Here is a 71,654-nt window from a genome sequence, read left to right on the forward strand (position 1 = left end):
TATAAGGCCTCTCCCATTATTTACCATCAGTGTCAGAAAGTCTTGGAATAAGTTAGGAGAATTAAAAACTCTAACAAGACACAAAAATGCACTCTCTGTTAAAGAAAATAAACGAAAAGAAAAAAACAAATGAATAGACAATTAAGGTCCTACAGATAAAAATACCAATTTTTATGGGAAATAGCCTTAAAATCAAAAATAAGGAGATTATATTCTAATTTCACCTTTTGAATAAAGATATACAAAATTTAGCTGAATACCTTCGTATTTTGCACTTATGAAGAAAAAAATGTATTTGCAATGAAAAAGCAGCCATTACCCTGCCTTTTGAGTTTTCTAAAGTTTTAGGTTTGAATATATTTCATCTTAAATGATCTTAAGCACTATGCAGTGGTTGGTGTTTTAAAAATACCACTGTGTGTGGAACTTCTAAAAGTGCTTCAAAAAATTTATATTTTTGTAATAATTTAGTAATGGCCTGGATATTATTTTTAACAAGACAACTCATCATGAAATACTGCAAGATTTTTTCAATGAGTTTATATTCACAAATGTTTAAGATTGTCACTTTATTATGAGAAAATGTCAACCGTGGCAGTATTTTGACTTGAAAATGAGATAAGCTGAGAAGCATATTTTAAGTATAAACTAAATGATAGCACTCCTTTAAAGACAAGAAAGTAAAAGCATGATAAACTCTGACTTTGACACACTTAAAATATAAAAATTAACATAATGTAATTTTACACACTTCTGTTTAACTCTCAGTACTTTCTCAGCCCCTTTCCCATTACACCCGCGTCCCCGCTCCTGACCCTTGGTGTACACACCTCCGTTCACACGGGGGAAGGAGGGACCCGGGCGGTGAGGACCAGGGGCGCGGACACCCCCGCGGCCCGGATGGACACGGACACTCACACCCGCATCCCCGCTCCTGACCCGCGGTGTACACACCTACGATCACACGGGGGAAGGGGGGACCCGGGCGGTGAGGACCAGGGGCGCGGACACCCCAGCGGCCCCGATGGACACGGACACTCACCCGCTCCCGGCGGGCGAGGAGAATAGTCGAAGCGGGCCTGCCAGCGCACCCGTCCCCTCCTGCCCTGCCGGCCGGGGCCCCAGCTCGGTCAGGTCCACACACATCCCGGCAGGAAGCGGGCTCAGGCCGTGGGAAACCGGAGTAACTTCAGACAGAGAGCGGGGAGCATCCCCCCGCAGACACGCAGGCAGCGCTGTCCCGGAGCCTCCTTGGCGCCGCCCGCTCAGTCCTGAGGAAAACAAGCTCCGCCCCCAAGGAAGACGCTGGCTGCTGATGCGGACTGCGCATGCGCACCGCTACCTAAGACACGCTGGCTTCGTGCACCCCCTGCAGGTCCTCGAGGACGGTGCAGGATACTCGGAACTCATTGTAGAACACATGACTCCTCCCAGCCATGATGCTAAATCACTGGAAATCTCAGTGCCCTGGCCTCTTTTTTAATGGCACTGGTGATGCTCTCATCCAGCTATGCCTGCTCTCTTGCCTGGCACATGCCTCAGTCCTTGGAATCCCGTCTGAATCAGATTCTGTTCTGGAGGAAGGACAGGTGCAGAAGAATCTCAAAATTCCAGACTTAGAAGATGACCAGGAACCCAAACTCAACTCTGCCAACTCCCTGGGGTCCCCTGAGGAGTGTGGTTTTCTCAGAACCATCTGCCCTGTGTCAGGAGCAGACCAAGCCTCAGGTAGCTTAGAGAGGCTATCATGCAGCACATGCTTTGAATGGTTCTCAGTTCTGACCTGCATGATCTTGAGACCCTTTTGTAACTCTTAACACTCTGTTTTCTCATACCTATAGTGATGGTTATTGACGACTGAGTTAATCCTCTTACAATGCTGAGGTGCTATTGTTCCTTGGATAACAGAATATTTTGAAGGGATAAACAGTTTATCACTTCCCCCTAATGAAGTATGTTTTTAAAACTAGAAATGTTTCAGGGGGCACTCAGGTCCTCCTCTTGCACCAGTTCCTGGGGTGTTGGCAGTTTCTGCTCTGAGCTCCAGATCCTGATCCTGCTGGTGGTCTATGGTGATGCCAGTGTGTACATGCTCTTCCTTTTGCACCCGTGTGGAAAGGAGACAGCCCTTCCCCTACATGAGGCTGCAACATGCTGACACTCAAAGCAGGCACAATGAAGAACCAGCTAGAGTCCCCGGTACCAGCTGTCCCAGGTAGAAACGTCAACTTCACCACAGTGTTCCTGTGCTCCTATCAGGCCTTCACTACTCCCAGCAGGCCATGCCTGAGCAGTGTGACAGGTGACTGTCCCAGCATGGCATGGTGGTGATGATCCCACCTTATCTGTTTGTTTTTGGAATGTCCCCACACCTCTCTGAGCTTCACTTTGCTCTTCTCACAGGCAGAGTTGTACAGGCATAAACCTCACAGGGTTATGGTAGGTAGTCACAGTAGCTGCTCACCCAGTGGCACTCTCTGCCGAGAGGGCTGCTGGGAGTGCTGTGTGTCTTCACACTTGTCCTTCACTCTTCCCAATGAAAACACTCTTGGCCTTATTCTTCCCTGGCCTGCGGCCTTTCTGTGCTTGCAAAAGAACATGGAAACAATCTGCAAAGAAGTTTTGAGGTTCTGTCCATCTTGTCCAGGAAATGCTGACTCTGCTAGATATGCTGCTGGGTGGGCTCTCATGGGAGGGGCTTGGGCAGGACTTCCCTTTGCAATAAGCTGCCCCACCCAGGCCTTTCCATGATCCAGACTCCTGGGACCAGGGTGCAAATCCCCAGCTCCCCACTTGTCAACCATGTGAACTGGGCAACTTTCTCAAACCCAAGCTTTGTCCATCCAAGGTCAGCAGAGATGGGGGATAACAGGATGTCCCGCACAGAGTGTCTGTGCAGATTAAGTGAGGTAGAACAGACAGAACAGTGGTGGGGCCTGGCCCATTGGTTGGCAGAAGGGAGCTCACCATGTGCAGCAAGTTCCGCGGGTCACCCAGCAATCTGCCCAGAGGCTTAGCCACTCCATCGCTATCATGCATCTGAAGTCCACTTAACCACATGGGAGAGAAACAAACACATATTCTGAGAGTAGCTGCCACAGGGAAAATTGCATCTTAGCGGGGAGTAATACCAGAGGGTGATCAGGATGGAGGAAGATGCCCCCTGGGTTTGAGCAGACTGGAGCTGCCCTCCAGAGCCTGGGGTTAGTGAGGATGGGCTTGTAGAAATGCCCCTCTCCTTTACCCATCAATGCTGGGTCCTGCGGGTACTGAGTCCCACAATCGGTGTGCTGCTAGTGCCCTCAGCACAGAGAAAAACCCAGGGGTTCCCACAAGGCTTCGGCCACGTCCTCTGCTTCCTGAACTCCCACTCTGGTGACCCCATCTGGGATGCAGAGGTGAGGTGAGGCAGGGACCTATGCTGTCAACATCACTGCTCTACCCTGGGAATCTGGCACACAGTAGGTGCTTGGTAAGGTCATTGTTGAATGAACAGCAATACTGGGCCAAGTTTCTGTGGGTGTCTGTGCCCCCAGATCAGGGACCCCTCAGGGCCCACCTCACAAGTGACATGAAAATAATGATCCCACCAGGAGCAATAACAGTTCCTCAGAATAAATGGGCTTTTCCAAGCACTCTCCACCTGTTGCAAAGGCCTCCCAGCAGGGAAGTGGGCTGTCAGGGGCAGCACTGCACTCTCCACTGTAACAAGGAGAAAGCCAAGGGCCACAGAGAGGAGTGCCTTTCCAGTGTCACTGCTCACTTTCCCACCTTTTGGGAGACCAGGAGGCTTTTCTACTACATTCTGGCTCTGAAGCCCCAATACTGTGTGGACATGCCTCCCTCCCTGGAGCAAGGAACCACTAAGTGACCTGTCACTTGTCACCAAGCAGACAGGCTCATTCCAGCTCATTGTGCCACCAGCAGTTTGTGCTAGAAGCAGGATCCTCTGGGAGACATCACACTCTCCCAAGCTGGAAACAGGTGAACAGCTCACAGATTTCCTGGAGAGGATGGTCACATGGCCTTGATCTGGCCAATCAGCATTTTCCATCCTCCCTGGACACTGTGATTGGCTCAGGGCTGGGCACCAGCCCAATCAGGCTCCACGGAGGTCAGGCCTAGTTGCTGGAATCCTGGGAGCAGAGAAGTTCTATTTCAGTTGGGAGTTGAGGGGTGGTGATATCAGCCTGTGGCAGTTGGTGACCATCTTGCTTTCATAAAGGCAGAGCCATGTGAAGATGACACCAGTGGCAGAGCCCAGAGGTGGGGAAGGATGACTTCTGTTGATGTCACTGAGCACCAGGTACAGACCTGCCTGAAGCTATTTCCCTGTGGACGTCTCAGTTAGGTAAGTCATTCTCTCCTGCCCTGTTTGCTTCATTAAGCCACTTTGGTTTTCTGTCACTGGTTTTAAGAAAAAGTTTGACTATTCCTTCAAGCTGGCTAAATGGAGACCCTGGAACTGCAACAGTGAGGTGACAGGCAACAATGTGGCTAATAGAGTCCAGAGGCCTCTGTTCAAACAGGGGATTGTAAATGACAAGGGAGAGTACACATGGCCTCAGTGAACAGATTTGCTACTGGTAGCTCCCAGTTCCTGGATATTAGAGTGCATGCACTCAGCCAAGTCTCAGCTCTGCTGTCACACCTGCTAACCCACACCTCTCCTCTCCCACCTGCCGGGCCTAGGGGGGCTGGACACCCCCGGGCACCTGAAACAGCCCAGGGCTTTGTGTTGTAATTTACACAGGCTGCCCCCAGTTCTGAGGGTGAGGGTGACTGGGTTCCAGTTTACAGAGAAAACAGACTAGACAGTCTCACTGGTGAGATGTGGGGGTGGGACCCCAATCTACCTTCTGACCTATGACTTCAGAGTGGACAGCCTCCCCACCCTCAGCCAGGATGCTTGCTAAGCCTAGGGGCTAAGGAGTCCTGCTTCCTCCAGCACCCCTCCTGGAGGTGAGAGTGGGGGGCTCTTCTCTATACAACATTCACCCCTGCAGGGGCACACGTGTGACCTCACAGTCTGTCATCCCTTCCTTATGACCTGGACCTCCTTGATGTGTGAGCACTGCAGATCATGGGTGCACACGTGGGCAGGTGCACCATGACTGAGAGGACAACACTCCAATTTAAGCCCCCTCCTTGCTCAGATGATTACATCCTGGAATTGAGGGGTTCCCAGGGGTCAGTTGGCCAATTCTGGCCTTAGGGGCAAATTCTTATCACCCAGGGGGCTAATTTTTAAATTAAATTACACATTTACAATTCAATAGTCAAGCCCCTTTCTAGGCAGCCTTGTAGCCACTCAGCTTTTACCCCTCGCTGTGACCATGTTCTTAGCTTCAAATTGAGTGTCATTATGGACATGAACATGTCCCTTTCATGTGTCACCTTCACAGTAAGCGGCCACCCCAAACTCCCCTCCCTTCCCCTTGTCGATATCTCCACTCAGGGAGTAGGGCCCTTTTGATGCAGTTGTGCAAATGTGTGAGCTAAGGGTTTAGAATGTCCAGGCTAGGAGGGGTCTGCCCCACATGGCAGGGCAGGTGGGCTGGCAGGGGGTGATGGTTCACTTGCAAAACCTCAGCTGGTTTCAGGCAGTGACAACAGACTGGCAGCCAAGGGCTCAGCTGGTGCAGAGTAAGCGGATTAACTGTGTTCACCCAGACGCCTTGGGGGTGGCAGCCCTGGAGTACGACTACAAGTGAGGAAGGTGGAGGGTCCCCAGTGCCTGGACCTCCACCTTCTAAAAATCAGGACTGAGATGTGGCTCTGAAGTCAGAACACTGGAGTTCAAAGCTTCCCCCACCACTTTGTCAATAATTCAAAGCAAATGAGCCTCAGTTTTCTCATGTGTAAAATGAGAACTTTGAAGCCTCTCCATCTGAGGGTGTGGAGGGAAGTAAATGCGGTGACAGCAGAGCACAGGAGCTGTCTGGGCTGAGCCTGCACACAGGCAGGCCGTTGTTGCTGCCATGATCACTGTCTTCCAGGGCAGGGTCTGCACTCTCTCCCTGTGAAGATCCAGACAGTAAACATTCTAGGCTTTGAGGGACCTACAGTCTCTGTCACAACTACCACCCTCTGCTGTTGGAGGGCAAAGGCAGCTCCTGCAGTAGGTAGTCCAGGCTCGCACCCCCGCTTCCTGACATAAGTATTCCTGAGATACAATTTTCACATAACTTTGTTGGCTTTAGGTGTGCAGCATAATGACTTTTTACATGTGCATATTGTGAAATGATCAGTGCATTAAGTTTACCTGACGTCTGTCATCACCCATAGTCACACACTATTTTCCTTGTGATGAGAAATTTTAAGAGGTACTCTCTTAACTATCAAATGCACAATGCAGTGCTGTTAACTACAGTCACCTTGCAGTACATTATGTCCCCAGGACTTGTTTATCTTCTAACTGGAAGTTTGTACATTTTGATTATCTTTCCGAATTTCAATCATCCCCTGACTCACCTCTGGCAACCACCAACCTGATATCTGTTTCTATGTGTTTCGGTTTATTTTGTAGATTCCACATATAAATGAGATCATAGGTATTTGTCTTTCTGTCTTATTTATTTCACTTAGCATAATACCCTGAAGGTCCTCCCAAGTTGTCACAAATGGCAGGATTTCACTTTTTTAATGTCTGAATAAGAATCCATTTTATATACATATATATGCATCACGTTTTCTGTACCCATTCATCTGCTGATGGACACTTAGGTTGTTTACATATCTTGGTTATTGTAAATAATGATACAGTGAACATGAGGGTGCAGTTGTCTCATTGACATAGTGATTTCATTTCCTTTGGATATATTCCCTGTAGTGGACTTGCTGGATCATATGGAAGTTCTAATTTTAAATTTTGGGGGAGCCTTCATACTCTTTTCCCGAGTGATGGCACCAATTTACATTCCCACCAACATTGCACAAGTTTCCCTTTTCTTCACACCACCACCATCACTTGTTGTCTCTTATATTTTGATGACACCCACCCTGACAGGTGAGAGGGGGTATCTCATTGTGGTTTTGATTTGCATTTCCCTGATGGTGAGTGATGTTGAGCACCTTTTCATGTACCTGTTAGACATCTGTGTGCCTTCTTTGGAAAAATGTCTATTCAGTTCCTCTGCCCACTTTTTAAATCACATTGCTTTTTTTTTTTGCTGTTGAATTGTAAGAGTTCTTTATATGTTTTGAGTGTTAACCCCTTATCAGATATATAGTCTGAAAGTACTTTCTCCCCTTCTGTCTGTTACCCTACCCTCTGCTTTCTGGATGACAGGGGTCCAGGCACTTGGGAATCTCTGCTTCTCACGTGTTTCCAATGTTGGTTGGGTGAGGGCTGTGTTCTGATAAAAGTGTGCACAACCGTGGGTCACTACCCCTTATTTTAGAAGGTGGGCTCTGAAGAGTGCAGTGTGGGCAGGGATGTTTCACTGAAGTCATCATTTGGATGGTCATGTGCTCTGGAACTCACATCAACTAGCCCGGATGTGATGGGGCAATTTGCAAAGGGAGGACCTTGCAGCTAAGACACAGACCAGGTGCTCTTGTGTCTTGTTGGAAGGACCTGGAAACAAAGTTGTGTGGAACAGGGAATCCTCCAGGTCACAAGGCTCAGTTCAGACTTCTGGGATGCAGAGACCTGCTCTGAGCCACTGTCATTGAGGAGCGAAGGGCCTCAGGCTGGAGGGAGGAGTTGCTGGATTTCACTTGCCCTGTTTGTCAAGTTTCAGCTCTGGTGATGTGTGGAACATGGGCTTAGCTTTGGGAATGTAAGAGGAGAGGTTCCTGGGGAAGGGCTGGCTTTTTCCTTTGATTGAGGTCCTACTGTGTGCCAAGCACAGCAGTCCTCTGAGTCAGGGCTGGAAAGCCAGGCACAGAGAGGTCAGGGAGTTTCCAGGTCACACAACATTAGGCGCATCATCAGGGTCTGATGCAGACCTGACGCCCAGCCCACATTCTCTCTCCTTTCCCAGGACCATCATGATCCCACATGTCAGAATCACCCAGAGAGGCCCAGGTATGGGCACTGGGACATTTCCTGCCTAACATGCAAGGAGCCTTAAGAGGGACGACAAGGCACTTCCTGAGTCCATGATGCCCAGAGTCTGCTCTTAGCAAGAGGCTCAGCACACACTCTTGGATGAATCCTAGCTCTGTCCTGAGTCACTCTGTCCTCCCTGCCTCAGTTCTTCTGCCCACATGGGGCTGGAAACAGCAGCCACTTCACAAGGGTCTAAGGAACCTCCAGGATCCTGGAAGCAGCACCCTCACACAGGGAGCACGGTCTCCTTAACTTTTCCTCACCTCTTTGCTGGATGTAGAGTCCCAGCGGGGCCCTGGCTTGTCCCAATTCTCTCCCCAGATCAGGGTCCAGCAGGGGGTGGTGTCCAGGCTGGACTCTGTCCTCTGCCCCTTTTGGGGACCCTCATTCATCGCACCTTGGCTGCCTAGACACTGTCTTCCAGGGGCCACTCTGTGCCTCCCACACCTACCTAGCATCCACCCACCCTGGGTTACTCCAGCGCCCTCTGGCCCTTGGACACACACCTACTCCGTGTTGAGTGGAAATGAGGTGACCGACATGCTGGGCCTCCTGGACAGTCTGGAGGAGCCCGATATCCCCAACCTGCCCACCACCCCAAGAGCCCAAGATGGGGAGAGGGTGTGCCTCCATTCATACTCTGATTTGCTCAGATTCTCAGCACCTACTTTGCTGGGTGGATATGGGGGCAGAGGTATGATGTAAAAGCAGGAGACCTGGACAGCAGACCATGAGAAGGGGGCTAGCCCAGGCTGGTCTCATAACCCCCTTAGCTTTGGTTTTATCATCTTTAAAGTGGGACAGACTCTTGTGAGGTGAGCAGGATCCTGACCCATAGCCAGGAACTGCCCTACACGCCTAAGAGAAGCTCACTGACTCCTCACGAAAATCTGTGGGGCAGGGACAGGCATTATCACCCATTTCTGCAGAAGTAACTGAGGCACAGAGAGAACAGCTGAGGTGACCACCCCAGATTACAGAGCCCAGGTCATCTGGTTCCAGTGTCCAGGCTCATGGTCAGTGCCCACTCTGGGTTTTCCTCCTCCCTTTATCCTCCACTGGGACCCATGGCCACAGCCTCATCTCAGTGTGATTGTTCATGGGGAGCAGGATGGGTGCACTGAGGGCCCGTTTCTCTGAGGACTGCTTTCCCAGAAGGCTCAAGGGGTTGACTGTATTCACTACTGGACACCCAGGCCTGGGCCCAGGCCAGCCACACTGCAAAGCATGAATCAATGATTGTTGAGTGAATACCTGAACCTCTGCATGTACCTGCATGTTGCCCCCATTTCCTCATCTCCACAGCTGGCTACCCAGCCAAAACCCCGTGTAATCAGGCCTGGGCCAGGGACAGTCAAGGGGACCAGAGATGCTCAGCTGGGGACAGGAAGCCTCAGGGGCCCTGTGGCTGTCCCAAGCATCTCCTGGGGCAATTCACAGGGAAGCCCAGCCAGCTTCCAGGAACAGCAATCAGGTCCCAATCCCAGGGGTATAAGGTAGGTCTTGAGGGGTGTTTCCTGAGACTGACTTTGTGTATGAAGGGGGCCTGGGGGTCAGGCTGCTTTCAACGTCCATTCCAGGCCTACATCCCTGCTGGCAGCATGGAGCTAGTCATAAAGGACACAGGCCGTGGGGCCAAGGCTATAGCAGTGCTCTGCTCCCTCTCTGTGGCTGTGTCCTCATCTGTAACAGAGAACTAGTACAGGGCCATGGGAGGGCTCACTGAGACCCTCCTCTGTGGCTTTGGTTGGACACTGCCCTCCCTCTGCTCAGTGCCATTCTCTGTAATAGAGAATAGTAACATTTCTCTTAGCCCGTTTTGGCCCCATTTTTCTGAGTCTCTTTCTACATTGGGCCCAGGGCTTTCACAGAGATCACAGACTTGGGATGTAATCAGGGTGTGGTCACAGCCCTAGTGGTCCCAACTGAGGCCAGAGGAGCTTCAGGGGGGGTGGGAATCCAGAACTGCTTCATGGGGGAGGTGAGATCTGAGCTGTGTCCCCAAGGATGAGCTGTCATCTAGCTGAGGCCTGACACTGAGCAGGACCCATGTACATGGTTAATGAGGGTGTGAATGAATGAAATGGCACCCCTCTAACAGAGAGTGAGCGGGGGAGTCCCCTAGGCCAAAGCAGGAAACACAGGGCACCCTGGGAGAGCAGAGGGCGGGGCTGCAGTTTGATGCCCGCCTCACCCTTTATGGGTGTCTTGCCACCACTTTAGCGTGTGTTCTGGTGGATTGGGAGCCCTTTTCTCTCCTCTGCTTCAGTATCCTGCTCTTCATTCCCAGCAACACCCGCCTGTGTCACCTCAGTGTCCCCAAGTGGACCTGGACCTGTCTTGTGGGAGATTTTGAAGAGGGATTTGGTGTGCAGCCCAAGACTGAAGTGGAAGGGAGAGGATAATAGGGACCTCCAGAGGGGATCATGGGCTGGGAGTCATCGGAGGGGTGGGGAAGGCAGAGCCCAGAGCTGTAGGATCCTGCTAGTGGTGGCTCCTTCACGAGGGGCTTCACAGGGAGGAAGCAATCATGGGGAAAAGGCAGAGCTCAGTTTGGGGCTTGCTGACATGGAACAGCTCATCACAGAGACGTCCAGAGGAGCTGGATGTAGGGAATGAAGATGCCACTGATGTCAGGGTCAAAGCCTGAGACCCAGATGAGGTGGGGAGGTGGCGCAGGGGAAGGGGCTTGAGGATATCAAGATGTTCATTCATTGGGGTCCTCAGGGTGGGGACCTTCATGTTCATTTCACAGCCACCTGGTGCCTGACAGAGTTAGGCTTAGGGAGGTCACTGAGTAGACACGTGCCGATAACCTAGATTCTCCTCTTTCCACATAAAGTCCCTGGTGTGAAGCCAGCAGGCACTCTTCAGAGTCATACACCCTCACCCCTGGGCTCTCTGTGTGCCTAGAGCCCAGTGGCCCCTTACCTCCCACTCCCCACTGCAGGACCCTTTGCACACCTGCATTTCCACAAGCTATAAAGCATCTTCTCTTGCTGTGTGTTTACCCTATGAAACCTCATTGCCCCAGGAAGAGAGGCCTCACATCCTTCCCTTATTAAAGTGGTAAAGCCTTTTGTTCAGAGAAGCCCCTGTCAGATCTCATAACCAACCAGGTACCTGTGATGAATTGATCATGCAGCCCCCTCCTCCTTGTGTGCACAGCATCCCCCCAATAACAGACCCCACACACTCAACCTTGGCGCTCGTGTAGGCACCTCTTGTCTGTGTGGCCTGATGTTGTCTATAGCAGTGTCCCTATTGAACTTTCCTAAACCCTTCTCAGACGCTGGTATTTCTTTACCAACCCAAGTAATTAGTCTGCCATTGTGCCCACAACACCTGAAACAGAGTTGGCTAAATTATGCAGATTGATGATGCAGGTTAATTTGCTATAAAGCTGAAATCAAGGTTTACAAATAAAAGCAACATACATACTCAAGGCAGGACTAAGAACTCACACGGATAACTAAGACCCTCCACATACATCCCACTTTGCCCTTAGGGCCTTTGCGATGGCTGCTCTTCCAGCCAGGATCTCTCTCCGCCTGCTTCTTAAACACCTCCAGGAATCTGCTCAAATGTCCTCCCTGACCTTATTTTTCTCCATGGAACATATCACCTCTGGACATTGTGTATATTTTACTTAATTTTCTCTGTGTCCCCCACCAGGCTGTCTGCTGCATGAGGATGGAGAACTGACTGCTTCACTACCTGCTGTGCCCAGTATCTGGAACCCACCCAACACACAGTAGGACCTCAGAGATTGTGTGACGGGTGTGTGATCACTGTAGGCCACAGACAAAAGTCTTCCCAGCAGTCATGGTAAGAGTCATTCATTCTCTACTTACTGGGCCCTACTGTGTGCTGGATACTGACCTGGGTGGGAGGCATGCAGTGGATTAGACACAGTGAGCACACACTGCATGTTAGGAGGGACATGTGCTCTGGAGACCACACAGGGCTGGGGGAAGTCAGGAGTGCAGGAGTGGAGGAGAAGAGGGCCAGGTGGAGACAGTGGTGCCAGAGGAGACAGACAGGTGGGGCCCAGGTCGTGCAGGGCTTTATGGCTCCTGTGAGAGCTTTTCCTCAGGGCAGCGGAACCATGGCTGGGTACGGAGCAGGGGCCCTGTTCCTGAGTGCTATGCAGGAAATGGAGCAGGTGTCTGCTGGGGAGATGTGCGTGGAGGAGGCTGTCCCTGTAGACTGTGCAGGCAGAGAAGGCTCCTCTGAGGAGGTGACATCTGAGCTGAGCCCTTGTATGGACCGTGTTTCCACCTTCTGTAGACTGGATGCTTTCATCTGCCCTGCAGCCCTATGCAGGACACACCCTGTTCTCAGTCACCTGGACTTGGCCTCCTTTTGGGCCCTCCCACCCCAGAAGGAGTCCTTCTAGATCTAAATCACTACCTCCTCCACTGGACTTGGACTCACACTGAGCCACTGTCCACCTGCCCAACTCACCCAGAGTCAAGTCCAGACACTTGGGGGAGCCCCTCCACTCCAGAGCCCATGAACTTACTCAAATGGCCAGTGGTCAGCCTGCTCACATGCCTCACACTCCCCTCCTGCAGAAACCCTGTGACAGATCATGTCCACAGCACCCTGCTCCTCTGATCCTGACCCCAGGCTTTCCCATGGGGTGTGACCCCGCATAGGTTGCAGTCCCCTCATCCAGTCTGGTGAGTAGAAACTACCTTTTCTTTTTTCTTTTGTTAATATATTTATTTTTTAATTTTTATTTTATTGAGTTATAGTCAGTTTGCATTGTTGTGTCAATTTCCAGCATAGAACATAATTTTGTCAATTGTGTTTACTCTTTCAAGAAACCATCTCTTGGCTTGATTTTTTCAAATGTTCCTTATATCTCTATTTTATTTTTTTCCTCCCTGATCTTTATTATTTCCTTCCTTCTGCTTACTTTTGTTATTTTTGCTCTTCTTTTTCTAATTCTTTTAGGTGGTAAGTTTGATTGTTTATTGCAGTTGTTCCTCGTTTTTGAGGTAGACCTGATTCTCTCGCTATAAACTTCCCTCTAAGCACTGCCTTTTCTGGATCCCATAGGTTCTGTGTGGTTGTGTTTTCATCATCATTTGTCTCAATGTGTTTTTTATTGCTTCTTTGATTTCATCATCCACCCATTTTTTTTTTAAAGTAGTATGTTGTTTAACCTCCATACTGTCATTTATTTCTCCTTTATTTTTCTGTAGTTAATTTCTAGTTTCATGTTATTGTGGTCAGAAAAAGTTGCTTCAAATATTTTCTATCTTCTTCAAATTGTTAATGCTTCTTTTGTGCCAAAGTATATGATCTATCCTAGAAAATGTGGTATGTGCACTTGAGAAGAATGTATGTTCTATTTTAGGGAAATATAAAGTTCTGAAAATATTACCCAAAACAAATTGTTCTATTGTATCATTTAATTTCTATGTTGTCTTATTAATTTTATGTATGGAAGATCTGTCCAGTGATGTTAATGGATTGTTAAAGTCTTCTACCGTGATTGTATTCGGATCAAATTTTCCCTTTTTATCTGTTAGTATTCTCTTTTTGTCTGTTATATATTTAGGTGCTCCTATGTTGTGTTCATATATGTTAATGAGTGTAATATCTTCATCTATGACTCCTTTAATCATTATAAAATGTCCTTCTTAATCTTTCTTTATAATCTTTGTTTTAAAGTCTATTTTATTTGAAATCACTGTTGATATTCCTGCTTTCTTGTGATTTCCATTTGTGTGGAATATCTTTTTCAATCCTCTCACTTTCAATCTATGTGTGTCCTTCTCCCTAACGTGGGTCACTTGTATACAGCGTATTGTAGATACTTGCTTTATTATCCACTCTGCACTCTATGTCCTTTGATTAAAGCATTTAGTCCATTGACATTTATAGTAATTATTAATAGAAATGTGTTTATCACAATTTGAACTTTGTTTTGCAGTTCATTTTGTATTTCCTCTTTGTTCCTTATTTTTCTTTTTGTGGTTTGATAATTTTCCTTTTTATTATCTTGGTGTCTTTTTAGTTTTGTGACTCTATTGTAACTTTTTGGCTTGTGGCTACCCTCTTTGTACATATATTAACCCATTACTATATCTGTTTGTTTTAAACAGATAATAATATAAGCTCAAACCCATCCTACCAAGAACAAAAAAGAGAGAGAGACAGAGAGAAAGAGAGAGAGAAACCTGCATATTTTCTTGCTCGCCTCTCCCACCCTTAATGATTTAGATGCCCTCTTTTATGATTTCATGTTTATTCTGTTGTAATTCATTGTCGCAATCACCTTTCCAATTACGGTTTTCTCCTTTTTGTAGCATCCTGCTTCTTTTCTATTTAGAGTAGGTCTTTCAATATTTCCTTTAGCATAGGTTTAGTGTTGCTAACTTCTTTTAGTTTTTGCTTCTCTGTGAAGTTCTTTATCTCTCCTTCTATTCTAAAGGATACCCTTGCTGGATAAAGTATCCTAGGCTGCATCATTTTTTCATTCAGGACTTTGAATACACCTTGCTTCTCCCTTCTGGCCTGTACTGTTTTTGTAGAGAAATCAGCTGAAAATCTTATGGGGGTTCCCTTGTATCTCATTCTTTGTTTTTCTCTTTCTCCCTTTAGAATCATTTCCCATTCTCAACCCTGGTCATCCTGATTGTAATATGTCTTGGTGTGGGTCTGTTTGGGTCCTCCTTGTTTGGGACGCTCTGTGTTTCCTGTACTTGGATATCTGATTCCTTCTTTAGGTTTGGGAAGTTTTCAGTCATGATTTCTTCAAATATCTCTTCAATCTCCTTTGTTCTTTCTTCTCCTTCTGGGACCCCCATTATGAGTAGGTTGGCATGCTTTATGTTATTCCATAGGTCCCGTATATTGCTTTCATTGGTTTTTATTTGTTGTCTTTCAGCTGTTTTGTTGTCCTGTCTTCTAAGTCACATATTCATTCCTCTCAATTATCCAGCCTACATTTTACAGCCTTTACCTCAACTCTCCTCTCAGCAAATGAGTTTTCCAATTTTCACTGGCTCCTCTTTAGAGTTTCAATTTCGTTATTTGACATATTCTCTGTCTCTATACACAATCTCTTTTAGTTTCTTCAGTACTTTGATCACTCCTTTTTTGAAATCATCTAGTAGACTATCAATGTCTATTTCATTGATTGTTCTTTCAGGGGGTTTATCTTGTTCTTTTAATTGAGACAGGTTGCTCTGCTTTTTTATCTTGCTTATATCTCTCTGGCACTATGGCTTATGGAGTATCAATTATCTACTGTGGTCTTTTAAGAGTTTATTTATACAAAGTGGATGCAGAAATAAAACTAAGCACAAAGAATTTAGTTTTAAAAGCAGTATAATAAATAACAGAAGAACATATTGAAACAAGATAACAACTGAGTTGGGATGAATTTTTAAAATATTAAAGGAAGAAAAAATATTTGAGAACAGAGTATAATCACAACAGAAGAACAAAACAAGGATAAAACTGAAATTGGACAAATTGTAAGATAATAATAAAAGTATTTTAAAAGAAAATTTTAAAAGGGATTAAAAATAGAAATATAAAAATTATTTAAGAAGTAACATTTAAAAAGTAAAAGAAAATGGAACAGAAAAGGAAAAGAGTATGTTCCCGTGGAGATTGTGTGCCCTTAGTAATTTTATCAAGAGGTCCTTCTTAAATATGTGTGGTTACCAAGTCTTACTTCTGTGCCTTTTGTCTGTTATCCTTTTGGTTAATGATGTGGCCATTAACCTGTTAACCAGAGCCTACCCTGGCTATTGAATGGAGACTCCTCTTTGTTTTGTTGTTGTCAAAGCTCCTGCCCTTGCCTTGCTTCATGAACTCAGCTCGTTGTTTCCAGAGACCCTCTGGTCACACCCTTGGTCTGTGCTGCTCCCAGTGCCTGTAGGTAGACATGTCACTTCTCCTCCCAGTGCTGCATCTTGGTGCTGCACTCCTGCATGGTAGGTGGGCAGGTTGTGCCCCTTCTCAATGCCGTGTCCAGGTGCAGCAGTCCTCCACAGTAGTTGGGTTGGTTGCTCCCCTATTCAGTGCTACTCCCCACTCCACATCTGTTTCACACTCTGTGGGTGGGCTTGAGGCAAATGGCCACACCAGCCCTAGTCCCTGCTCTTTGCCAGAACGTTGCTCCTTGTTCATTTGTCTTAGAGGTGTGAGTTCGTAGAGACACCAGGACAGAAACGTCCTATATGTCTGGGGATGTAAACAAGTCTCAGTCCCACCTATGAGGTTGCAGAACTGCCAGGTACATATTCAGGTTTCAACCCCATGTCTTCCTGGGTGGGTATGATGGCTGTCGCTGAGCCTCATCTCTCTTATTCTGAGAAATCACCAGTTATGTTGCCATGAGTCAGTAGAAACAAAGGACGAAACACCCCTTCCCCCAGGCAAGCTAGCAATATTGCTTTGCTTTATTTTTTTCTTATTTTATTTGAGGCCCAGGCTGTTCTGATCTGTATACAATCCAAGCAGTTGTCCACAGCACACTGCAGTCCCCCAGGGTTACCTATGTACAGTCAACCAGCGTCTGCCTGGATCCAGCAGCCTGTCCCTTCCCATCCCTGATTCACTTCTAGGTTTGGGGGTTGTTGACACACTTTGTGCCCATTTAACTTAATTCTGTCAGTCAAGGGTGGTTCTGTACACATCTGAGCCTCAGAGGTTCCCTGTCCATCCTGCTGACCTCTCTGTTGGAAACAGGGAGACCCAGTCAACCAGCACTATCCCTCCTTTGCTGCTCCCTCTTCAAAGGACCAACCCCAAGCCATTTTGCATTTTCTTCCTTCTTTTTTCCTTTTCTCCTACCAGATTGGTGGCACATTTTGTCTTTTGAAGATGGCAATGTTTTATCAAAGTTCAGCAGATGTCCTGAGTGGATGGGTGTGTCTGTGAATGTCAGTCTTGGTGAATTTATTGAAGAGGATAAGATACAAGCATCCTTATACTCCACTATCTTGGCCTTTCTCCAAGAATATACACTCTTAATAATTTTGTCATAAGGTTATTTTTAACTATGGGTGGTTGCCAAGTCTTCCTTCCACGCCTTTTGCCTGTTATCCCCTTTGTTGGTGGTGTGGCTGGTGTTCTGGTGGCCTGAATCTGCCCTGGCTATTGAGCAGGAGCTCCTTTTTTTCCTGTGGTTGTCACACTCCTGCCCGTATCCTGCTGTGAAAACTCCACTTGCTGGTTCCAGAGGCCGTTATTCGTGCCCCTGGTCTGTGTCCCAGCATCAGTAAATGGGTGGTCTGCACCCCCCACCAGATGCCTGGTCCCAGGACCACACTTGTGCAAGGTAGTTGGCAGGTAGCTCCCCTGCCGCATTAGGTCCATGCTTTGTAGGTGGACTCAGAGGAAACAGCTGCACTAGCCCTCACCCCTGCTCTGTTCCAGAACACTGCTTCTTGTGCATTTGTCTTAGAAGAGCCAACTCAGAGAGGCATCGGTGTGTAATGGTCCCTTCTTCTTGGGACTGTAAACAAATCTCAGTCCCACCTATGAGGTTGTGGAGCCCCTAGGTAGGGATACGGGTTTTGAACCCTCCTCTACCTGGGAACCATGCACCAGAAAATATGGTGGCTATGGCTGAACCTTGACTCTCTTCTCCCAAGAAGTCTCCAATAATGGCACTGTGGGTCTGCAGACACAAAGGCTATGGCTCCCCTTCCCCCCAGGGCACACCAGCAGTGTTTTCTGCCTTTTTTTTTTTTTGTATTTTATGGGGGACCCAGGCTGTTCTGTATACTCTCCCAGCCATGGCACACAGAACATTGCAGTCCCCCAAGGTTTCCTCTGTAGAGTCAGCCCGAGTCCTCTGCTCAACTCAGACAGCCTGTCCCATCCCACCCCTGCTGGTTCGCGTCTAGGGCTGGGGATCTTTGGGACCCTTTGTGCCCAATTAACTTAGTTCTGTCAGTCAAAGTCTATTCTATACAGATCTGAGCCTCTGAGGTTCCATCTCCATCCTGCTGAACTGGCCATTGGAGTTGGGGAGACCCAGTGTATTAATGTTATTCCTACTTTGCAGCTGCCTCCCCATTGGAATGGTCCAGAACTATTTTCCTTTTTCTTCTTTTCTCCTGTTCTCCCACCAGATTTGTGGAAAATTTTATCTTTTGAAGAAGCCAATATTCTCTCAAAGTTCAGCAGGTATTCTGGGTGGTGGGTGTGTCTGTGGATGTCACTCTTGGTGAATTTGTGGGAGAGGGTGAGCTCTGAGCATCTTTTTTACTCCACCATCTTTCCTCCTCCTTCACTCTTTTTCTTTTGATTGGAACATTTAGTCCATTGACATTTATAGTAGTTATTTTATAGATGAGGGTTTATTGCCATTTTGAAATTTGTTTTCCAGTTGATTTTGGTAATTATTTGTTTCTTTCTTTTAATTATTTTTATTTTTGTGGTTTGATAAATTCCTTTTCTATTAGCTTGGTTTCTTTTTGGGTTTTATGACTCTACTATATACTTCTGATTTGTGGTTATCTTGTCATTCAAATATGGTAACCCCTTACTTCATCTGTTTGATTTTAGTTGATAGTCATGTGGGCTCAAGTGCATCCTAAAAATAAAGAAGACAAAGAGAAAAAAGAAAAAAGAGAGAAAAAATATATATTCTCTTGCTCTCCTCTTCCACCTTTCATGATTTTGCTATTCTCTCTTTCTTGTTTGCTTTCTTGTTTTCTTTATTGACTTACTGACTTATTTATATCCTCATGTTTTCCCTTGCAACTCACTGTATTTATCGCATTTCCAATTGTGGTTTCTTAATTTCTATAGCTTCCTGTTTATTTTTTATTTAGATTAGAACTTTCAAATTTTTTTTAGCATAGATTTAGTACTGCTGAATTCATTTAGTTTTTGCTTGTCTGTGAAATTCTTTCTCTCTTTCTGTTCTAAAGGATAGTCTTCCTAGATAGAATATCCTAGTTTGCAGCCTTTTCTTATTCAGGACTTTGAATATATCTTGCCACTCCCTTCTGGCCAGAAGATTTTAGGTAGTGAAATCTGCTGAATGCTTATGGGACTCCCTTGTAACAAACACTTTGTTTTTCTCTCACTGCCTTTAGAATATTTTATTTAACTTTAGCCATTTTAACTATGATATGTCTTGGTGTAGGTCTGTTTGGTTTCTCCTTGTTTGGGACCCTCTGTGCCTCCTGTACTTGGATAGTTCTTTCCTTCTTAAGGTTTGGAAAGTTTTCAGTCATGATTTCTTTAACTAACTTTTCAATCCCCCTTTCTCTTTCTTCTCCTTCTGGGACTCACCATTATGCATAGGCTGGCACACATTATATTATCTTGCTTTAATTGGTTTTTATTGACTTTTCTGTCTGCTGTTCTTTTTGGGTTATTTCTTTTATCTTGTCTCCTAAGTCATTTATTCATTCCTCTGCATTATCTAGTGTTCTTTTGATTGCCTGTATTTGAATTTTCTATTTTTAACTAGCTCTTCTTTATAGTTTAAATTTTCTTTTTAAAGTTTTCTGTCTCTATTGATAGTCTCTTTTAGTTCTTTCAGTGATTTGATCATTCCCTTTTTCAAGTCTAGTAGACTATCAAAGTCTATTTTACTGCTTGTTCTTTCAGGGGATTTGTCTTGTTCTTTTAATTGAAAGTGGTTCCTCGGCTTCTTTATTTTACTTATATTTCTCTGGCTCTATGTATTTCTTCTAGACCCGTTTCTGAGCTGTTACATGTAGTAGGCAGGGTTGGAGCACTTAAGTTGTGAAAAAAAATAGGCAGAAGATGTTCACTGGGGAGTTCTCTCTGTGGTGTTGCCTGTCACTTGTTATGCAGACTTACAAAGTACTATTTGTTGATTTTGGCTTTATCCCTGCCTTAGCTATGGGAATGTCAGCCACCTACTCTGGTGCCACTCAGGTTCTGAGCCCCAGGAAACATCAGTGCAGATCCAGCAGTGTCAGTCCCTTGGACCTGCCTTAGCAAGTGTGCAGTCGCACATATGAATTTGTGGTCCACTACAGGTTCAGCTCAAACCCCAATCCCACACTCACATATGGAAAGATACACCACCCTGTTTTAAATACCCTCACTGGCCACCCTTCTTGAGTAAGAACTCCACTCACTACCTGTAAGTCTCAGAGGTGTGGATCCACAAAGTGACCAGATACAGCAAATCCACCCTCTCTGTCTGGGGCTGTAAACAAATTTCAGTCCCGCCTGTGAAGTTGCAATGGCACAGGGTATGGAGTCAACATTCAGCTCTGCCTTTGTTCAGCAGTGTTGGCTCTCACCAAGCCCCATTTCTCTTCTCACGAGAACACACCAGCAATGGAGCCAAGTGGAGTAAGTGACTTTGGCACAGCTGTGTTTCATTCCTCCCCCATTATATCAAAATTGGTGCTTTTTTATGAGAGTTTCAGTCTGTTCTGTTCCACACACACACACACAGCCAGAGCTCACACTGCCCTCTAGTTTCCTCAGGCTGCCTCTCTGCAGTGTGACCCAGCCCTCTGCCTGGGCTCTTCACTGACTCCAGTAGCCTGTTCTGGCTCATCCCTGCTAGCTCATGTCTAGGGCTGGTCATCACAGGGACCCTCTGTGTCAGTTTTCCCCAGTTCTGCCTGCCATGCAGTTGCCACTGTCTCCTCCAAACCTTGGAAGCTCTGCTTCTTTCCTAGCTGATCTCCCAGCTAGAGAGGTTGTGTCCCAGTGTGAGGGTGCCTTTATTCCTATGCTACTCTTTCCCTGCAGGATCAGTCCTGCACTTAATTTTTCTTTTCTCTTTTTATTCCTTACCATATTTTGTGAGAATCTTCCTGTATTTCAAAATAAGAGACACTCTACCAGAGTTCAGGAGGTTTCTGTGCAAATCAATGTTTTTGTAGATGTAATTCTTTGAGTATTTGTGGGAGAGGTCAAGCTGTGAGTCTGTCTATTCTGCCATTTTGGCTCCTTCAAATTTTAAAATAGGGCTAGTTCTTTCTTAATTACTCTCAACAAGCTGTTGTAGTTTTCAGCGTACATGTCTTGTAATTTTTCCTTGCCTCTATTGGATGCTGATTCAGAACATACACAACCTTCTAGAGAAACCTGTCCCACCCTGCCATTTACTGCCAACTAGCTGGCCTGTGTCTGAATCACCAAAAGGTTTTGTTCTTTATCTGATTCTTAATTCTTTAGAATTTATCATTTTACTCTCATAAATGCTGATAGTACTTGTAACATATATTTTAAAATAAAAATAATAAACTTTATTCTATAGATGAAATATGAATGAATCTCAAGTAACATATGCTTTTAATACCTTAGAATTAGTAAAGCAACATAGATACATTATAAACGCTTGAAATGTTGCCTAAAGGAAAAGTGCAGAGATTTGCAAATCCCACTCCCAGAAGTGACCATCATTAATGGTTTGGTGAACATCTTTCAGTCTCTATCTCTCTCATTCTCTCTGCCTCTGTGTCTCACACACCACAAGATTCATTTACATCTATGATGATTTGACACATATGTGGTTATAGAGATGGCATCTGGGATGTAGATGATGGATTAACAGGCATCCAAACTGAGGGCTTCCTTGACATCAGGTAAAGACCTAGCACTCATTTTTCCAGCTGCACAACAATCATTCCTCCATGTGAACCAGAACTGATGAATCCCACCCCCTCTCCATGAACATTAGTGTTGCTTCCATTTCCCTAGTAGTTTAACCAGGATTGTGATGAACATCCTTGAAAAGACATCTTTGAAAAATTGTGCAAGAATTTTAGTATGATCAACACTAAGCATCAGCACTGCTCGGAAAGTGGTGCACTTGTGGAACTGTGATGCATTCTGCATACTGTTCTCCCAGAGAGGAGAGTCTGCTCACTCTTCCCTCCAGGGGATCTACTGTGGCCTCTGCCTCCTCATGTTGTCACTAGAGCTGGTTGTCTCCAGGCTAAAGGCCTGCCAATGTGATGTTGACCAATGCTGTCTCCAAAGTGTGGACATCTTCGTGCATCCTCACTTGAGAGGTCGAGCATCTCTAATATACACTGGCCACCTGCATTGTCTCTTGTTGGAATTGCATGTGTTTGTTCTGTTTCTGTTTAGAACACAGTGTTTCAAGATATTTTTGGACCACAGGGATGTGAAACCTTTCTCTGACTTTAGGTTATGAAAAATGATTTTTCCATGTTATGGTTTGTCTTTCATGGATTTTGATTATTATTATTTTTTTTATTTTGTTAGGTTATGTTTTGCCACAGGAAGAGCTAAGCATCTCCCTCCTGGCTCTGGTTTCACACAGAGAATAGCAGTGCCTATCTCGAGATTATGCACATAGTTACTAAAAATATTCATTTTGTATATCTCATATTTAATCCACCTGGATTTCCCTTTGAAATAACCAAAATGCTACTTCAAGTAAAAAAAAAAAACACCAATCACTTGTTAAAATATGAGAGCAGACACAAACAGCCACCTTTTGTATGATTTCATTGATAGGGAACATCCAGTGTAGGGAAAGACACACAGAGAGAAAGAGGATTAGGGCTTGTCAGGGGTTGGGGGAGGGATAAAAGAGAATGTGTGCTTTGGATACGGGGTTTTATTTTGAGGAAAGAAACAGTCTGAAACTAGACAGTGACGATGGTTACACAGCATTGTGAATGCACTTAATGCTCCTGAATTGCACAATTTAAAATGGAAAAACATCTAAATTTTATTATGGTAAACTTAAAACATAAAAATAGATGATACTCTAAATGACATGAAAGAAAACAAGGAAATGACAGAAAAAACAAACAAAAATGATGCCAGGAGAAGGGAAGTAAAGTTCGGGTCTGGGAGTGGGTTGATTCTTAGAATTAGATGACAGTGTTGGTGGTTGCAGAGACATCTCAGCCCGTAAGGGTGGTGATGCCTGAATTGGCTCTGGGTCTCATAGAAGTATGTGTGTAGGTTCAGGGGGAGCTACAAGATCAGGCTCAGGGTCTCCCTGCAGGACTGGTAATGTAACTTGGCTCTAGGTCTCCTGTAGGGCTAGTCTTACAGTCTGCAGAGCTGGTGGGATGTGACACGGTTCTGTGTGTTTTGCAGGTGCAGGCTCGGGTTCCCCAGCAGGGTTGTTGGAATGGGACCCAGTCCTGGGTCTCCTGCAGGAGCCAGATCAGGATCTCATGCAAGACCAGGCTCAGGGTATCCTTGTAAGGCTTGTGGAATGAGACCCCATCATTTTTCTCCTGCAGCAGCAGATTCAGGCTGTCCCTGCAAGGTTTTTCAATTTCACACTGCTCTATATCTCCTGCAGGAGCAGGCTTGGACTGTCCCTGCTGGGTTGTTGGAATATGACCCATCTCTGATTCTCTTTCAGAAGCAGGCTCAGGGTCCCCCTACAGGGCTAGTCGATTTTGTTCCAGTCTTAGGTCCTTTGCAGGTGCAGGACTGGGGTCTCCCTTCAGGGCTGGTGAAATGTGACTCAGCTGTTTTTCTCTTGCAGAAACAGGCAGAGTTTCTCCCTGCAAGCCTTGTGGAATGAGACCCAGTGCTGGGTCTCCTACAGGAGCATGCTCAGGGTCTACATGCAGGGCTAGAGGAATTGGACCTGGCTAATGGTGTCCCTGCAGTGCTGCTGGAATTGTTCCAATTCTTGGGTGTCTTGAAGGTGTAGGCTCTGAGTCTCCCTGCATTGCTAGTGAAATGTGACTCAGTTGTGGTTCTCCTGAAGGGACAGTCTCAGGGTTTCCCTGCAGGGCTGGTAGATGGGACATAGTGCTGGGTCTCCTGGAGGAGCAGGCTCATCTTGCAACATGACCAATCTCAGGTTCTCCTGCAGGAGTAGGCTCGGGGCCTTCCTGCAGGGCTAGTGGAATTGGACATGGCTCATGGTCTCCCTGCAGTGCCATTGGAATTGGTCCAATTCTTGGGTCTTTTGAAGGTGTAGGTTGCAGGCTGATAAATTACCTGTAGGGCTGGTGGAATGTGACATGGCTCTTAGTCTAATGCTAGAGCTGATTCAGGGTCTTTCCACAGGGTTGGTAGAATTGGCCCAGGCCTGGGTCTCCTGCATGTGCAGGCTCTGGTATCCCTGCAGGGCTTGTGGAATGTGACTGGGTTTCTGTTTCCTGCAGGGGCAGGCTCAGAGTCTCCTTGCAGTGTTGCTGGAATGGAACATGGTTCTGAGTTTCCTGCAATAGCAGGCTTATGTTCTTCCTGCATGGCTAGTTGAATATGACTCAGACCTTGGTCACTTGCAGGAGCAGGCTAGTTTTCTCACTGCTGGGATGGTGGAATCAGACCCTGTCCTGAGTCTTCTGCAGAAGTAGCTCCAGGTCTTCCTGCAGGGCTGTTGGAACATGACCCATCACTGGTTCTGCTTCAGGAGTAGGCACAAAGTCTCCTTGCAAGGATAGTGTAATTGGACCCAGCTCAGGGGTCACTACAGGGCTGATGAAATGTGTCCTGGCTCTGTGGTTCCTGCAAGTGTAGATTCTGTGTCTCCCTTCAGGGTTGGTTTAGTGGGACCCATTCCTGAGTCTCCTGTAGTAGTAGGCTCAGAGTCTCCCTGTAGGGCTGGTGGAATGGGCCCCTTCTCTAGGTCGCCTGCCAGAACAGATTTGGACTCTGCCTTCAGGCTGGTGGAATTGGGCCTGTTCGTGCATCTCCTGCAGGAGCAGGCCTTGGGTCTTCTTGGAAGAATACTGTAATATGACCCATCTCTGGTTCTCTTGCAGGAGAAGCTCATGGTCTCCCTAGAAGGTTAGCAGAATTTGTCTCATTCCTTGGTCCAAGGCTCAGGGTATCCCTGCAAGGTTGGTGGAATGGGACCTAGTCCTGTGTCTCCTGCAGTAGCAGGTTCTGTTCTCTTTGCAGGGCTGGTGGAATTTGACTCCACCCTGTGGTTCTTTTGCAGATGCAGGCTCAGGGACCCCACCAGAACTGATGGCTCTTAGTCTCCTATGGGAGCAGGTGAGGGATTCCCTGGAGAGCTGTTGGAATTGGTCCCAGTCCTAGCTCTCTTACAACTGCAGGCTCAGTGTCTCCCTGCAGGGTTTGTGGAATATGACTTGGCTGTGGGTATGCTGCAGGAGCAAGCTCAGTGTTTCCATGCAGGGTTGGTGGAATGGGATCTAGTTCTGGCTCTCCTGCAGGAGGAGGCTGGGGTTCTCCCTGGAGAGGCTGATGGAATTGGACTGGGATGTCTGTCTCCTGCAGGAGCAAGCCTATGGATTACCTGCAGAGCTGGTAGAATGTCACACAACTCTTGTTCTTCTGCAGGAGCTGGCTCATGTTCTCTGTGAATGGCTTGGTCTCCCCCAGGAGTAGGTTTGTAGTCTCACTACAGGGCTGGTGTTATGTGACCCGCACTGTGTTTTCTGCAGATGCAGTCTTAGTGTTGGACTGCAGGTTTGGTGGAATGGGACAAAGTTCTGGGTTTCCTGGAGTAGCAGGCTCACGGTCTCCCTTCTGGGGTATTGGAATGTGACCCAGTCATGTGTTTCCTGCCGAAGTGGCCTCAGGATATCCCTGCAGGGCTGTTGGAATTGGACCTCACTGTGTATCACCTGCAGGATCAGGTTTGTGCTCTCCCAGCAAGGCTGGCGTATTTGGACCTATTCCTGGGTCTCCTGCAGAAGCAGGCTTTCAGTCTTCCTGCAGGGCTTCTGAAATATGACGTATCTCTAATTTTCCTGCAGGATCAGGCTTGCGGGTCACCCAGCAAGGCTAGTGGAATTGGACCCAATTCAAGGTCTTAGTGCATGATTGATGTAATGGGACCCAGTCCTGGGTCTCCTGCAGGAATTGGCTCAAAGTCTTCCTGCAGGACTGGTGAAATTGGACCAATTCCTGAGTCTCCTGCAGGAGGAGGCCCTGCATCTCCCTGGAGGGATGGTGGAATATGACAGAGATCTGTTTCTCCTGCAGGAACAGGCTCAAGGTCTCCCTACAAGGCTAGTGTAATTGGACACATTCCTGGATCCATTGCAAGTGAAGGCATGATGGTCTTCCTACAAAGCTGGTGGAATGTGATTCGGCTCTGAGTCTCCTGCAGGAGTAGGCTTAGGGTCTCCTTGAAAGATTGGTGAAATGGGACACAGTGCTGTGTCTCCTGCAGTAGCAGGTTCAGGTTCTCCCTACAGTATTGGTAAAATTGGACCTGGCTCTAATTCTCCTGCAGTAGCAGACTGAGGGTATACCTGCATGGCTGGTTGAGTGTGAAGGAACAGCAAGTCTTAACACATTGGCCCACTCCTGGGAAAAGGATAAACAGGGCTTGGTGCATGGTCTCGTATTTTCTGAAAAAGCCCCTTGAGATGTGTTGATTCTGATGACCTCTTCCAAGAACTTGAACACTTTTAGAATCTCTGCCAACTCATCTTGTTTAGACTGAAGGACTCTGCCTTTCATCAGTTCTTGGAATAGAGATCAACACAAAAGGAAAGAGGGAAGAAAAAATTACCAATCTATCTGTTGAGAAATCAGCTGAAGACATTAAAAAGTTCTCTTGCAATACACTTGTTTCTATTTTGGTGCATTTAGAATCATTTCCTTATTATCAATTTTTGCCATTTAAATTAGAATATATATTGTCGTAGGCCTACTGGGGTTCATTATGCTTGGACGCTCTGTGTTTGCTGTGTTGAGATAGCCGGTTCTATATTTGGTTTAAGAAAATTTCAGTCTGATTTCTTCAAATACCTTTTCAAACCATTTGTCTTTATTCTTTTCCATGTGGGATCCCTATGAGTCATACACTGGTATGTTTTCTCTTATCCCAGGTTTCAGTTGCATTGCTTGCATTGGTTTTCACTTGCTTTTCTATGTCGTGTTCTGACTGAGTGATTGCGGTTATCCTGTTTTCTAAGTCATTTATTTGTTCCTGTGCATTATCTAGTCCGATTTGGACTGTCTTTAGCTTAGTTATTCTCACCATTGAGTTTTCTGATTATATTTGGCTCATCTAAAGTGTTTCTCTTTCCATTTATACTAGCCTGCATTTGTATTCATAGACTCAAGATTTCCTTCAGTGTTTTTATGTCCTCCCTTTTCAAGTCATGTTCTAGTAAATTTTGGGGGTCTAATACATTGGATGTTCTTTCAGGAGACTCCTGTCTTTTGAAAATTTGGAATAGTTCTTTTAACATTATTATATCTCTATCGCTATGGGTTAAGGATTATCAGTTATCTATTATAGGCTTGAACGGCTTTTGTAAGTGAAATCATTTCTGTGCACATTTAGTTTTAATGTTGTGAGGATTGTTTTTGGTATGTAATGATGCCATGCATTCCTTCTGTGTCCGTTGCCTGTTATATCTATGATTGCTACTGTGGTTTTTGTTGTGGTGAATATAACCTATTCTAGTAAAGTTAGCAGAGTGTCATTTTGGTTAAATATTTATCATAGCTCTGACAGTGCTGGGACTACTAATTTTTGCTGGAATAGAGGTTTCCAAATTGTTTCTGGGCTGCAGGCTGGATATGTGGAGAGGGAATTTTTCCAATATACACTCATGAAAGTACATTCGTCCTTACTGTTGCCACGGAAAAGTCAAAATTTTATAATGGGTGCCCTCAGATTCTCTGCAAGCAAAAACAAAAGTGGAAACAAATCTAATGATGTCACACATTAGAAACTGCTGAAACAATCCTGCAGTGCCATAATTGGGTCCTAAGTGTAGTACTGGGTCAGCACCACAACTATAGTTGCATTAGCATGTGGTAGGCAAGGTTGATGGAAAAGCTTCAAATTCTTTTTTTCAGCAGATCTCTGCTCCAAGAACTTTTGTCAATAAGGCATGGGAACTCAAAGTCAAGCATGGAGCATTTCAAAAACCTCTGCATTGGACAATAAGAAATTTCAATCCTGCCTATGAAAGTTGCAGATCTTTTGGCTATAGAATCTTATTTCAACACTAAATTGCCCTGGATTCTAGAAACCAGATAAAGATGGCTCTGATTGAGACCATTTCTCCTTTATGGAGAAAATGAGCAATTATACTGTGAATGTGAAAAGGCTGTGATTAAGGCCCTCGGTTACTAAGCTAATCCACAACACATATGCCAGCAGATTTAATATTAAGAGAGGACCCAGGCAGATCTGTTCTCTAGATAGTACCAACCACAGCCCAAAACAATCTCGAAATCCCTGGGAATAAATTTGAGACATCAACCACACCCCTAACACACAGATTCCACAGGCACACCTAGCTAAAAATTGGCAGATGGAGTCTTGGTCTGGGAATCAATTGAAGAGAAATTTTGTGATTATTGCTTTCAGTTATGTCAATCAAACGTCCACTATGCACTTTTTTAACCCTCAGCACATCGTCTTCCATCTTAAATGACCTGTCCACTTTAGAGTGTGCATCCCAGTAAAACACAGTTTCCCCTTTACGCTCCTTCACCAAAGGTCAGGCCCTGCACTGATTTCAATTCTCTACTATGCCTTCTACTCTTTCCAGGTTATGTGAGAATTCTTTCTGACTTTTGAAGTAAGAGATGTTTGGCCATTATTCAGCAGGGATCCTGAGCCAAGGGCCGTGAGAGTGGATGCTTATCTTGCTGTATACATGGGAGAGAGTGAGCGAAGATTGCACTGGTACTCTGCCAGTTTGGCATGGATAAATTAACACAATTTAGACATAACTCACAGACACTTGATCCTTGTTTAGATATTTTCCTCTATATCAATGGTGGAAGGATCTGTTCGAAGTATCCAAGTCTGACAATGTGTACATACCTCCATTGCAGACTTTCAAATAGTTAACAGAAATGAATTACATACTATGGGAAGGGTATAAAAATAAAGATAGTTTTAGAAATATGCTAAATCTAACTAAAAACAGAGTTGCCATATTTAGGTATCAGCTTGAAATACCCAAATACCATTCAGGATATGGTCTATGTCCTGGCACTCCTCCATGTCCTGCAATATTGCTGCCGATATATCAGCTGAAACCTCTCTGGAGGTTCCCTTGTGACTATGTTGCTTTCCTCCAGGCGCATTTTAAATCCCTGGGATGCTCATGAACTTCGTTGATTTGAATCATACAGCTGCTGGTAGGTCTATTGGGATTCCACCTCCTTTGGACGCTGTGTACTTCATGAATTCGCATAGATGATTCTATCTTGGCTTTCAGCAAGTTTCAGTCTAATTTATCTACAGATAACTTTTCAGAAAATTTTTGTTACTTTATCCCTTGCTTTTCCATCTGGGACTCTTACGAATCCTAGACTTTCATGCCTTGTCTTACCCCAGGATTCAACAGCAATGTTTTCATTGGTTTGCACTTGCTTTCCTATGTCAGCTTCTGACCGAGGGATTTCTGTTCCCATGTTTTCACAGTCATTCACGCGTCCCTCTGCATTATCTAGTCTGCTTAGGACTGAATTTTAGCCCTGATATTATCTCATCCACTGAGTTTTCTGATATTATTTGGCTCGTTATTAGGCTTTCTCTTCCCCTTTTCTGGTATTCTGCCTTTTGTGATTCTGAGACAGTTTTGTTCTTCAGTGTTTCCCTCACCTCCGTTTTCAATGCTTCTCTGGATTGCGTTTTGCAGTCTAGTTGTTTGAAAGCTTATCTTTTGGGCCTTCAATCTCTTTGGAACTGAAAATGGTACTTCCTGTTTCTTTTACTGTACTTCTTGAACTCTACTGGTCAGGTAATATCAGGTATCTAATATAGACTTCTAGGGCTTTGTTAAGTGAAAACTTTGGAATCTTGGCTCTATGCAATTCCATGGGATTTCTGTGAGGACAGTTTCTCCTAGACATTGATGCCATGTCCTGTTCCTGTGTGTTGTCTGGTATATCTCCAGTTGCTGGTGTTGCCTTTGATGTGATGAACACCCCATACTATTTCGATTAGCATAACCGTAGTCTGATTACGCTTATCTCACAATTCTAAAAGTGCACAGGACACTTCCTCTGGTGGAAATGAAGCTTCTAAAGGTTCTCAGCTCTGCATTCTGCTCCATGTCACTTTGGAGTGTTTCCAAAACTGCAAACTGAGAGTGCGCTTGTGCTTTGTAGTGCCACGGGAATGTCCCAATGAATCCAGTTCTTCCCAGAGCTTCTCTGCCTACAGAAACACCAGTGGAAGCATATCAATGGATGTCACACATCAGGGCCAGTGGAATGATCCCGCAGACCGACCTTGGTGTCCTCGGTGCCGTACCGTGCCGGTGCCATCCAAAATGTAGCATCTGCTTTTGGGAGATAATGCTGAAGGAAATGCTTCATCTTCTCACACTGTGGACTTGGACCACTCTTCCTTGTCCTCTCATCCTTGTGGCTCGGGTGCACGAAGGCAACCACAGAGCTGTTGCGTATCCTGTGCCTCAAACCAAACCATAATCCCAGCCCAGGTTATGAATGTAGCAGATCCTAAGGCTTTTCATTCTGATTTCAAACCCAAGGCCACCTAGGTCACTCAGACCAGATGCACGATATCTCTGATTCAGCCCCACACGTGCTCTATTGGCAAAATGCCCAATTGGTCCCTGCTCCTGCAGATGCACTGGGTGTGGCCATGGGACTTATCGATAATCTGAACCGCGCGTGCCGGTGTGGTGGCCTTCTCATTGGGGTCACAGGTCGGTTTGCTCTCTTGATAGGACCCACCACATCCCACAATGCACTCCAGATCCCTGAGACTCAGCGTGTGCCATCATCCGTAGCCCTATCCCTCCCTGACCGCTGCCTCTGCTACGTCAAATTTGGCAGCTCGGATCTTGGTCTCAGAATCAACTGTGGGGATATTTTGCGCTGGTTTCTTTGAGTTCTGTCAGCCAAGCATCTGCTGTGCACTCTTCTAACACTCAGCGCATCACCTTCAATCCCATGTCTCCTGTCCGCTTGAGAGTGTGCGTCCAAGTTAAACAGAGTTTCACCTTTGCTGCTCCATCACCAGGGGTCAGACCCTGCACTGGTTTCCATTCCCTGCTTTGCCTTCTCCTGCTTCCAGGGGTTCTGAGGCCTTATCCTGTCTTTGGAGGTAACAGAACTCTCTTCGGCAAGTGTCCTGTGCCAAGGGCTGGGTGAGTGGATGTTTCCATTGCTGTGTACATGGGAGCGAGTGTGCGCAGTTTGCACTGCTTCACTGCCAACTGGGCATCGATGAATCACCACTTTCCAGATGCACTTCCCAGATATGTGATTTTTGTTTAGCTCTTTGTTTCTATACAGCCGTGGTGGGAGGGATTGTCCGAAGACTCCAGTTTTGACATTGTGTTGATATTTCATTTGCAGCCTTTAAAAAGTTTAATAGATATGATTTCCATGTTTTGAGAGTTATACGAAAATGAAGTTAGTTTTTGAAACATCCTAAATCGACCTAGAAGCCAGACTTGTCAATTTCATTAACATATTGTCAGTTCTAAGGAAAACATAGACAGATAGAATGCAAAGTAGCAGTCCAAAGTTTAAAAGGGGTCATGTCAACTCTTTACTGTTGAAGCCTCCGAAACCAACAGGAACCATGAAATAGCTATTGGAAACATGATATAACCCCCAACCTTGGTTTCCCTTGTGCATGTGGTGCCCTTTATTCCCAATGACACTTACTGGCCAATGTTGGCATTTCAAGGGGTAACATCCCTCTCTAGGAAAATACAAGAGGAAACAAACCAAATATATACATTTAGGTTTGAATCCAAAATCACCTAGAGGCATTATAGCTTTGAGAACCCTGCTGCAGCTATGCTAGTCTATTGAGAACCAGGTGTTCTTCTATCAGTGATGAGAACGCTTAATCATCCGATCATGTTGGGTAAAGCAATTTAACGCAACCGAGTCTGCACCCCCATGAGATAGTGCCCACGGGGGCTTGACTCAATGAAAGAATGTCCACATGAGCTGTGTCTTTAATGTCATTGGCGACTTTTACAGTTCCGTTCACTATCTGACTTATAATATTTACCTATACTGTCTTGAAAAACTGAGGCCAAATACATATACAAGTTCAGTCAAAGATTCCCCTCACTTACCACACTCCCTTCACCCCAGAGAAGACACAAACCCAGCATTTGCTGAATCTAGCGGAAGGCCATCGTTTCTTTGTGTGAGATAATTATTCATATCCTATCTATTTCAGTCGAGACTTTTAGACCTTTACGGAGATCACTGTTGTTCACAGAGTGTAAAGCTGGAGGAACTCTGATTCGAGGAGGGGCTTGCCCTTCTCGTACTGGCTTCATTGCAGCTCAGGTACTGATCCTTCCAAATGGATGCCTGAGTGGAGGGGAGGGAAGAGCAAGTGCTTGTTATCTAGGCCCAAACCTGGGAAAAGGCTTACCTGGGCTTGGTGCACTTTGGTCTGAATGGCTTGGAAATGCCCCTTGGGACGTGTGGATTCTCACGACCTCTTCCAAGAACATGAGCGTTTTGATCACCTCTGCCATCTCTTCTCTTTTAGATGTCAGGGATCTTGGACCCGTTCTTGGAGCAGAGAATTGAGGAACTTCCTCAAGTCCACGTTGGCACTCCGTATGTTTCTGCCAGTATCAGCGAGGTTCAATAGGTCTCATGAATGTCTTTCGAGCCTGGTATCCTCTACAGCTGTCTCCAGGCCAGTAATGTCCATTGTAGCAGAACATCTCTCATCAATGTGTTCGCATCTCTCCTCAATCCGTGCAGCCAGCTTTTCGGCCAGCTTCTCTTCGTATCTCCCATACAGTCGACTTCAACAGGACTGGGCATGTCTGAAAGTACTTCGGAGCCTCACCAGTAAGCTGATGGCAGGCAGATCTTCCACTGTCTGCCCTTTCAGGTTATGGAAACTGACCCGTGAACTCAGGTCTTTGGGCAGCAGCAGTATCTCGAACTGACAGAGCTTCCCGGACCAAAGACCTAAGCTAAGCTCCACAGAAGGCGGCAGCCCCTCCACCACACTGATCCACCCACAGAACTCTGCCCGGTTACCTAGGTTCCACCGGCCACAACAAGCCTCGCGGTACACACCAACATTCCACCTGGAATCCAACCGGTAACTGCCATCCCCAATGGCTGCTGCATCTTGTCAGTGTTGGGGGAGGGGCTGCATCCGACGAGAGTTTCTTAATCTAGATGTGATTCTACCCACTAGCGTCCCATGGGCCTCTGTTCTTCCCTCTTTCCTTTTCTTCAGATCAGTATGCCCATTACCAACGGAGGCAATTGTGTCCATGTTCAGTTGATGGTTTCACACGTCTTTAAACTTTCTAACAGTTCACAGTACACAGAGACCCTCTAAAGGAAACTTATGTTCCTGTAATATCCGTACACCCGGAATACATATCCGTCGGTTGATTTCTGCTGAAACACCCGCACTCTCAGGACATGGATCCATTGTTTTCATGGGGGCTGAAATTCCTAGATATGAAACCAACCTCAATGTGCACTTTATTGTCTGTCTCTTTTGATCTTAGTACACTTTTGTAGAGCTACTTGTCTTTGTTAAAGGCTTATGCCATTTCTTCTCGAAGTAGGGTTTTATATGGCATTCATTCATCCTGTTGGAAGACTTGCAAGTCTATATCACAGACTAGGAATCCATTTGACTCCAAATCGGCATTTGGGTTAGGTCACGATATGCTCTTATTAATCAACATTAACGAATATAAATGCACGCCTCTAACTTCCGAATACAAGTGTGCTGATTAAATGCAAGCAGCTATACTGGGTCGATGCGTAATGAATGATCCTTGACATCACCTTGAGTAATTCCTTTTGAATAGTCATGGTTCCCTTGGTATATGTCAGCCAACCGTACCCTTTGGGTGCATGTTTGTTTGTTTGATTTTTGTTGGTCTGCTTCTCGTTTGTTTTGCAAACACGTCAGGCCATGCATCTCTCCGTTCGCTTCAAACAGAGAGTCATATAAGCTGATTTACTTAAGATAGTGCTTCTAATCACCTATGATTTCCTGCTTTCCTCTCCCATCTTTAGGGTATTTATGTCCTCCTTGCCTTCTTCTGGTTTCTTCTTTGCCACTCATGCTCTTCTTGCATTTCCAATAATGGTTTTCTTCTTTCCATTTCATCTTGCTGCTTTTCTATTCAGGGGAGAATTCACAACCTTTCTTGTAGGATAAGTTTCGAACTGCTGAATTCTTGTAAGATTTGCCGGTCTGTGGAATTCTCGAGCTCTGCCGTTATTAGAAATGGCGGTCATGTGGCCTAGGCTACCCTAGATGGCAGCATTTTGCCCTTCAGGGTATGGTCTATGTCCTGGCACTCCTCCCTGTCCTGCAATATTGCTGCCGATATATCAGCTGAAACCCCTCTGGAGGTTCTCTTGTGACTATGTTGCTTTCCTCCAGGCGCATTTTAAATCCCTGGGATGCTCATGAACTTGGTTGTTTTGAATCATACAGCTGCTGGTAGGTCTATTGGGATTCCACCTCCTTTGGACGCTGTGTACTTCCTGAATTCGCATAGATGATTCTTTCTAGGCTTTCAGCAAGTTTCAGTCTGATTTTTCTACAGATAACTTTTCAGACATTTTTTGTTTCTTTACCTCTTGCTTTTCCATCTGGGACTCTTATGAATCCTAGTCTTTCATGCCTTGTCTTACCCCAGGATTCAACAGCAATGTTTTCATTGGTTTGCACTTGCTTTCCTATGTCTGCTTCTGACCGAGGGTTTACTGTTCCCCTGTCTTCACATTCATTCACGCGTCCCTCTGCATTATTTGGTCTGCTTAGGACTGAATTTTAGCCCTGATATTATCTCATCCACTGAGTTTTCTGATACTATTTGTTTCGCCTTTAGGCTTTCTCTTCCCCTTTTCTGGTATTCTGCCTTTTATGATTCCGAGACACTGTTGTTCTTCAGTGTTTCCCTCACCTCCATTTTCAATTTTTTCTCTGGATTGCGTTTTGCAGTCTAGTTTTTTGAAAGCTTATCTTTTGGGCCTTCAATCTCTTTGGAACTGAAAATGGTATTTCCTGTTTCTTTTACTGCACTTCTTCACATCTACTGGTCAGGTAATATCAGGTATCTAATGTAGACTTCTAGGGCTTTGTTAAGTGAAAAATTTGGAATCTTGGCTCTATGCAATTCCATGGGATTTCTGTGAGGACAGTTTCTCCTAGACATTGATGCCATGTCCTGTTCCTGTGTTTGTTGTCTGGTATATCTCCAAATGCTGGTGTTGCCTTTATTGTGATGAACACCCCATACTATTTCGATTAGCAAAACCGTAGTCTGATTACGCTTATCTCACAATTCTAAAAGTGCACAGGACACTTCCTCTGGTGGAAATGAAGCTTCTAAAGGTTCTCAGCTCTGCATTCTGCTCCATGTCACTTTGGAGTGTTTCCAAAACTGCAAACTGAGAGTGCGCTTGTGCTTTGTAGTGCCACGGGAATGTCCCAATGAAACCAGTTCTTCCCAGAGCTTCTCTGCCTACAGAAACACCAGTGGAAGCATATCAATGGATGTCACACATCAGGGCCAGTGGAATGATCCCGCAGACCGACCTTGGTGTCCTCGGTGCCGTACCGTGCCGGTGCCATCCAAAATGTAGCATCTGCTTTTGGGAGATAATGCTGAAGGAAATGCTTCATCTTCTCACACTGTGGACTTGGACCACTCTTCCTTGTCCTCTCATCCTTGTGGCTCGGGTGCACGAAGGCAACCACAGAGCTGTTGCGTATCCTGTGCCTCAAACCAAACCATAATCCCAGCCCAGGTTATGAATGTAGCAGATCCTAAGGCTTTTCATTCTGATTTCAAACCCAAGGCCACCTAGGTCACTCAGACCAGATGCACGATATCTCTGATTCAGCCCCACACGTGCTCTATTGGCAAAATGCCCAATTGGTCCCTGGTCCTGCAGATGCACTGGGTGTGGCCATGGGACATATCGATAATCTCAACCGCGCGTGCCAGTGTGGTGGCCTTCTCATTGGGTCACAGGTCGGTTTGCTCTCTTGATAGGACCCACCACATCCCACAACGCACTCCAGATCCCTGAGACTCAGCGTGTGCCCTCATCCGTAGCCCTATCCCTCCCTGACCGTTGCCTCTGCTACGTCAAATTTGGAAGCTCGGATCTTGGTCTCAGAATCAACTGTGGGGATATTTTGCGCTGGTTTCTTTGAGTTCTGTCAGCCAAGCATCTGCTGTGAACTCTTCTAACACTCAGCGCATCACCTTCAATCCCATGTCTCCTGTCCGCTTGAGAGTGTGCGTCCAAGTTAAACAGAGTTTCACCTTTGCAGCTCTATCACCAGGGGTCAGACCCTGCACTGGTTTCCATTACCTGCTTTGCCTTCTCCTGCTTCCAGGGTTTCTGAGGCCTTATCCTGTCTTTGGAGGTAACAGAACTCTCTTCGGCAAGTGTCCTGTGCCAAGGGCTGGGTGAGTGGATGTTTCCATTGCTGTGTACATGGGAGCGAGTGAGCGCAGTTTGCACTGCTTCTCTGCCAACTGGGCATCGATGAATCACCACTTTCCAGATGCACTTCCCAGATATGTGATTTTTGTTTAGCTCTTTGTTTCTATACAGCCGTGGTGGGAGGGATTTTCCGAAGACTCCAGTTTTGACATTGTGTTGATATTTCATTTGCAGGCTTTAAAAAGTTTAATAGATATGATTTCCGTGTTTTGAGAGTTATACGAAAATGAAGTTAGTTTTTGAAACATCCTAAATCGACCTAGAAGCCAGACTTGTCAATTTCGGTAACATTTTGTCAGTTCTAAGGAAAACATAGACAGATAGAATGCAAAGTAGCAGTCCAAAGTGTAATAGGGGTCATGTCAACTCTTTACTGTTGAAGCCTCCGAAACCAACAGGAACCATGAAATAGCTATTGGAAACATGATATAACCCCCAACCTTGGTTTCCCTTGTGCATGTGGTGCCCTTTACTCCCAATGACACCTACTGGCCAATGTTGGCATTTCAAGGGGTAACATCCCTCTCTAGGAAAATACAAGAGGAAACAAACCAAATATATACATTTAGGTTTGAATCCAAATTCACCTAGAGGCATTATAGCTTTGAGAACCCTGCTGCAGCTATGCTAGTCAATTCAGAACCAGGTGTTCTTCTATCAGTGATGAGAACGCTTAATCATCCGATCATGTTGGGTAAAGCAATTTAACGCAACCGAGTCTGCACCCCCATGAGATAGTGCCCACGGGGGCTTGACTCAATGAAAGAATGTCCACATAAGCTGTGTCTTTAATGTCATTTGCGACTTTTACAGTTCCGTTCACTATCTGACTTATAATATTTACCTATACTGTCTTGAAAAACTGAGGCCAAATACATATACAAGTTCAGTCAAAGATTCCCCTCACTTACCACACTCCCTTCACCCCAGAGAAGACACAAACCCAGCATTTGCTGAATCTAGCGGAAGGCCATCGTTTCTTTGTGTGAGATAATTATTCATATCCTATTTATTTCAGTCGAGACTTTTAGACCTTTACGGAGTTCACTGTTGTTCACAGAGGGTAATGCTTCAGGAACTCTGATTCGAGGAGGGGCTTGCCCTTCTCGTACTGGCTTCATTGCAGCTCAGGTACTGATCCTTCCAAATGGATGCCTGAGTGGAGGGGAGGGAAGAGCAAGTGCTTGTTATCTAGGCCCAAACCTGGGAAAAGGCTTACCTGGGCTTGGTGCACTTTGGTCTGAATGGCTTGGAAATGCCCCTTGGGACGTGTGGATTCTCACGACCTCTTCCAAGAACATGAGCGTTTTGATCACCTCTGCCATCTCTTCTCTTTTAGACGTCAGGGATCTTGGACCCGTTCTTGGAGCAGAGAATTGAGGAACTTCCTCAAGTCCACGTTGGCACTCCGTATGTTTCTGCCAGTATCAGCGAGGTTCAATAGGTCTCATGAATGACTTTTGAGCCTGGTATCCTCTACAGCTGTCTCCAGGCCAGTAATCTCCATTGTAGCAGAACATCTCTCATCAATGTGTTCGCATCTCTCCTCAATCCATGCAGCCAGCTTTTCGGCCAGCTTCTCTTCGTATCTCCCATACAGTCGACTTCAACAGGACTGGGCATGTCTGAAAGTACCTCAGAGCCTCACCAGTAAACTGATGGCAGGCAGATCTTCCACTGTCTGCCCTTTCAGGTTCTGGAAACTGACCCGTGAACTCAGGTCTTTGGGCAGCAGCAGTATCTCGAACTGACAGAGCTTCCCGGACCAAAGACTTAAGCTAAGCTCCACAGAGGGCGGCAGCCCCTCCATCACACTGATCCACCCACAGAACTCTGCCCGGTTACCTAGGATCCACCGGCCACAACAAGCCTCGCGGTACACACCAACATTCCACCTGGAATCCAACCGGTAACTGCCATCCCCAATGGCTGCTGCATCTTGTCAGTGTTGGGGGAGGGGCTGCATCCGACGAGAGGTTCCTAAGCTCGATGTGATTCTACCTACTAGCGACCCATGGGCCTCTGTTCTTCCCTCTTTCCTTTCCTTCAGATCTGTATGCACAGTACCAACGGAGGCAAGTGTGTCCATGTTCAGTTGATGGTTTCACACGTCTTTAAACTTTCTAACAGTTCACAGTACACAGAGACCCTCTAAAGGAAACTTATGTTCCTGTAATATCCGTACACCCGGAATACATATCCGTCGGTTGATTTCTGCTGAAACACCCGCACTCTCAGGACATGGATCCATTGGTTTCATGGGGGCTGAAATTCCTAGAAATGAAACCAACCACAATGTGCACTTTACTGTCTGACTCTTTTGCTCTTAGTACACTTTTGCAGAGCTGCTTGTCTTTGTTAAAGGCTTATGCCATTTCTTCTCGAAGTAGGGTTTTATATGGCATTCATTCATCCTGTTGGAAAACTTGCAAGTCTATATCACGGACTAGGAATCCATTTGACTCCAAATCGGCATTTGGGTTAGGTCACGATATGCTCTTATTAATCAACATTAACGAATATAAATGCACGCCTCTGACTTCCGAATACAAGTGTGCTGAGTACATGCAAGCAGCGATACTGGGTCGATGCGTACTGAATGATCCTTGACATCTCCTTGAGTAATTCCTTTTGAATAGTCATGGTTCCCTTGGTATATGTCAGCCAACCGTACCCTTTTGGTGCATGTTTGTTTGTTTGATTTTTGCTGGTCTGCTTCTCGTTTGTTTTGCAAACACGTCAGGCCATGCATCTCTCCGTTCGCTTCAAACAGAGAGTCATATAAGCTGATTCACTTAAGATAGTGCTTCCAATCCCCTATGATTTCCTGCTTCCCTCTCCCATCTTTAGGGTATTGATGTCCTCCTTGCCTTCTTCTGGTTTCTTCTTTGCCACTCATGCTCTTCTTGCATTTCCAATAATGGTTTTCTTCTTTCCATTTCATCTTGCTGCTTTTCTATTCAGGGGAGAATTCACAACCTTTCTTGTAGGATAAGTTTCGAACTGCTGAATTCTTGTAAGATTTGCCGGTCTGTGGAATTCTCGAGCTCTGCCGTTATTAGAAATGGCGGTCATGTGGTCTAGGCTACCCTAGATGGCAGCATTTTGCCCTTCAGGGTATGGTCTATGTCCTGGCACTCCTCCCTGTCCTGCAATATTGCTGCCGATATATCAGCTGAAACCCCTCTGGAGGTTCTCTTGTGACTATGTTGCTTTCCTCCAGGCGCATTTTAAATCCCTGGGATGCTCATGAACTTCGTTGATTTGAATCATACAGCTGCTGGTAGGTCTATTGGGATTCCACCTCCTTTGGACGCTGTGTACTTCCTGAATTCGCATAGATGATTCTTTCTAGGCTTTCAGCAAGTTTCAGTCTGATTTTTCTACAGATAACTTTTCAGACATTTTTTGTTTCTTTACCTCTTGCTTTTCCATCTGGGACTCTTACGAATCCTAGTCTTTCATGCCTTGTCTTACCCCAGGATTCAACAGCAATGTTTTCATTGGTTTGCACTTGCTTTCCTATGTCTGCTTCTGACCGAGGGTTTACTGTTCCCCTGTCTTCACATTCATTCACGCGTCCCTCTGCATTATTTGGTCTGCTTAGGACTGAATTTTAGCCCTGATATTATCTCATCCACTGAGTTTTCTGATACTATTTGTTTCGCCTTTAGGCTTTCTCTTCCCCTTTTCTGGTATTCTGCCTTTTATGATTCTGAGACACTGTTGTTCTTCAGTGTTTCCCTCACCTCCGTTTTCAATTTTTTCTCTGGATTGCGTTTTGCAGTGTAGATTTTTGAAAGCTTATCTTTTGGGCCTTCAATCTCTTTGGAACTGAAAATGGTATTTCCTGTTTCTTTTACTGCCCTTCTTCACCTCTACTGGTCAGGTAATATCAGGTATCTAATGTAGACTTCTAGGGCTTTGTTAAGTGAAAATTTTGGAGTCTTGGCTCTATGCAATTCCATGGGATTTCTGTGAGGACAGTTTCTCCTAGACATTGATGCCATGTCCTGTTCCTGTGTTTGTTGTCTGGTATATCTCCAATTGCTGGTGTTGCCTTTATTGTGATGAACACCCCATACTATTTCGATTAGCAAAACCGTAGTCTGATTACGCTTATCTCACAATTCTAAAAGTGCACAGGACACTTCCTCTGGTGGAAATGAAGCTTCTAAAGGTTCTCAGCTCTGCATTCTGCTCCATGTCACTTTGGAGTGTTTCCAAAACTGCAAACTGAGAGTGCGCTTGTGCTTTGTAGTGCCACGGGAATGTCCCAATGAAACCAGTTCTTCCCAGAGCTTCTCTGCCTACAGAAACACCAGTGGAAGCATATCAATGGATGTCACACATCAGGGCCAGTGGAATGATCCCGCAGACCGACCTTGGTGTCCTCGGTGCCGTACCGTGCCAGTGCCATCCAAAATGTAGCATCTGCTTTTGGGAGATAATGCTGAAGGAAATGCTTCATCTTCTCACACTGTGGACTTGGACCACTTTCCCTTGTCCTCTCATCCTTGTGGCTCGGGTGCACGAAGGCAACCACAGAGCTGTTGCGTATCCTGTGCCTCAAACCAAACCATAATCCCAGCCCAGGTTATGAATGTAGCAGATCCTAAGGCTTTTCATTCTGATTTCAAACCCAAGGCCACCTAGGTCACTCAGACCAGATGCATGATATCTCTGATTCAGCCCCACACGTGCTCTATTGGCAAAATGCCCAATTGGTCCCTGGTCCTGCAGATGCACTGGGTGTGGCCATGGGACATATCGATAATGTCAACCGCGCGTGCCAGTGTGGTGGCCTTCTCATTGGGGTCACAAGTCGGTTTGCTCTCTTGATAGGACCCACCACATCCCACAACGCACTCCAGATCCCTGAGACTCAGCGTGTGCCATCATCCGTAGCCCTATCCCTCCCTGACCGCTGCCTCTGCTACGTCAAATTTGGCAGCTCGGATCTTGGTCTCAGAATCAACTGTGGGGATATTTTGCGCTGGTTTCTTTGAGTTCTGTCAGCCAAGCATCTGCTGTGCACTCTTCTAACACTCAGCGCATCACCTTCAATCCCATGTCTCCTGTCCGCTTGAGAGTGTGCGTCCAAGTTAAACAGAGTTTCACCTTTGCTGCTCCATCACCAGGGGTCAGACCCTGCACTGGTTTCCATTCCCTGCTTTGCCTTCTCCTGCTTCCAGGGGTTCTGAGGCCTTATCCTGTCTTTGGAAGTAACAGACCTCACTTCGGCAAGTGTCCTGTGCCAAGGGCTGGGTGAGTGGATGTTTCCATTGCTGTGTACATGGGAGCGAGTGTACGCTGTTTGCACTGCTTCTCTGCCTACTGGGCATCGATGAATCACCACTATCCAGATGCACTTCCCAGATATGTGATTTTTGTTTAGCTCTTTGTTTCTATACAGCTGTGGTGGGAGGGAATTTCCGAAGACTCCAGTTTTGACATTGTGTTGATATTTCATTTGCAGCCTTTAGAAAGTTTAATAGATATGATTTCCATTTTTTCAGAGTTATACGAAAATGAAGTTAGTTTTTGAAACATCCTAAATCGAACTAGAAACCAGACTTGTCAATTTTGGTAACATTTTGTCAGTTCTAAGGAAAACATAGACAGATAGAATGCAAAGTAGCAGTCCAAAATGTAAAAGGGGTCATGTCAACTCTTTAATGTTGAAGCCTCCGAAACCAACAGGAACCATGAAATAGCTATTGGAAACATGATATAACCCCCAACCTTGGTTTCCCTTGTGCATGTGGTGCCCTTTACTCCCAAGGACACCTACTGGCCAATGTTGGCATTTCAAGGAGTAACATCCCTCTCTAGGAAAATACAAGAGGAAACAAACCAAATATATACATGTAGGTTTGAATCCAAAATAACCTAGAGGCATTATAGCTTTGAGAACCCTGCTGCAGCTATGCTAGTCAATTGAGAACCAGGTGTTCTTCTATCAGTGATGAGAACGCTTAATCATCCGATCATGTTGGGTAAAGCAATTTAACGCAACCGAGTCTGCACCCCCATGAGATAGTGCCCACGGGGGCTTGACTCAATGAAAGAATGTCCACATAAGCTGTGTCTTTAATGTCATTGGCGACTTTTACCGTTCCGTTCACTATCTGACTTATAATATTTACCTATACTGTCTTGAAAAACTGAGGCCAAATACATATACAAGTTCAGTCAACGATTCCCCTCACTTACCACACTCCCTTCACCCCAGAGAAGACACAAACCCAGCATTTGCTGAATCTAGCGGAAGGCCATCGTTTCTTTGTGTGAGATAATTATTCATATCCTATGTATTTCAGTCGAGACTTTTAGACCTTTACGGAGTTCACTGTTGTTCACAGAGTGTAAAGCTGTTGGAACTCTGATTCGAGGAGGGGCTTGCCCTTCTCGTACTGGCTTCATTGCAGCTCAGGTACTGATCCTTCCAAATGGATGCCTGAGTGGAGGGGAGGGAAGAGCAAGTGCTTGTTATCTAGGCCCAAACCTGGGAAAAGGCTTACCTGGGCTTGGTGCACTTTGGTCTGAATGGCTTGGAAATGCCCCTTGGGACGTGTGGATTCTCACGAACTCTTCCAAGAACATGAGCGTTTTGATCACCTCTGCCATCTCTTCTCTTTTAGACGTCAGGGATCTTGGACCAGTTCTTGGAGCAGAGAATTGAGGAACTTCCTCAAGTCCACGTTGGCACTCCGTATGTTTCTGCCAGTATCAGTGAGGTTCAATAGGTCTCATGAATGTCTTTCGAGCCTGGTATCCTCTACAGCTGTCTCCAGGCCAGTAATCTCCATTGTAGCAGAACATCTCTCATCAATGAGTTCGCATCTCTCCTCAATCCGTGCAGGCAGCTTTTCGGCCAGCTTCTCTTCGTATCTCCCATACAGTCGACTTCAACTGGACTGGGCATGCCTGAAAGTACCTCAGAGCCTCACCAGTAAACTGATGGCAGGCAGATCTTCCACTGTCTGCCCTTTCAGGTTCTGGAAACTGACCCGTGAACTCAGGTCTTTGGGCAGCAGCAGTATCTCGAACTGACAGAGCTTCCCGGACCAAAGACTTAAGCTAAGCTCCACAGAGGGCGGCAGCCCCTCCATCACACTGATCCACCCACAGAACTCTGCCCGGTTACCTAGGATCCACCGGCCACAACAAGCCTCGCGGTACACACCAACATTCCACCTGGAATCCAACCGGTAACTGCCATCCCCAATGGCTGCTGCATCTTGTCAGTGTTGGGGGAGGGGCTGCATCCGACGAGAGGTTCCTAAGCTCGATGTGATTCTACCTACTAGCGACCCATGGGCCTCTGTTCTTCCCTCTTTCCTTTCCTTCAGATCTGTATGCACAGTACCAACGGAGGCAAGTGTGTCCATGTTCAGTTGATGGTTTCACACGTCTTTAAACTTTCTAACAGTTCACAGTACACAGAGACCCTCTAAAGGAAACTTATGTTCCTGTAATATCCGTACACCCGGAATACATATCCGTCGGTTGATTTCTGCTGAAACACCCGCACTCTCAGGACATGGATCCATTGGTTTCATGGGGGCTGAAATTCCTAGAAATGGAACCAACCTCAATGTGCACTTTACTGTCTGTCTCTTTTGCTCTTAGTACACTTTTGCAGAGCTGCTTGTCTTTGTTAAAGGCTTATGCCATTTCTTCTCGAAGTAGGGTTTTATATGGCATTCATTCATCCTGTTGGAAGACTTGCAAGTCTATATCACGGACTAGGAATCCATTTGAATCCAAATCGGCATTTGGGTTAGGTCACGATATGCTCTTATTTATCAACATTAACGAATATAAATGCACGCCTCTGACTTCCGAATACAAGTGTGCTGAGTACATGCAAGCAGTTATACTGGGTCGATGCGTACTGAATGATCCTTGACATCACCTAGAGTAATTCCTTTTGAATAGTCATGGTTCCCTTGGTATATGTCAGCCAACCGTACCCTTTGGTTGCATGTTTCTTTGTTTGATTTTTGTTGGTCTGCTTCTCGTTTGTTTTGCAAACACGTCAGGCCATGCATCTCTCCGTTCGCTTCAAACAGAGAGTCATATAAGCTGATTCACTTAAGATAGTGCTTCCAATCCCCTATGATTTCCTGCTTCCCTCTCCCATTTTTAGGGTATTTATGTCCTCCTTGCCTTCTTCTGGTTTCTTCTTTGCCACTCATGCTCTTCTTGCATTTCCAATAATGGTTTTCTTCTTTCCATTTCATCTTGCTGCTTTTCTATTCAGGGGAGAATTCACAACCTTTCTTGTAGGATAAGTTTCGAACTGCTGAATTCTTGTAAGATTTGCCGGTCTGTGGAATTCTCGAGCTCTGCCGTTATTAGAAATGGCGGTCATGTGGCCTAGGCTACCCTAGATGGCAGCATTTTGCCCTTCAGGGTATGGTCTATGTCCTGGCACTCCTCCCTGTCCTGCAATATTGCTGCCGATATATCAGCTGAAACCCCTCTGGAGGTTCTCTTGTGACTATGTTGCTTTCCTCCAGGCGCATTTGAAATCACTGGGATGCTCATGAACTTTGTTGATTTGGATCATACAGCTGCTTGTAGGTCTATTGGGATTCCACCTCCTTTGGACGCTGTGTACTTCCTGAATTCGCATAGATGATTCTTTCTAGGCTTTCAGCAAGTTTCAGTCTGATTTTTCTACAGATAACTTTTCAGACATTTTTTGTTTCTTTACCTCTTGCTTTTCCATCTGGGACTCTTACGAATCCTAGTCTTTCATGCCTTGTCTTACCCCAGGATTCAACATCAATGTTTTCATTGGTTTGCACTTGCTTTCCTATGTCTACTTATGACCGATGGTTTACTGTTCCCCTGTCTTCACATTCATTCACGCGTCCCTCTGCATTATTTGGTCTGCTTAGGACTGAATTTTAGCCCTGATATTATCTCATCCACTGAGTTTTCTGATACTATTTGTTTCGCCTTTAGGCTTTCTCTTCCCCTTTTCTGGTATTCTGCCTTTTATGATTCTGAGACACTGTTGTTCTTCAGTGTTTCCCTCACCTCCGTTTTCAATTTTTTCTCTGGATTGCGTTTTGCAGTGTAGTTTTTTGAAAGCTTATCTTTTGGGCCTTCAATCTCTTTGGAACTGTAAATGGTATTTCCTGTTTCTTTTACTGCACTTCTTCACCTCTACTGGTCAGGTAATATCAGGTATCTAATGTAGACTTCTAGGGCTTTGTTAAGTGAAAAATTTGGAATCTTGGCTCTATGCAATTCCATGGGATTTCTGTGAGGACAGTTTCTCCTAGACATTGATGCCATGTCCTGTTCCTGTGTTTGTTGTCTGGTATATCTCCAATTGCTGGTGTTGCCTTTATTGTGATGAACACCCCATACTATTTCGATTAGCAAAACCGTAGTCTGATTACGCTTATCTCACAATTCTAAAAGTGCACAGGACACTTCCTCTGGTGGAAATGAAGCTTCTAAAGGTTCTCAGCTCTGCATTCTGCTCCATGTCACTTTGGAGTGTTTCCAAAACTGCAAACTGAGAGTGCGCTTGTGCTTTGTAGTGCCACGGGAATGTCCCAATGAATCCAGTTCTTCCCAGAGCTTCTCTGCCTACAGAAACACCAGTGGAAGCATATAAATGGATGTCACACATCAGGGCCAGTGGAATGATCCCGCAGACCGACCTTGGTGTCCTCGGTGCCGTACCGTGCCGGTGCCATCCAAAATGTAGCATCTGCTTTTGGGAGATAATGCTGAAGGAAATGCTTCATCTTCTCACACTGTGGACTTGGACCACTCTTCCTTGTCCTCTCATCCTTGTGGCTCGGGTGCACGAAGGCAACCACAGAGCTGTTGCGTATCCTGTGCCTCAAACCAAACCATAATCCCAGCCCAGGTTATGAATGTAGCAGATCCTAAGGCTTTTCATTCTGATTTCAAAACCAAGGCCACCTAGGTCACTCAGACCAGATGCACGATATCTCTGATTCAGCCCCACACGTGCTCTATTGGCAAAATGCCCAATTGGTCCCTGGTCCTGCAGATGCACTGGGTGTGGCCATGGGACATATCGATAATGTCAACCGCGCGTGCCAGTGTGGTGGCCTTCTCATTGGGGTCAAAGGTCGGTTTGCTCTCTTGATAGGACCCACCACATCCCACAACGCACTCCAGATCCCTGAGACTCAGCGTGTGCCATCATCCGTAGCCCTATCCCTCCCTGACCGCTGCCTCTGCTACGTCAAATTTGGCAGCTCGGATCTTGGTCTCAGAATCAACTGTGGGGATATTTTGCGCTGGTTTCTTTGAGTTCTGTCAGCCAAGCATCTGCTGTGCACTCTTCTAACACTCAGTGCATCACCTTCAATCCCATGTCTCCTGTCCGCTTGAGAGTGTGCGTCCAAGTTAAACAGAGTTTCACCTTTGCTGCTCCATCACCAGGGGTCAGACCCTGCACTGGTTTCCATTCCCTGCTTTGCCTTCTCCTGCTTCCAGGGGTTCTGAGGCCTTATCCTGTCTTTGGAAGTAACAGACTTCACTTCGGCAAGTGTCCTGTGCCAAGGGCTGGGTGAGTGGATGTTTCCATTGCTGTGTACATGGGAGCGAGTGAGCGCAGTTTGCACTGCTTCTCTGCCAACTGGGCATCGATGAATCACCACTATCCAGATGCACTTCCCAGATATGTGATTTTTGTTTAGCTCTTTGTTTCTATACAGCCGTGGTGGGAGGGAATTTCCGAAGACTCCAGTTTTGACATTTTATTGATATTTCATTTGCAGCCTTTAGAAAGTTTAATAGATATGATTTCCATGTTTTCAGAGTTATACGAAAATGAAGTTAGTTTTTGAAACATCCTAAATCGACCTAGAAGCCAGACTTGTCAATTTCGGTAACATTTTGTCAGTTCTAAGGAAAACATAGACAGATAGAATGCAAAGTAGCAGTCCAAAGTGTAAAAGGGGTCATGTCAACTCTTTACTGTTGAAGCCTCCGAAACCAACAGGAACCATGAAATAGCTATTGGAAACATGATATAACCCCCAACCTTGGTTTCCCTTGTGCAGGTGGTGCCCTTTACAACGAATGACACCTACTGGCCAATGTTGGCATTTCAAGGGGTAACATCCCTCTCTAGGAAAATACAAGAGGAAACAAACCAAATATATACATGTAGGTTTGAATCCAAAATCACCTAGAGGCATTATAGCTTTGAGAACCCTGCTGCAGCTATGCTAGTCAATTGAGAACCAGGTGTTCTTCTATCAGTGATGAGAACGCTTAATCATCCGATCATGTTGGGTAAAGCAATTTAACGCAACCGAGTCTGCACCCCCATGAGATAGTGCCCACGGGGGCTTGACTCAATGAAAGAATGTCCACATAAGCTGTGTCTTTAATGTCATTGGCGACTTTTACCGTTCCGTTCACTATCTGACTTATAATATTTACATATACTGTCTTGAAAAACTGAGGCCAAATACATATACAAGTTCAGTCAAAGATTCCCCTCACTTACCATACTCCCTTCACCCCAGAGAATACACAAACCCAGCATTTGCTGAATCTAGCGGAAGGCCATCGTTTCTTTGTGTGAGATAATTATTCATATCCTATCTATTTCAGTCGAGACTTTTAGACCTTTACGGAATTCACTGTTGTTCACAGAGTGTAAAGCTGGAGGAACTCTGATTCGAGGAGGGGCTTGCCCTTCTCGTACTGGCTTCATTGCAGCTCAGGTACTGAACCTTCCAAATGGATGCCTGAGTGGAGGGGAGGGAAGAGCAAGTGCTTGTTATCTAGGCCCATACCTGGGAAAATGCTTACCTGGGCTTGGTGCACTTTGGTCTGAATGGCTTGGAAATGCCCCTTGGGACGTGTGGATTCTCACGACCTCTTCCAAGAACATGAGCGTTTTGATCACTTCTGCCATCTCTTCTCTTTTAGACGTCAGGGATCTTGGACCCGTTCTTGGAGCAGAGAATTGAGGAACTTCCTCAAGTCCACGTTGGCACTCCGTATGTTTCTGCCAGTATCAGCGAGGTTCAATAGGTCTCATGAATGTCTTTCAAGCCTGGTATCCTCTACAGCTGTCTCCAGGCCAGTAATCTCCATTGTAGCCGAACATCTCTCATCAATGTGTTCGCATCTCTCCTCAATCCGTGCAACAATCTTTTCGGCCAGCTTCTCTTCGTATCTCCCATACAGTCGACTTCAACTGGACTGGGCATGTCTGAAAGTACCTCAGAGCCTCACCAGTAAACTGATGGCAGGCAGATCTTCCACTGTCTGCCCTTTCAGGTTATGGAAACTGACCCGTGAACTCAGGTCTTTGGGCAGCAGCAGTATCTCGAACTGACAGAGCTTCCCGGAACAAAGACTTAAGCTAAGCTCCACAGAGGGTGGCAGCCCCTCCATCACACTGATCCACCCACAGAACTCTGCCCGGTTACCTAGGATCCACCGGCCACAACAAGCCTCGCGGTACACACCAACATTCCACCTGGAATCCAACCGGTAACTGCCATCCCCAATGGCTGCTGCATCTTGTCAGTGTTGGGGGAGGGGCTGCATCCGACGAGAGGTTCCTAAGCTCGATGTGATTCTACCCACTAGCGTCCCATGGGCCTCTGTTCTTCCCTCTTTCCTTTCCTTCAGATCTGTATGCACAGTACCAACGGAGGCAACTGTGTCCATGTTCACTTGATGTTTTCACACGTCTTTAAACTTTCTAACAGTTCACAGTACACAGAGACCCTCTAAAGGAAACTTATGTTCCTGTAATATCCGTACACCCGGAATACATATCCGTCGGTTGATTTCTGCTGAAACACCCGCACTCTCAGGACATGGATCCATTGGTTTCATGGGGGCTGAAATTCATAGAAATGAAACCAACCACAATGTGCACTTTATTGTCTGTCTCTTTTGCTCTCAGTACACTTTTGCAGAGCTGCTTGTCTTTGTTAAAGGCTTATGCCATTTCTTCTTGAAGTAGGGTTTTATATGGCATTCATTCATCCTGTTGGAAGACTTGCAAGTCTATATCACGTACTAGGAATCCATTTGAATCCAAATCGGCATTTGGGTTAGGTCACGATATGCTCTTATTAATCAACATTAACGAATATAAATGCACGCTTCTGACTTCCGAATACAAGTGTGCTGAGTACATGCAAGCAGCGATACTGGGTCGATGCGTACTGAATGATCCTTGACATCTCCTTGAGTAATTCCTTTTGAATAGTCATGGTTCCCTTGGTATATGTCAGCCAACCGTACCCTTTGGGTGCATGTTTGTTTGTTTGATTTTTGTTGGTCTGCTTCTCGTTTGTTTTGCAAACACGTCAGGCCATGCATCTCTCCGTTCGCTTCAAACAGAGAGTCATATAAGCTGATTCACTTAAGATAGTGCTTCCAATCCCCTATGATTTCCTGCTTCCCTCTCCCATCTTTAGGGTATTGATGTCCTCCTTGCCTTCTTCTGGTTTCTTCTTTGCCACTCATGCTCTTCTTGCATTTCCAATAATGGTTTTCTTCTTTCCATTTCATCTTGCTGCTTTTCTATTCAGGGGAGAATTCACAACCTTTCTTGTAGGATAAATTTCGAACTGCTGAATTCTTGTAAGATTTGCCGGTCTGTGGAATTCTCGAGCTCTGCCGTTATTAGAAATGGCGGTCATGTGGCCTAGGCTACCCTAGATGGCAGCATTTTGCCCTTCAGGGTATGGTCTATGTCCTGGCACTCCTCCCTGTCCTGCAATATTGCTGCCGATATATCAGCTGAAACCCCTCTGGAGGTTCTCTTGTGACTATGTTGCTTTCCTCCAGGCGCATTTTAAATCCCTGGGATGCTCATGAACTTCGTTGATTTGAATCATACAGCTGCTGGTAGGTCTATTGGGATTCCACCTCCTTTGGACGCTGTGTACTTCCTGAATTCGCATAGATGATTCTTTCTAGGCTTTCAGCAAGTTTCAGTCTGATTTTTCTACAGATAACTTTTCAGACATTTTTTGTTTCTTTACCTCTTGCTTTTCCATCTGGGACTCTTACGAATCCTAGTCTTTCATGCCTTGTCTTACCCCAGGATTCAACAGCAATGTTTTCATTGGTTTGCACTTGCTTTCCTATGTCTGCTTCTGACCGAGGGTTTACTGTTCCCCTGTCTTCACATTCATTCACGCGTCCCTCTGCATTATTTGGTCTGCTTAGGACTGAATTTTAGCCCTGATATTATCTCATCCACTGAGTTTTCTGATACTATTTGTTTCGCCTTTAGGCTTTCTCTTCCCCCTTTCTGGTATTCTGCCTTTTATGATTCCGAGACACTGTTGTTCTTCAGTGTTTCCCTCACCTCCGTTTTCAATTTTTTCTCTGGATTGCGTTTTGCAGTGTAGTTTTTTGAAAGCTTATCTTTTGGGCCTTCAATCTCTTTGGAACTGAAAATGGTATTTCCTGTTTCTTTTACTGCACTTCTTCACCTCTACTGGTCAGGTAATATCAGGTATCTAATGTAGACTTCTAGGGCTTTGTTAAGTGAAAAATTTGGAATCTTGGCTCTATGCAATTCCATGGGATTTCTGTGAGGACAGTTTCTCCTAGACATTGATGCCATGTCCTGTTCCTGTGTTTGTTGTCTGGTATATCTCCAAATGCTGGTGTTGCCTTTATTGTGATGAACACCCCATACTATTTCGATTAGCATAACCGTAGTCTGATTACGCTTATCTCACAATTCTAAAAGTGCACAGGACACTTCCTCTGGTGGAAATGAAGCTTCTAAAGGTTCTCAGCTCTGCATTCTGCTCCATGTCACTTTGGAGTGTTTCCAAAACTGCAAACTGAGAGTGCGCTTGTGCTTTGTAGTGCCACGGGAATGTCCCAATGAATCCAGTTCTTCCCAGAGCTTCTCTGCCTACAGAAACACCAGTGGAAGCATATCAATGGATGTCACACATCAGGGCCAGTGGAATGATCCCGCAGACCGACCTTGGTGTCCTCGGTGCCGTACCGTGCCGGTGCCATCCAAAATGTAGCATCTGCTTTTGGGAGATAATGCTGAAGGAAATGCTTCATCTTCTCACACTGTGGACTTGGACCACTCTTCCTTGTCCTCTCATCCTTGTGGCTCGGGTGCACGAAGGCAACCACAGAGCTGTTGCGTATCCTGTGCCTCAAACCAAACCATAATCCCAGCCCAGGTTATGAATGTAGCAGATCCTAAGGCTTTTCATTCTGATTTCAAACCCAAGGCCACCTAGGTCACTCAGACCAGATGCACGATATCTCTGATTCAGCCCCACACGTGCTCTATTGGCAAAATGCCCAATTGGTCCCTGGTCCTGCAGATGCACTGGGTGTGGCCATGGGACATATCGATAATCTCAACCGCGCGTGCCGGTGTGGTGGCCTTCTCATTGGGGTCACAGGTCGGTTTGCTCTCTTGATAGGACCCACCACATCCCACAACGCACTCCAGATCCCTGAGACTCAGCGTGTGCCATCATCCGTAGCCCTATCCCTCCCTGACCGCTGCCTCTGCTACGTCAAATTTGGCAGCTCGGATCTTGGTCTCAGAATCAACTGTGGGGATATTTTGCGCTGGTTTCTTTGAGTTCTGTCAGCCAAGCATCTGCTGTGCACTCTTCTAACACTCAGCGCATCACCTTCAATCCCATGTCTCCTGTCCGCTTGAGAGTGTGCGTCCAAGTTAAACAGAGTTTCACCTTTGCTGCTCCGTCACCAGGGGTCAGACCCTGCACTGGTTTCCATTCCCTGCTTTGCCTTCTCCTGCTTCCAGGGGTTCTGAGGCCTTATCCTGTCTTTGGAGGTAACAGAACTCTCATCGGCAAGTGTCCTGTGCCAAGGGTTGGGTGAGTGGATGTTTCCATTGCTGTGTACATGGGAGCGAGTGAACGCAGTTTGCACTGCTTCTCTGCCAACTGGGCATCGATGAATCACCACTTTCCAGATGCAATTCCCAGATATGTGATTTTTGTTTAGCTCTTTGTTTCTATACAGCCGTGGTGGGAGGGATTTTCCGAAGACTCCAATTTTGACATTGGGTTGATATTTCATTTGCAGCCATTAAAAAGTTTAATAGATATGATTTCCATGTTTTGAGAGTTATACGAAAATGAAGTTAGTTTTTGAAATATCCTAAATCGACCTAGAAGCCAGACTTGTCAATTTCGGTAACATTATGTCAGTTCTAAGGAAAACATAGACAGATAGAATGCAAAGTAGCAGTCCAAAGTGTAAAAGGGGTCATGACAACTCTTTACTGTTGAAGCCTCCGAAACCAACAGGAACCATGAAATAGCTATTGGAAACATGATATAACCCCCAACCTTGGTTTCCCTTGTGCATGTGGTGCCCTTTAATCCCAATGACACCTACTGGCCAATGTTGGCATTTCAAGGGGTAACATCCCTCTCTAGGAAAATACAAGAGGAAACAAACTAAATATATACATGTAGGTTTGAATCCAAAATAACCTAGAGGCCTTATAGCTTTGAGAACCCTGCTGCAGCTATGCTAGTCAATTGAGAACCAGGTGTTCTTCTATCAGTGATAAGAACGCTTAATCATCCGATCATGTTGGGTAAAGCAATTTAACACAACCGAGTCTGCACCCCCATGAGATAGTGCCCACGGGGGCTTGACTCAATGAAAGAATTTCCACATGAGCTGTGTCTTTAATGTCATTGGCGACTTTTACAGTTCCGTTCACTATCTGACTTATAATATTTACCTATACTGTCTTGAAAAACTGAGGCCAAATACATATACAAGTTCAGTCAAAGATTCCCCTCACTTACCACACTCCCTTCACCCCAGAGAAGACACAAACCCAGCATTTGCTGAATCTAGCGGAAGGCCATCGTTTCTTTGTGTGAGATAATTATTCATATCCTATGTATTTCAGTCGAGACTTTTAGACCTTTACGGAGATCACTGTTGTTCACAGAGTGTAAAGCTGGAGGAACTCTGATTCGAGGAGGGGCTTGCCCTTCTCGTACTGGCTTCTTTGCAGTTCAGGTACTGATCCTTCCAAATGGATGCCTGAGTGGAGGGGAGGGAAGAGCAAGTGCTTGTTATCTAGGCCCAAACCTGGGAAAAGGCTTACCTGGGCTTGGTGCACTTTGGTCTGAATGGCTTGGAAATGCCCCTTGGGATGTGTGGATTCCCACGACCTCTTCCAAGAGTATGAGCGTTATGATCACCTCTGCCAACTCTTCTCTATTAGACGTCAGGGATCTTGGACCCGTTCTTGGAGCAGAGAATTGAGGAAATTCCTCAAGTCCACGTTGGCACTCCGTATGTTTCTGCCAGTATCAGCGAGGTTCAATAGGTCTCATGAATGACTTTCGAGCCTGGTATCCTCTACAGCTGTCTCCAGGCCAGTAATCTCAATTGTAGCAGAACATCTCTCATCAATGTGTTCGCATCTCTCCTCAATCCATGCAGCCAGCTTTTCGGCCAGCTTCTCTTCGTATCTCCAATACAGTCGACTTCAACAGGACTGGGCATGTCTGAAAGTACCTCGGAGCCTCACCAGTAAGCTGATGGCAGGCAGATCTTCCACTGTCTGCCCTTTCAGGTTCTGGAAACTGACCTGTGAACTCAGGTCTTTGGGCAGCAGCAGTATCTCGAACTGACAGAGCTTCCCGGACCAAAGACTTAAGCTAAGCTCCACAGAGGGCGGCAGCCCCTCCATCACACTGATCCACCCACAGAACTCTGCCCGGTTACCTAGGATCCACCGGCCACAACAAGCCTCGCGGTACACACCAACATTCCACCTGGAATCCAACCGGTAACTGCCATTCCCAATGGCTGCTGCATCTTGTCAGTGTTGGGGGTGGGGCTGTATCCGACGAGAGGTTCCTAAGCTAGATGTGATTCTACCCACTAGCGTCCCATGGGCCTCTGTTCTTCCCTCTTTCCTTTCCTTCAGATCTGTATGCACAGTACCAACGGAGGCAAGTGTGTCCATGTTCAGTTGATGGTTTCACACGTCTTTAAACTTTCTAACAGTTCACAGTACACAGAGACCCTCTAAAGGAAACTTATGTTCCTGTAATATCCGTACACCCGGAATACATATCCGTCGGTTGATTTCTGCTGAAACACCCGCACTCTCAGGACATGGATCCATTGGTTTCATGGGGGCTGAAATTCATAGAAATGAAACCAACCACAATGTGCACTTTATTGTCTGTCTCTTTTGCTCTCAGTACACTTTTGCAGAGCTGCTTGTCTTTGTTAAAGGCTTATGCCATTTCTTCTTGAAGTAGGGTTTTATATGGCATTCATTCATCCTGTTGGAAGACTTGCAAGTCTATATCACGGACTAGGAATCCATTTGAATCCAAATCGGCATTTGGGTTAGGTCACGATATGCTCTTATTAATCAACATTAACGAATATAAATGCACGCTTCTGACTTCCGAATACAAGTGTGCTGAGTACATGCAAGCAGCGATACTGGGTCGATGCGTACTGAATGATCCTTGACATCTCCTTGAGTAATTCCTTTTGAATAGTCATGGTTCCCTTGGTATATGTCAGCCAACCGTACCCTTTGGGTGCATGTTTGTTTGTTTGATTTTTGTTGGTCTGCTTCTCGTTTGTTTTGCAAACACGTCAGGCCATGCATCTCTCCGTTCGCTTCAAACAGAGAGTCATATAAGCTGATTCACTTAAGATAGTGCTTCCAATCCCCTATGATTTCCTGCTTCCCTCTCCCATCTTTAGGGTATTGATGTCCTCCTTGCCTTCTTCTGGTTTCTTCTTTGCCACTCATGCTCTTCTTGCATTTCCAATAATGGTTTTCTTCTTTCCATTTCATCTTGCTGCTTTTCTATTCAGGGGAGAATTCACAACCTTTCTTGTAGGATAAATTTCGAACTGCTGAATTCTTGTAAGATTTGCCGGTCTGTGGAATTCTCGAGCTCTGCCGTTATTAGAAATGGCGGTCATGTGGCCTAGGCTACCCTAGATGGCAGCATTTTGCCCTTCAGGGTATGGTCTATGTCCTGGCACTCCTCCCTGTCCTGCAATATTGCTGCCGATATATCAGCTGAAACCCCTCTGGAGGTTCTCTTGTGACTATGTTGCTTTCCTCCAGGCGCATTTTAAATCCCTGGGATGCTCATGAACTTCGTTGATTTGAATCATACAGCTGCTGGTAGGTCTATTGGGATTCCACCTCCTTTGGACGCTGTGTACTTCCTGAATTCGCATAGATGATTCTTTCTAGGCTTTCAGCAAGTTTCAGTCTGATTTTTCTACAGATAACTTTTCAGACATTTTTTGTTTCTTTACCTCTTGCTTTTCCATCTGGGACTCTTACGAATCCTAGTCTTTCATGCCTTGTCTTACCCCAGGATTCAACAGCAATGTTTTCATTGGTTTGCACTTGCTTTCCTATGTCTGCTTCTGACCGAGGGTTTACTGTTCCCCTGTCTTCACATTCATTCACGCGTCCCTCTGCATTATTTGGTCTGCTTAGGACTGAATTTTAGCCCTGATATTATCTCATCCACTGAGTTTTCTGATACTATTTGTTTCGCCTTTAGGCTTTCTCTTCCCCTTTTCTGGTATTCTGCCTTTTATGATTCCGAGACACTGTTGTTCTTCAGTGTTTCCCTCACCTCCGTTTTCAATTTTTTCTCTGGATTGCGTTTTGCAGTCTAGTTTTTTGAAAGCTTATCTTTTGGGCCTTCAATCTCTTTGGAACTGAAAATGGTATTTCCTGTTTCTTTTACTGCACTTCTTCACCTGTACTGGTCAGGTAATATCAGGTATCTAATGTAGACTTCTAGGGCTTTGTTAAGTGAAAAATTTGGAATCTTGGCTCTATGCAATTCCATGGGATTTCTGTGAGGACAGTTTCTCCTAGACATTGATGCCATGTCCTGTTCCTGTGTTTGTTGTCTGGTATATCTCCAAATGCTGGTGTTGCCTTTATTGTGATGAACACCCCATACTATTTCGATTAGCATAACCGTAGTCTGATTACGCTTATCTCACAATTCTAAAAGTGCACAGGACACTTCCTCTGGTGGAAATGAAGCTTCTAAAGGTTCTCAGCTCTGCATTCTGCTCCATGTCACTTTGGAGTGTTTCCAAAACTGCAAACTGAGAGTGCGCTTGTGCTTTGTAGTGCCACGGGAATGTCCCAATGAATCCAGTTCTTCCCAGAGCTTCTCTGCCTACAGAAACACCAGTGGAAGCATATCAATGGATGTCACACATCAGGGCCAGTGGAATGATCCCGCAGACCGACCTTGGTGTCCTCGGTGCCGTACCGTGCCGGTGCCATCCAAAATGTAGCATCTGCTTTTGGGAGATAATGCTGAAGGAAATGCTTCATCTTCTCACACTGTGGACTTGGACCACTCTTCCTTGTCCTCTCATCCTTGTGGCTCGGGTGCACGAAGGCAACCACAGAGCTGTTGCGTATCCTGTGCCTCAAACCAAACCATAATCCCAGCCCAGGTTATGAATGTAGCAGATCCTAAGGCTTTTCATTCTGATTTCAAACCCAAGGCCACCTAGGTCACTCAGACCAGATGCACGATATCTCTGATTCAGCCCCACACGTGCTCTATTGGCAAAATGCCCAATTGGTCCCTGGTCCTGCAGATGCACTGGGTGTGGCCATGGGACATATCGATAATCTCAACCGCGCGTGCCGGTGTGGTGGCCTTCTCATTGGGGTCACAGGTCGGTTTGCTCTCTTGATAGGACCCACCACATCCCACAACGCACTCCAGATCCCTGAGACTCAGCGTGTGCCATCATCCGTAGCCCTATCCCTCCCTGACCGCTGCCTCTGCTACGTCAAATTTGGCAGCTCGGATCTTGGTCTCAGAATCAACTGTGGGGATATTTTGCGCTGGATTCTTTGAGTTCTGTCAGCCAAGCATCTGCTGTGCACTCTTCTAACACTCAGCGCATCACCTTCAATCCCATGTCTCCTGTCCGCTTGAGAGTGTGCGTCCAAGTTAAACAGAGTTTCACCTTTGCTGGTCCGTCACCAGGGGTCAGACCCTGCACTGGTTTCCATTCCCTGCTTTGCCTTCTCCTGCTTCCAGGGGTTCTGAGGCCTTATCCTGTCTTTGGAGGTAACAGAACTCTCTTCGGCAAGTGTCCTGTGCCAAGGGCTGGGTGAGTGGATGTTTCCATTGCTGTGTACATGGGAGCGAGTGAGCGCAGTTTGCACTGCTTCTCTGCCAACTGGGCATCGATGAATCACCACTTTCCAGATGCACTTCCCAGATATGTGATTTTTGTTTAGCTCTTTGTTTCTATACAGCCGTGGTGGGAGGGATTGTCCGAAGACTCCAGTTTTGACATTTTATTGATATTTCATTTGCAGCCTTTAGAAAGTTTAATAGATATGATTTCCATGTTTTGAGAGTTATACGAAAATGAAGTTAGTTTTTGAAATATCCTAAATCGACCTAGAAGCCAGACTTGTCAATTTCGGTAACATTTTGTCAGTTCTAAGGAAAACATAGACAGATAGAATGCAAAGTAGCAGTCCAAAGTGTAAAAGGGGTCATGTCAACTCTTTACTGTTGAAGCCTCCGAAACCAACAGGAACCATGAAATAGCTATTGGAAACATGATATAACCCCCAACCTTGGTTTCACTTGTGCATGTGGTGCCCTTTACAACCAATGACACCTACTGGCCAATGTTGGCATTTCAAGGGGTAACATCCCTCTCTAGGAAAATACAAGAGGAAACAAACCAAATATATACATTTAGGTTTGAATCCAAAATTACCTAGAGGCATTATAGCTTTGAGAACCCTGCTGCAGCTATGCTAGTCTATTGAGAACCAGGTGTTCTTCTATCAATTATGAGAACGCTTAATCATCCGATCATGTTGGGTAAAGCAATTTAACGCAACCGAGTCTGCACCCCCATGAGATAGTGCCCACGGGGGCTTGACTCAATGAAAGAATTTCCACATGAGCTGTGTCTTTAATGTCATTGGCGACTTTTACAGTTCCGTTCACTATCTGACTTATAATATTTACCTATACTGTCTTGAAAAACTGAGGCCAAATACATATACAAGTTCAGTCAAAGATTCCCCTCACTTACCACACTCCCTTCACCCCAGAGAAGACACAAACCCAGCATTTGCTGAATCTAGCGGAAGGCCATCGTTTCTTTGTGTGAGATAATTATTCATATCCTATGTATTTCAGTCGAGACTTTTAGACCTTTATGGAGATCACTGTTGTTCACAGAGTGTAAAGCTGGAGGAACTCTGATTCGAGGAGGGGCTTGCCCTTCTCGTACTGGCTTCTTTGCAGTTCAGGTACTGATCTTTCCAAATGGATGCCTGAGTGGAGGGGAGGGAAGAGCAAGTGCTTGTTATCTAGGCCCAAACCTGGGAAAAGGCTTACCTGGGCTTGGTGCACTTTGGTCTGAATGGCTTGGAAATGCCCCTTGGGACGTGTGGATTCCCACGACCTCTTCCAAGAACATGAGCGTTTTGATCACCTCTGCCATCTCTTCTCTATTAGACGTCAGGGATCTTGGACCCGTTCTTGGAGCAGAGAATTGAGGAAATTCCTCAAGTCCACGTTGGCACTCCGTATGTTTCTGCCAGTATCAGCGAGGTTCAATAGGTCTCATGAATGACTTTCGAGCCTGGTATCCTCTACAGCTGTCTCCAGGCCAGTAATCTCAATTGTAGCAGAACATCTCTCATCAATGTGTTCGCATCTCTCCTCAATCCATGCAGCCAGCTTTTCGGCCAGCTTCTCTTCGTATCTCCAATACAGTCGACTTCAACAGGACTGGGCATGTCTGAAAGTACCTCGGAGCCTCACCAGTAAGCTGATGGCAGGCAGATCTTCCACTGTCTGCCCTTTCAGGTTCTGGAAACTGACCTGTGAACTCAGGTCTTTGGGCAGCAGCAGTATCTCGAACTGACAGAGCTTCCCGGACCAAAGACCTAAGCTAAGCTCCACAGAGGGCGGCAGCCCCTCCATCACACTGATCCACCCACAGAACTCTGCCCAGTTACCGAGGATCCACCGGCCACAACAAGCCTCGTGGTACAAACCAACATTCCACCTGGAATCCAACCGGTAAATGAAATCCCTGATAGCTGCTGCATCTTGTCAGTGTTGGGGGAGGGGCTGCATCCCACGAAAGGTTCCTAAGCTAAATGTGATTCTACCCACTAGCGTCGCATTGGCCTCTGTTCTTCCCTCTTTCCTTTTCTTCAGATCTGTATGCACAGAACCAACGGAGGCAAGTGTGTCCATTTTCAGTTGATGGTTTCACACGTCTTTAAACTTTCTAAGAGTTCACAGTACACAGAGACCCTCTAAAGGAAACTTATGTTCCTGTAATATCCGTACACCCGGAATACATATCCGTCGGTTGATTTCTGCTGAAACACCCGCACTCTCAGGACATGGATCCATTGGTTTCATGGGGGCTGAAATTCCTAGAAATGAATCCAACCTCAATGTGCACTTTACTGTCTGTCTCTTTTGCTCTTAGTACAATTTTGCAGAGTTGCTTGTCTTTCTTAAAGGCTTATGCCATTTCTTCTCGAAGTAGGGTTTTATATGGCATTCATTCATCCTGTTGGAAGACTTGCAAGTCTATATCACGGACTAGGAATCCATTTGAATCCAAATCGGCATTTGGGTTAGGTCACGATATGCTCTTATTAATCAACATTAACGAATATAAATGCACGCCTCTGACTTCCGAATACAAGTGTGCTGAGTACATGCAAGCAGCGATACTGGGTCGATGCGTACTGAATGATCCTTGACATCACCTTGAGTATTTCCTTTTGAATAATCATGGTTCCCTTGGTATATGTCAGACAACCGTACCCTTTGGGTGCATGTTTGTTTGTTTGATTTTTGTTGGTCTGCTTCTCGTTTGTTTTGCAAACACGTCAGGCCATGCATCTCTCCGTTCGCTTCAAACAGAGAGTCATATAAGCTGATTCACTTAAGATAGTGCTTCCAATCCCCCATGATTTCCGGCTTCCCTCTCCCATCTTTATGGTATTGATGTCCTCCTTGCCTTCTTCTGGTTTCTTCTTTGCCACTCATGCTCTTCTTGCATTTCCAATAATGGTTTTCTTCTTTCCATTTCATCTTGCTGCTTTTCTATTCAGGGGAGAATTCACAACCTTTCTTGTAGGATAAGTTTCGAACTGCTGAATTCTTGTAAGATTTGCCGGTCTGTGGAATTCTCGAGCTCTGCCGTTATTAGAAATGGCGGTCATGTGGCCTAGGCTACCCTAGATGGCAGCATTTTGCCCTTCAGGGTATGGTCTATGTCCTGGCACTCCTCCCTGTCCTGCAATATTGCTGCCGATATATCAGCTGAAACCCCTCTGGAGGTTCTCTTGTGACTATGTTGCTTTCCTCCAGGCGCATTTTAAATCCCTGGGATGCTCATGAACTTCGTTGATTTGAATCATACAGCTGCTGGTAGGTCTATTGGGATTCCACCTCCTTTGGACGCTGTGTACTTCCTGAATTCGCATAGATGATTCTTTCTAGGCTTTCAGCAAGTTTCATTCTGATTTTTCTACAGATAACTTTTCAGACATTTTTTGTTTCTTTACCTCTTGCTTTTCCATCTGGGACTCTTATGAATCCTAGTCTTTCATGCCTTGTCTTACCCCAGGATTCAACAGCAATGTTTTCATTGGTTTGCACTTGCTTTCCTATGTCTGCTTCTGACCGAGGGTTTACTGTTCCCCTGTCTTCACATTCATTCACGCGTCCCTCTGCATTATTTGGTCTGCTTAGGACTGAATTTTAGCCCTGATATTATCTCATCCACTGAGTTTTCTGATACTATTTGTTTCGCCTTTAGGCTTTCTCTTCCCCTTTTCTGGTATTCTGCCTTTTATGATTCCGAGACACTGTTGTTCTTCAGTGTTTCCCTCACCTCCGTTTTCAATTTTTTCTCTGGATTGCGTTTTGCAGTCTAGTTTTTTGAAAGCTTATCTTTTGGGCCTTCAATCTCTTTGGAACTGAAAATGGTATTTCCTGTTTCTTTTACTGCACTTCTTCACCTCTACTGGTCAGGTAATATCAGGTATCTAATGTAGACTTCTAGGGCTTTGTTAAGTGAAAAATTTGGAATCTTGGCTCTATGCAATTCCATGGGATTTCTGTGAGGACAGTTTCTCCTAGACATTGATGCCATGTCCTGTTCCTGTGTTTGTTGTCTGGTATATCTCCAATTGCTGGTGTTGCCTTTATTGTGATGAACACCCCATACTATTTCGATTAGCAAAACCGTAGTCTGATTACACTTATCTCACAATTCTAAAAGTGCACAGGACACTTCCTCTGGTGGAAATGAAGCTTCTAAAGGTTCTCAGCTCTGCATTCTGCTCCATGTCACTTTGGAGTGTTTCCAAAACTGCAAACTGAGAGTGCGCTTGTGCTTTGTAGTGCCACGGGAATGTCCCAATGAAACCAGTTCTTCCCAGAGCTTCTCTGCCTACAGAAACACCAGTGGAAGCATATCAATGGATGTCACACATCAGGGCCAGTGGAATGATCCCGCAGACCGACCTTGGTTTCCTCGGTGCCGTACCGTGCCGGTGCCATCCAAAATGTAGCATCTGCTTTTGGGAGATAATGCTGAAGGAAATGCTTCATCTTCTCACACTGTGGACTTGGACCACTCTTCCTTGTCCTCTCATCCTTGTGGCTCGGGTGCACGAAGGCAACCACAGAGCTGTTGCGTATCCTGTGCCTCAAACCAAACCATAATCCCAGCCCAGGTTATGAATGTAGCAGATCCTAAGGCTTTTCATTCTGATTTCAAACCCAAGGCCACCTAGGTCACTCAGACCAGATGCACGATATCTCTGATTCAGCCCCACACGTGCTCTATTGGCAAAATGCCCAATTGGTCCCTGGTCCTGCAGATGCACTGGGTGTGGCCATGGGACATATCGATAAACTCAACCACGCGTGCCGGTGTGGTGGCCTTCTCATTGGGGCCACAGGTCGGTTTGCTCTCTTGATAGGACCCACCACATCAAACAACGCACTCCAGATCCCTGAGACTCAGCGTGTGCCATCATCCGTAGCCCTATCCCTCCCTGACCGCTGCCTCTGCTACGTCAAATTTGGCAGCTCGGATCTTGGTCTCAGAATCAACTGTGGGGATATTTTGCGCTGGTTTCTTTGAGTTCTGTCAGCCAAGCATCTGCTGTGCACTCTTCTAACACTCAGCGCATCACCTTCAATCCCATGTCTCCTGTCCGCTTGAGAGTGTGCGTCCAAGTTAAACAGAGTTTCACCTTTGCTGCTCCGTCACCAGGGGTCAGACCCTGCACTGGTTTCCATTCCCTGCTTTGCCTTCTCCTGCTTCCAGGGGTTCTGAGGCCTTATCCTGTTTTTGGAGGTAACAGAACTCTCATCGGCAAGTGTCCTGTGCCAAGGGCTGGGTGAGTGGATGTTTCCATTGCTGTGTACATGGGAGCGAGTGAGCGCAGTTTGCACTGCTTCTCTGCCAACTGGGCATCGATGAATCACCACTTTCCAGATGCACTTCCCAGATATGTGATTTTTGTTTAGCTCTTTGTTTCTATACAGCCATGGTGGGAGGGATTTTCCAAAGACTCCAGTTTTGACATTGTGTTGATATTTCATTTGCAGCCTTTAAAAAGTTTAATAGATATGATTTCCGTGTTTTTAGAGTTATACGAAAATGAAGTTAGTTTTTGAAACATCCTAAATCGACCTAGAATCCAGACTTGTCAATTTCGGTAACATATTTTCAGTTCTAAGGAAAACATAGACAGATAGAATGCAAAGTAGCAGTCCAAACTGTAAAAGGGGTCATGTCAGCTCTTTATTGTTGAAGCCTCCGAAACCAACAGGAACCATGAAATAGCTATTGGAAACATGATATAACCCCCAACCTTGGTTTCCCTTGTGCATGTGGTGCCCTTTACTCCCAAGGACACCTACTGGCCAATGTTGGCATTTCAAGGGGTAACATCCCTCTCTAGGAAAATACAAGAGGAAACAAACCAAATATATACATTTAGGTTTGAATCCAAATTCACCTAGAGGCATTATAGCTTTGAGAACCCTGCTGCAGCTATGCTAGTCAATTCAGAACCAGGTGTTCTTCTATCAGTGATGAGAACGCTTAATCATCCGATCATGTTGGGTAAAGCAATTTAACGCAACCGAGTCTGCACCCCCATGAGATAGTGCCCACGGGGGCTTGACTCAATGAAAGAATGTCCACATAAACTGTGTCTTTATTGTCATTGGCGACTTTTACCGTTCCGTTCACTATCTGACTTATAATATTTACCTATACTGTCTTGAAAAACTGAGGCCCAATACATATACAAGTTCAGTCAAAGATTCCCCTCACTTACCACACTCCCTTCACCCCAGAGAAGACACAAACCCAGCATTTGCTGAATCTAGCGGAAGGCCATCGTTTCTTTGTGTGAGATAATTATTCATATCCTATCTATTTCAGTTGAGACTTTTAGACCTTTACGGAGTTCACTGTTGTTCACAGAGGGTAAAGCTGGAGGAACTCTGATTCGAGGAGGGGCTTGCCCTTCTCGTACTGGCTTCATTGCAGCTCAGGTACTGATCCCTCCAAATGGATGCCTGAGTGGAGGGGAGGGAAGAGCAAGTGCTTGTTATCTAGGCCCAAACCTGGGAAAAGGCTTACCTGGGCTTGGTGCACTTTGGTCTGAATGGCTTCGAAATGCCCCTTGGGACGTGTGGATTCTCACGACCTCTTCCAAGAACATGAGCGTTTTGATCACCTCTGCCATCTCTTCTTTTTTAGACGTCAGGGATCTTGGACCCGTTCTTGGAGCAGAGAATTGAGGAACTTCCTCAAGTCCACGTTGGCACTCCGTATGTTTCTGCCAGTATCAGCGAGGTTCAATAGGTCTCATGAATGTCTTTCGAGCCTGGTAACCTCTACAGCTGTCTCCAGGCCAGTAATCTCCATTGTAGCAGAACATCTCTCATCAATGTGTTCGCATCTCTCCTCAATCCGTGCAGCCAGCTTTTCGGCCAGCTTCTCTTCGTATCTCCCATACAGTCGACTTCAACTGGACTGGGCATGTCTGAAAGTACCTCAGAGCCTCACCAGAAAACTGATGGCAGGCAGATCTTCCACTGTCTGCCCTTTCAGGTTCTGGAAACTGACCCATGAACTCAGGTCTTTGGGCAGCAGCAGTATCTCGAACTGACAGAGCTTCCCGGACCAAAGACTTAAGCTAAGCTCCACAGAGGGTGGCAGCCCCTCCATCACACTGATCCACACACAGAACTCTGCCCGGTTACCTAGGATCCACCGGACACAACAAGTCTCGCGGTACACACCAACATTCCACCTGGAATCCAACCGGTAACTGCCATCCCCAATGGCTGCTGCATCTTGTCAGTGTTGGGGGAGGGGCTGCATCCGACGAGAGGTTCCTAAGCTCGATGTGATTCTACCTACTAGCGTCCCATGGGCCTCTGTTCTTCCCTCTTTCCTTTCCTTCAGATCTGTATGCACAGTACCAACGGAGGCAAGTGTGTCCATGTTCAGTTGATGGTTTCACACGTCTTTAAACTTTCTAACAGTTCACAGTACACAGAGACCCTCTAAAGGAAACTTATGTTCCTGTAATATCCGTACACCCGGAATACATATCCGTCGTTTGATTTCTGCTGAAAAACCCGCACTCTCAGGACATAGATCCATTGGTTTCATGGGGGCTGAAATTCCTTGAAATGAAACCAACCACAATGTGCACTTTACTGTCTGTCTCTTTTGCTCTTAGTACACTTTTGCAGAGCTGCTTGTCTTTGTTAAAGGCTTATGCCATTTCTTCTCGAAGTAGGGTTTTATATGGCATTCATTCATCCTGTTGGAAGACTTGCAAGTCTATATCACGGACTAGGAATCCATTTGACTCCAAATCGGCATTTGGGTTAGGTCACGATATGCTCTTATTAATCAACATTAACGAATATAAATGCACGCCTCTGACTTCCGAATACAAGTGTGCTGAGTACATGCAAGCAGCGATACTGGGTCGATGCGTACTGAATGATCCTTGACATCTCCTTGAGTAATTCCTTTTGAATAGTCATGGTTCCCTTGGTATATGTCAGCCAACCGTACCCTTTGGGTGCATGTTTGTTTGTTTGATTTTTGTTGGTCTGCTTCTCGTTTGTTTTGCAAACACGTCAGGCCATGCATCTCTCCGTTCGCTTCAAACAGAGAGTCATATAAGCTGATTCACTTAAGATAGTGCTTCCAATCCCCTATGATTTCCGGCTTCCCTCTCCCATCTTTAGGGTATTGATGTCCTCCTTGCCTTCTTCTGGTTTCTTCTTTGCCACTCATGCTCTTCTTGCATTTCCAATAATGGTTTTCTTCTTTCCATTTCATCTTGCTGCTTTTCTATTCAGGGGAGAATTCACAACCTTTCTTGTAGGATAAGTTTCGAACTGCTGAATTCTTGTAAGATTTGCCGGTCTGTGGAATTCTCGAGCTCTGCCGTTATTAGAAATGGCGGTCATGTGGCCTAGGCTACCCTAGATGGCAGCATTTTGCCCTTCAGGGTATGGTCTATGTCCTGGCACTCCTCCCTGTCCTGCAATATTGCTGCCGATATATCAGCTGAAACCCCTCTGGAGGTTCTCTTGTGACTATGTTGCTTTCCTCCAGGCGCATTTTAAATCCCTGGGATGCTCATGAACTTCGTTGATTTGAATCATACAGCTGCTGGTAGGTCTATTGGGATTCCACCTCCTTTGGACGCTGTGTACTTCCTGAATTCGCATAGATGATTCTTTCTAGGCTTTCAGCAAGTTTCATTCTGATTTTTCTACAGATAACTTTTCAGACATTTTTTGTTTCTTTACCTCTTGCTTTTCCATCTGGGACTCTTACGAATCCTAGTCTTTCATGCCTTGTCTTACCCCAGGATTCAACAGCAATGTTTTCATTGGTTTGCACTTGCTTTCCTATGTCTGCTTCTGACCGAGGGTTTACTGTTCCCCTGTCTTCACATTCATTCACGCGTCCCTCTGCATTATTTGGTCTGCTTAGGACTGAATTTTAGCCCTGATATTATCTCATCCACTGAGTTTTCTGATACTATTTGTTTCGCCTTTAGGCTTTCTCTTCCCCTTTTCTGGTATTCTGCCTTTTATGATTCTGAGACACTGTTGTTCTTCAGTGTTTCCCTCACCTCCGTTTTCAATTTTTTCTCTGGATTGCGTTTTGCAGTCTAGTTTTTTGAAAGCTTATCTTTTGGGCCTTCAATCTCTTTGGAACTGAAAATGGTATTTCCTGTTTCTTTTACTGCACTTCTTCACCTCTACTGGTCAGGTAATATCAGGTATCTAATGTAGACTTCTAGGGCTTTGTTAAGTGAAAAATTTGGAATCTTGGCTCTATGCAATTCCATGGGATTTCTGTGAGGACAGTTTCTCCTAGACATTGATGCCATGTCCTGTTCCTGTGTTTGTTGTCTGGTATATCTCCAATTGCTGGTGTTGCCTTTATTGTGATGAACACCCCATACTATTTCGATTAGCAAAACCGTAGTCTGATTACGCTTATCTCACAATTCTAAAAGTGCACAGGACACTTCCTCTGGTGGAAATGAAGCTTCTAAAGGTTCTCAGCTCTGCATTCTGCTCCATGTCACTTTGGAGTGTTTCCAAAACTGCAAACTGAGAGTGCGCTTGTGCTTTGTAGTGCCACGGGAATGTCCCAATGAAACCAGTTCTTCCCAGAGCTTCTCTGCCTACAGAAACACCAGTGGAAGCATATCAATGGATGTCACACATCAGGGCCAGTGGAATGATCCCGCAGACCGACCTTGGTGTCCTCGGTGCCGTAACGTGCCAGTGCCATCCAATATGTAGCATCTGCTTTTGGGAGATAATGCTGAAGGAAATGCTTCATCTTCTCACACTGTGGACTTGGACCACTCTTCCTTGTCCTCTCATCCTTGTGGCTCGGGTGCACGAAGGCAACCACAGAGCTGTTGCGTATCCTGTGCCTCAAACCAAACCATAATCCCAGCCCAGGTTATGAATGTAGCAGATCCTAAGGCTTTTCATTCTGATTTTAAACCCAAGGCCACCTAGGTCACTCAGACCAGATGCATGATATCTCTGATTCAGCCCGACACGTGCTCTATTGGCAAAATGCCCAATTGGTCCCTGGTCCTGCAGATGCACTGGGTGTGGCCATGGGACATATCGATAATGTCAACCGCGCGTGCCAGTGTGGTGGCCTTCTCATTGGGGTCACAGGTCGGTTTGCTCTCTTGATAGGACACACCACATCCCACAACGCACTCCAGATCCCTGAGACTCAGCGTGTGCCATCATCCGTAGCCCTATCCCTCCCTGACCGCTGCCTCTGCTACGTCAAATTTGGCAGCTCGGATCTTGGTCTCAGAATCAACTGTGGGGATATTTTGCGCTGGTTTCTTTGAGTTCTGTCAGCCAAGCATCTGCTGTGCACTCTTCTAACACTCAACGCATCACCTTCAATCCCATGTCTCCTGTCCGCTTGAGAGTGTGCTTCCAAGTTAAACAGAGTTTCACCTTTGCTGCTCCATCACCAGGGGTCAGACCCTGCACTGGTTTCCATTCCCTGCTTTGCCTTCTCCTGCTTCCAGGGGTTCTGAGGCCTTATCCTGTCTTTGGAAGTAACAGACCTCACTTCGGCAAGTGTCCTGTGCCAAGGGCTGGGTGAGTGGATGTTTCCATTGCTGTGTACATGGGAGCGAGTGAGCGCAGTTTGCACTGCTTCTCTGCCAACTGGGCATCGATGAATCACCACTATCCAGATGCACTTCCCAGATATGTGATTTTTGTTTAGCTCTTTGTTTCTATACAGCCGTGGTGGGAGGGAATTTCCGAAGACTCCAGTTTTGACATTGTGTTGATATTTCATTTGCAGCCTTTAGAAAGTTTAATAGATATGATTTCCATGTTTTCAGAGTTATACGAAAATGAAGTTAGTTTTTGAAACATCCTAAATCGACCTAGAAGCCAGACTTGTCAATTTCGGTAACATTTTGTCAGTTCTAAGGAAAACATAGACAGATAGAATGCAAAGTAGCAGTCCAAAGTGTAAAAGGGGTCATGTCAACTCTTTACTGTTGAAGCCTCCGAAACCAACAGGAACCATGAAATAGCTATTGGAAACATGATATAACCCCCAACCTTGGTTTCCCTTGTGCATGTGGTGCCCTTTGCTCCCAAGGACACCTACTGGCCAATGTTGGCATTTCAAGGAGTAACATCACTCTCTAGGAAAATACAAGAGGAAACAAACCAAATATATACATGTAGGTTTGAATCCAAAATAACCTAGAGGCATTATAGCTTTGAGAACCCTGCTGCAGCTATGCTAGTCAATTGAGAACCAGGTGTTCTTCTATCAGTGATGAGAACGCTTAATCATCCGATCATGTTGGGTAAAGCAATTTAACGCAACCGAGTCTGCACCCCCATGAGATAGTGCCCACGGGGGCTTGACTCAATGAAAGAATGTCCACATAAGCTGTGTCTTTAATGTCATTGGCGACTTTTACCGTTCCGTTCACTATCTGACTTATAATATTTACCTATACTGTCTTGAAAAACTGAGGCCAAATACATATACAAGTTCAGTCAAAGATTCCCCTCACTTACCACACTCCCTTCACCCCAGAGAAGACACAAACCCAGCATTTGCTGAATCTAGCGGAAGGCCATCGTTTCTTTGTGTGAGATAATTATTCATATCCTATCTATTTCAGTCGAGACTTTTAGACCTTTACGGAGTTCACTGTTGTTCACAGAGTGTAAAGCTGTAGGAACTCTGATTCGAGGAGGGGCTTGCCCTTCTCGTACTGGCTTCATTGCAGCTCAGGTACTGATCCTTCCAAATGGATGCCTGAGTGGAGGGGAGGGAAGTGCAAGTGCTTGTTATCTAGGCCCAAACCTGGGAAAAGGCTTACCTGGGCTTGGTGCACTTTGGTCTGAATGGCTTGGAAATGCCCCTTGGGACGTGTGGATTCTCACGACCTCTTCCAAGAACATGAGCGTTTTGATCACATCTGCCATCTCTTCTCTTTTAGACGTCAGGGATCTTGGACCCGTTCTTGGAGCAGAGAATTGAGGAACTTCCTCAAGTCCACGTTGGCACTCCGTATGTTTCTGCCAGTATCAGCGAGGTTCAATAGGTCTCATGAATGTCTTTCGAGCCTGGTATCCTCTACAGCTGTCTCCAGACCAGTAATCTCCATTGTAGCAGAACATCTCTCATCAATGAGTTCGCATCTCTCCTCAATCCTTGCAGCCAGCTTTTCGGCCAGCTTCTCTTCGTATCTCCCATACAGTCGACTTCAACTGGACTGGGCATGTCTGAAAGTACTTCGGAGCCTCACCAGTAAACTGATGGCAGGCAGATCTTCCACTGTCTGCCCTTTCAGGTTCTGGAAACTGACCCGTGAACTCAGGTCTTTGGGCAGCAGCAGTATCTCGAACTGACAGAGCTTCCCGGACCAAAGATATAAGCTAAGCTCCACAGAGGGCGGCAGCCCCTCCATCACACTGATCCACCCACAGAACTCTGCCCGGTAACCTAGGATCCACCGGCCACAACAAGCCTCGCGGTACACACCAACATTCCACCTGGAATCCAACCGGTAACTGCCATTCCCAATGGCTGCTGCATCTTGTCAGTGATGGGGGTGGGGCTGTATCCGACGAGAGGTTCCTAAGCTAGATGTGATTCTACCCACTAGCGTCCCATGGGCCTCTGCTCTTCCCTCTTTCCTTTCCTTCAGATCTGTATGCACAGTACCAACGGAGGCAAGTGTGTCCATGTTCAGTTGATGGTTTCACACGTCTTTAAACTTTCTAACAGTTCACAGTACACAGAGACCCTCTAAAGGAAACTTATGTTCCTGTAATATCCGTACACCCGGAATACATATCCGTCGGTTATGAAACACCCGCACTCTCAGGACATGGATCCATTGGTTTCATGGGGGCTGAAATTCCTAGATATGAAACCAACATCATTGTGCACTTTATTGTCTGTCTCTTTTGCTCTTAGTACACTTTTGCAGAGCTACTTGTCTTTGTTAAAGGCTATGCCATTTCTTCTCAGAGTAGGGTTTTATATGGCATTCATTCATCCTGTTGGAAGACTTGCAAGTCTATATCACGGACTAGGAATCCATTTGACTCCAAATCGGCATTTGGGTTAGGTCACGATATGCTCTTATTAATCAACATTAACGAATATAAATGCACGCCTCTGATTTCCGAATACAAGTGTGCTGAATACATGCAAGCAGCGATACTGGGTCGATGCGTACTGAATGATCCTTGACATCACCTTGAGTATTTCCTTTTGAATAATCATGGTTCCCTTGGTATATGTCAGACAACCGTACCCTTTGGGTGCATGTTTGTTTGTTTGATTTTTGTTGGTCTGCTTCTCGTTTGTTTTGCAAACACGTCAGGCCATGCATCTCTCCGTTCGCTTCAAACAGAGAGTCATATAAGCTGATTCACTTAAGATAGTGCTTCCAATCCCCTATGATTTCCGGCTTCCCTCTCCCATCTTTATGGTATTGATGTCCTCCTTGCCTTCTTCGGGTTTCTTCTTTGCCACTCATGCTCTTCTTGCATTTCCAATAATGGTTTTCTTCTTTCCATTTCATCTTGCTGCTTTTCTATTCAGGGGAGAATTCACAACCTTTCTTGTAGGATAAGTTTCGAACTGCTGAATTCTTGTAAGATTTGCCGGTCTGTGGAATTCTCGAGCTCTGCCGTTATTAGAAATGGCGGTCATGTGGCCTAGGCTACCCTAGATGGCAGCATTTTGCCCTTCAGGGTATGGTCTATGTCCTGGCACTCCTCCCTGTCCTGCAATATTGCTGCCGATATATCAGCTGAAACCCCTCTGGAGGTTCTCTTGTGACTATGTTGCTTTCCTCCAGGCGCATTTTAAATCCCTGGGATGCTCATGAACTTCGTTGATTTGAATCATACAGCTGCTGGTAGGTCTATTGGGATTCCACCTCCTTTGGACGCTGTGTACTTCCTGAATTCGCATAGATGATTCTTTCTAGGCTTTCAGCAAGTTTCAGTCTGATTTTTCTACAGATAACTTTTCAAACATTGCTTGTTTCTTTACCTCTTGCTTT

At 45.7% G+C, this 71,654-nt stretch overlaps 1 protein-coding gene and 1 long non-coding RNA gene across 3 annotated transcripts; both read left to right on the plus strand.

Moving 5' to 3' along the window:
- The first annotated feature begins 9,416 nt into the window (after positions 1-9,416).
- LOC140692885 (uncharacterized) lies at positions 9,417-32,704 on the plus strand. 2 transcript variants are annotated; one of them, XR_012068488.1, is made up of 5 exons: positions 9,417-9,552; positions 11,732-11,884; positions 12,634-12,741; positions 32,160-32,230; positions 32,439-32,704. It is a non-coding gene; the product is annotated as an uncharacterized lncRNA (long non-coding RNA). The 2 variants fall into 2 exon arrangements; XR_012068489.1 differs by lacking the exons at positions 9,417-9,552; positions 11,732-11,884; positions 12,634-12,741 and adding an exon at positions 31,006-31,062 and having other exon boundaries at positions 32,118-32,230.
- A 28,987-nt stretch (positions 32,705-61,691) lies between these two features.
- On the plus strand, positions 61,692-69,838 carry LOC140692883 (uncharacterized). The gene is made up of 4 exons (XM_072957100.1): positions 61,692-62,161; positions 62,469-62,603; positions 69,252-69,364; positions 69,573-69,838. The coding sequence occupies exons 1-4, from the start codon at positions 61,903-61,905 to the stop codon at positions 69,675-69,677; spliced, it is 612 nt and encodes a 203-aa protein (XP_072813201.1). The 5' UTR covers positions 61,692-61,902; the 3' UTR covers positions 69,678-69,838.
- The last annotated feature ends 1,816 nt before the right edge of the window (positions 69,839-71,654 follow it).

Source organism: Vicugna pacos, unplaced genomic scaffold (assembly GCF_048564905.1).
Source record: "Vicugna pacos unplaced genomic scaffold, VicPac4 scaffold_18, whole genome shotgun sequence".
In the NCBI taxonomy this organism is placed as follows: domain Eukaryota; kingdom Metazoa; phylum Chordata; class Mammalia; order Artiodactyla; family Camelidae; genus Vicugna; species Vicugna pacos.

Excerpts from the sequence above, each read along its gene's own strand:
- LOC140692883 (XM_072957100.1), top strand. The coding sequence starts at position 61,903 with ATGAAACCAGTTCTTCCCAGAGCTTCTCTGCCTACAGAAACACCAGTG. Across the intron at positions 62,162-62,468 it reads TGTGGCTCGGGTGCACGAAG|GACCCACCACATCAAACAAC; the intron begins GCAACCACAGAG and ends CTCTCTTGATAG. Across the intron at positions 62,604-69,251 it reads TCTTGGTCTCAGAATCAACT|TCGAGACTTTTAGACCTTTA; the intron begins GTGGGGATATTT and ends TATCTATTTCAG.